The following is a 71,346-nucleotide window of genomic DNA, read 5'->3' as shown; positions in this document are numbered from 1 at the left end:
TTATTCACGCGTTAGAGCACACCTTCTCGGGTTCACTGGTGTTGGGGTCAAAAGCTGCCCAGCAATAGACCGGTCTTTGAGAGAGACATTTCAGATATTAGAGGAAGAGCGCCTTGCTCGGAAAAAGAAAAGGAATTCTGGAAATGGGAAGCCTGTGAAGCGCATTCGTACTTCACGACCAAGTCTTACCTGTGTCACCAAAGAAGATGTGGATGACATTTTAGCAAGATTTTTCTATGCTGATGGATTGAATATCAAAGTAGTCAACTCTCCTTACTTTCTTGAAATGGCAAAAGCAATGGCTGCTTTTGGCCCTGGATATGAACCCCCAACAAAAGATGAACTGTCTGATTCTTTTCTACGTAAAGAGAAAGGAAGAATTGAAAAATCTGTTGGTCTAGTTAGGGAGTCCTGGCCCCACACAGGATGCACGATACTTTGTCTCGGCCACTTAGATGGCTTACAGGGCTGTTTCTGCATTGATGTATTTGTCTCTAGCCCACGGGGGCTTATATTTTTGAAAGCAGTAGATATAGATGTTATTGATGAGGGTGATGATGTGTTATCTGGTGTCCTTAGTGATGCAATCGAAGAAGTTGGGCCTACAAATGTGGTTCAGATAATTTCACATCTAGGCTCACAGCTTGGCCAAGCCTGTTGTAAATCTTCTGAATCCCTTATATTGTCAAAGTTTCCTCACTTATTCTGGTCTCCTTGCACATCACATTCTATCTGCATGCTAATGGAAGAAATAGCTGAATTGGAGTGGATTAAACCTGCTATCTTGAGTGCTAAGGAAATTGAGGAATGCATCATGACATTTCAGCGTTCTTCTCCAGGTATTTTAATTCAAAAATTGAAAGGGAGCTCTGACTTAATTTCTACTAAGTTTGCACCTTCCTATGGCATTATCCAGAGAATTTTTCAGCTAAAGCAAGAACTTCAACAGGTAGTTGTTGGTGAAGACTGGAAGCAATGGAAGCTTTGTATTCCAGAGGACATTATAGGTATTGAGGTTGAAGCTGCCATTACAGGGGATGATTTCTGGAGCAGGGCCCATTTATTCTTGCAGTTATGTGAGCCTTTCCTGAGGTTCCTCGCTGTGCTTAATATTGATCGATCTGTAATGGGTGATGTTTATGATTGGCGAGTTCAGGCTCTTGAAGCCGTGAGAAGTAAAGGAATTGAGGAAAGTGCATTGAATCAATTGGAGGAGTTGATAGAAAACAGATGGGATGTGTTATTTTCTCCTCTTCATGCTGCAGGTTATATACTTAATCCTAAATATTTTGGGAAAGGTCAAACAAAGGATAGAACTGTAATGCGGGGTTGGAAAGCCACTCTAGAAAGATATGAGGGTGACAGTGCAGTGAGACGGGTTCTTAGAGAGCAGTTTAGCTCTTACTGGAGACTGGAAGGATCCTTAGGAGAGGAAGATGCTGTGGATTGTAGGGATAAAATGGATCCTGTTGCTTGGTGGGAGAACTTTGGTTTTGAAACACCCCACTTACAGACACTAGCCATGAAAGTTTTGAGTCAGGTTTCAAGTGTTGGGACATGTGAAGAGATATGGCAAGATAATGATTTTCCATGTCGAGAAACAGCCAACAGGTTGGGGGTGGAGAGAGTGGAAGATCTTGTTTTTGTTAGAAACAACCTTAGACTTCATAGACAAAGAAATGGAATTTCAAGCTCCCCATCTGGTAAAAGAAACTTAAGCTCAAGCAGCCCATCCAGAGTTAAGATGTGGGATGGCGCTCTTCTTGATCAAACAAAGGGCATATTTAGTATTCATGACACTTTGTGATAGATTATGGGCTCTTTTGGTTTTCTGCTTAATTGGAGCCTAGCATATTGAAGATCTGAAAAGGTCAGTGGGATATCTTTTCCCTTTGTCATCACTCATCAGCTATAAAAAAAATATAAAATAAAATAAAAAAATACAGGTCATTAAGTTTGTCTTTAGATATGCCTTCATCTATATAACTTGAGAATTAGTGGCTAAAATACTATACATGTTCTCATTACTAGAAAATTATTGATACAAAATGTGATTAATTTGAGAAATGCATGATCAATTTGTACTCTTTTGGAGTAATATGTAATATCCTGGAACATTTCTCTTTACCTTATGTTCCCGTTGAAGAATAACTGAGTTTTGTGTTACGAGTTATGACATTATCGAAGGAGTAAACAACCTTCCTTGGCTTGGTGGTTAGTTGTGTATTTTGCTATCCCCAAGATTAAAACTTGGTGAAGGAATAACCGAATGAGAAAAGAGAAACTTATTAAAGGACTAATTTAGTGTGGCATAAAAACTGGGCCCATGGCTCTGGACAATGGAATTTCTGAACCCATGAAAGCTAATAATGGATTGGGTACTGAGAAATTCCTAGCAGTGGGGCTCGTGCATATGTTTAAGGTAAAATCTGAAAGCATACTCATTGAGCCCAAAAGCATTTTTGAGGGCACCATTCGACGTGTGCCCTTGCATGCATTCACCAAGATTCGTAGTCCAACAGCGAGCACAATGCTCACCCGCTTGAAACATTGTGATTGCACATTAGTGCAATAAATAAGGAAGACTACCCCACCACCATCACATAAAATGGCACAACTTGTGTCACAACTACCCAATCACCATCACATCTCTACTACTCATAACTTACCATATAGACGAGTTGTAGCACGAATTGTACTATTTTATGTGGTCCTAGCATACTCAATAAGGAATACTATCAGTGCATTTTTAAAGTACACGCGCAAAACTCTGCCGACTCTGCTGGTACAAATTTTACCCACCAAATGCCAAATTTTGGTGGATTTTTGCAGCTGAAATGATATAAAGGAGTAATAGTGAATATTCCTTGTGTGCTCAGCAATAAAGTAAATCCAATCGTCATCAAAGGATGGACCACATAATTCCTAATCAGGCATTGAGATCTAGATTATGATAAGTAAAATGAAAGGTGCAGTTGCCTTGGGTTACTTGAGAATTTTGAGTAAATTCTATGACAAACTCTTTGAAAACTCACCTATTTCAAATGTCTAAAAAATAATTATGTTAACGAATGCCCTTAGGACAATTGTTAATAGATCATTTTAAGAAAGTTCTAATACAACTTTTATGAGAAATATAAAAAGCTTTTTAAAAAGTCAATTTTTCTTTTTCTTTTTCAATAAAAGTTTTTAAAAATAGTTTCTAAACTAATACCATTCGGGCATCTGTTAACTTTTCCCTTAAAAAAATACATAGACATGTTTTGTTTCGACTGCAGACAATGTATCATGACCTTATGGGCCCCAAAATCTAAGTTAGATGCCCTAATTTATTTTTCATTAAATAACATCACAATGGATAGTCAAAATAAAGTATCATCTAATGACACATGTTATATGGTTCTTAACACATTTCTCATGTGTACCCAATCTTTGAAACTTTTATTTCTAGGTCGACACTATCTAATTTAGGTTGGAGGACCTAAAAACCCCTCAAAAGAAAATCAACTATTAACAAACAAAAATGTTGTTGAGACTTGAGAATTTGAAAAAGTGCTAGTAGAAAAGCTATAAAGAAATGGAGAGTGGAATTATATATAAAGGATTAGAGGAAATACGACATCCCGAAGTAGGACAGTTTTCATTAATAAAAGTCAAAATAGAGGGGGGGTTATGGTTATGGGATGTTGAAAATCAAAGCTAGCTTGCTTTTTCAATGGAAATAAAGGCGAAGCACTGATAAAGCAGATAAAGAATACAATGTGAGGAATCTGGAAATCTGATAAAAAGGAGAGAGAGAGAGAGAGAGAGAGAGAGAGAGAGAGAGAGAGAGAGAGAGCCAAAAAGAAAAAGACTTGTCTACTTGTTAAGTAGAGTTGCAATAATTCTTTAATAAATTAGATTTTATTGTTCTTACAATTTAAAATTAATTTTATTATAGGTGAGGATGAAGGCTAGAGTTTGTGTGTGCCACATTATTAGACTGTCCATAACAGTACACTTACAAAGCAATATAGCACACATTGTGAAACCTAAACCTATGATTCTGTCTAATTGGGTTGCCCACATTGGGCTCCAACTTTAGTCTTCCCAAAAGGCCAAATGCTAACATGTAAGTAAGAGGAAGAAGAAGTCGACGTCAAAGCAAAAGTGTCATGTCCATACATATTACATACCAAGGTTAATCCCTCTCACATTTTTTTCTTAATAAACTCTCTTTATTTTTGATAGAATTTGAATATATGTCGTCCGCTTATGATGATTGTGATCTTTATTATCAAATCAAGACATCAATCGATTTTTTATGTAAATTAGAATTGAACCTCAAATCTCTTATTCAACTATTAAAAATTTACCAGTTAAACTAAATAGAATCTAATAATTTCTCTCACGTCCCTCTCACATTTCATGAAATACTTTATATACTTTTCTTATCTCAAAAACTAGCTCATAAACGTTGCATTCATATTATCAACAATCATGACTCCATGATAAATGACAAAACCTGTGCTGTTGGTTCTTTATCTGATTACTTTGTCCAAAAAAAGCTTCCTTTTCCACTTTATTCCATGCATTATATAAGGCTTTCTTTAAGTTTTTTTTTTTTTTTAATATTTAAATAAGGAAAAAAAATCACAACATAAGAATGAAAAAGAACCAGAACATTGAATAGTCATCCATGGTTAAATAATAGGCTATATGGAAAGTCAGTTGGGTGGCAAAGTCCTGACCTATTAAGAAAAGTAAAAGGTCATAAAAGTTGTTGATGGAAGCTTCACTAGTATAGTATGGTGGTATCTTTCTTTGTTAGATTTTTTTCCTTGGTTTTTTGTACAAGAAACACATGTAATATTAGTGTACTTGAAGTCCACCTCATGTTTCTTTATAAAATTCTTGTCAATGACTTTTCTTTTCTTTAAAAAAAGAGGATGCTGTTTGTTTGTTTGGTTTTTTTTTTTTTTTTTTTTTTTTTCTTATCATATATGCAGTGATGGAGCCTGGATATGATTTCAAGGTGTCAAAACTTAGAAGTGACTCACAGATACACATACACATACTAGTACTTGTAACCAATGTGAATAATAGTTATTCTTTAAAAAAATTGAATAATAGAAGTCCATTTGTAGGAATACCAAACAATATTTGATAAAACAAAATCCACATAAAAATAATATATTAGTTATATTGTATTTATATATTAGAAGTTTGTTTACACATGAATAAGTCATTTTGCGATTTAAAAAAAAAAATCAAAATTTCACTTACAGATCACATAAAAAAGATTTTTAGTAATTAAACAAAGCTCAAGTACAATTCATATGAATTATAATATTCATTTAAAAAAGACTAATAAAATAATTAAATTGTCATCTTTTTTAAAACTGTGAACTTATGCATTTTACATTTTAAAGTTTAACTTGAAAACAATATTAAACCTTAAAACTTATTATGTGACTACTCCTATATTTTATTACTTATATACAAATTCGTAAGAGAAAAATAAATTATTAAATTAGGAATTTGAGCTTATTGTATCATTTTTATCACTTCTCTTAATAATGTTCTTTTTTTAATATTTTCAATTAAAGCTCACTGTTTTTTTTTTTTTTCAACCCTTGTTTTTATTGTATAAGTTTTGAACCTTTAAAAGATATTGATTAAATAAAATTATTTTTTTATTATTATAAATTAAGTTTGCATATAAAAGATATAAGGGTAATGATTCCCTTACACAACTTATTTCACATCTTCTATTCACATCTACTTTCCATGTTTTAAACGTGGACATAATCTTTTAGCGTTCTAAAATGTGTATTTCGGCACATGTAATTATAGATATTGTGTGTACGAGTGCATGAAAAATGAGTGTGAACTCACATTTTTTTGTTGAAGTAATAACAGCTCATTTCGTTAAGGACAAAGCTTTCCTCCAAATTGTTCCCTCCAATCCAATATGTGGTGGATTACAAAACCATCAACACGTCTTAAATCACACAAGTTATTAAATATTTTAAACAAGTCACATTACTTTTTAGTTAGCCATGTGTCTAAAATACATGCAATTTTTGAGAATATATTAGCCCAAGCTCAAGCCCAATCCTTCTATGTGTGTAAGTCAAGTCTCTTATTTGTACTAGAAGTCTATTAATTGTATCTAAAGTATGGTTAGTCGNCAAAAAGAAAAAGACTTGTCTACTTGTGTATAGTATTTGTTGGCTTTCTTTGTTTTTACATGACGAAATTACTATCAATATATTTTTTATTATTATCAATATGATAATATTTAAATTTATAACGATCTATGATTATTGTTCGTTATCATTAAGTTAAAATACCAATGATTCTCTTTCTGAATAGATGAATTCAAAACTCATATCTTAATTCAAAAATACTAGATTTTACCAACTGAAATCACAAAAAAATATGGATAAATAATTAAATACCTAATGATAACCTAAAAGTTGCTCTAATGTTGTACCTAAGTTATAAATTTTTTTAAAAAGTATATAAAAAGAAAAAAAAAAAAAAAAGATGTTTAGAGGCATAAAGTGTAATCTCATAAAAACTTCAAACCTTTGGGCTAGGGTTTACTCGATATAATTTTGAGTCCTAAGGTAATATGAATAGATCACTTTAAAAAATTAAATATTATTTAAATTAAATAATATATATAACACTTTATATTATATATTTTCTTATTTAAAACCATTTTTCTCGTTTTTGAGATGCAAAATTACTAATTATGTTTTCGTCATTATGTTTTGCAATCGTATTTTCAATTGATAATAGCTAATCTACTTAACTTCCTTGTGATACAATCTTAAGTAGGATTTTTATGTAAAAACATGCATTTTGAAAAAAGCACAAACCTTTTTATATAATCAAAATTTGTTTTATATATATATATATATCACATTTTAAAAAAATTAAAAGAATTTCAATTAAATTAGATTTCTATTGATTTAATATTTTGATGAATTTCTTGAAGTTGAGAGAAAACGTGCACAACCCACCAAATTTTTTTTTTAATTTAAAAAAATTATCATTTCATAAATTTGGGCCTTTTATAATAAGGGGCCTTAGGCCTCATCCTAGAGTACCCAGGCTTCAGCCTTAGTGGGCTTAGTCCAAGTAGTTATTAAGTGAAAAGATGTATTGCCCCAAAATTTTAAATCCAAACTACCAAAATCCAAAAGGATTTAAACTACTATATGTACTCATGTTATAACTCATTGTAACATGTAATTTGTACTACATTCTCATATATCACATTCAACATAGTATATCAATATTAATATTTATCGTGATAATATATCTCTAACAGAAACAATCTTATAAATGAAAAACTTTGACCTTTAGTTATTAATTACTTATTATATAAATGAAAAAAAAAAATCATTAAAAAAAAAGAAGGAGACATCCCCTCTGCCATGAGAGAGAGAGTCAAAAATCAGAGTGTGGTAGGTCAGCATGTCTCACTTTTGGCACTATCCTTGTTATTATCCGCCACCTTCCCCAAGCATTGGAAGAATTAGGAGTTAGCTGCCACACCAAGATAAGGACCCTTACTATATATCCACCGACAGTTTAAATTGTGAATTAATTGTTGTCCTTAGGGTCTTATATGACTGATTAATTACTTTACATATTCATCATGCTATAAACTGCTTAATATTTGTCCCAGGTTTTCACTTTTCAATTTACCTTCTTTCTTGTCATGGTGCATCAGATTTTTAAGCCGCTCACTCTGTCGGTGGCTGTGTTATGGTAGATCTTTGATTAGCCTGCAATTGGCAAATGGTAGGCCTGGCTCGCACATGTTTTGGTTTTTCTCAATTTTAATGCACTCCCCGATATTTGTTCCTCAAATTAATACATATACTGTATACAAGACACTAATTGCTCTTTATCATTGACTAAGGGTCAAAGACACTAATTGCGTTTCAAAAAACAAAAAAAAAAGACACTAATTGCTTTTTTATATAGGCGAATTTCAAACTTCAAATCTTTTATTCAATAATAAAATATTTTACCAATTAAGCTAACTGATATCTTAAGAGTATTGGTTTATGAACTATTTTTAGAAATATATTATGAAAAAAATGATAAAACAATTAATTTTGTTGATAAATTTTTATATTTCGCATAAAAATGATGTCAAAATTTTCTTATAATATCAGTCTGATCTAACTCAAAATGATTCAACCCTTAATATGATTTATTAATAATTGTCCTAAAAACACCTGTTAATATAACTCTTTATTTTAATCTAGAAAGAGAAACACACGGAGTACCCAAAAAATGTTCACACACTAATATACAAGCAATGGGATCCCTAAATCAGGGCTTTAGCAAGCTTAATTGGTAAGGCTTGTATATAAAACCATTCTGGATGTTGGAATTAGTATTCGGATATTCCCTAATATATTCCAACACTAGACATTTTCTTTTTTGCTGAAATCAATGTCATTAAGCCCGAGCTCTAAAATCTATGTCATTAATGGTCGGCACTCAGCGTGATTAGGGTTACTGGAGAAAGAAGCAAAAAATTGGTGGAAATTGCATGCACACTCACTGTGCGCCGCAGTTGTGGACATTCTAAGGGCAAAATCTTAGCAAATTAGGGCTTTGGAGGCTATTACTTGTACTTTCAGCTTCACATTCTTGTACTTTTTCATTGAAATTATTTTATTATTCAAAAAAGAAAAAGATGTAAACAAAAGCTAAATTATTTTATTATTCAAAAAAGAAAAAGATGTAAACAAAAGCTTAAGAAAATAATTATGACATTTGTAGATTGCATAATCTTATTGTAACTCTATGTACCAAAAAAGAAAAGGAAATTAAAATAAAGAATAGAAGCCAATTAACAAAGTTTGGCTACAAATGCTACAACTAATAATAGAAAGATAATATGTGTAATTATCATATGCAATGTATATGGCTCACTAAATTATATTTAAGTGATTGTATACAATTATTTTAAGTAAGTCACATGCATCGATACATGTCATCTTTAAATTTGTAACAAAACTTTGTTGGAAGCGAATATGAATTATGAACATTGATTTCGTGCACTAAAAGTAACTTCACCTTTTGTTGAATCAGACAAGGGTTTTAACATTACTGTTAATTGTCCTCTTAAATGGGCTCTGAGATGACTCAGAGGGATTTTCCCAAAGTGTCTAGAATTGCTTTGGACATAAATTCTAAATTTGTGGTCCCTTTTTGTTTTGTTTTGTATTCTTTTTCCTTATGGAAAAAGAAAAGAAACCTAACTCGGAAGTGGGCACTTGGAAAACTAATATATTAAAATGTATTTGCCAAATTGTGTTTAGCTTTTTTGTGCAATAATTGGATTTTTTTTTCCCCATAAAGATAAGAAATCAAATCCAGAAGAGGAAGATATGCAGTTTGCTATTGCTGACTGGAGACATAACCTCGCCCAGAGAATTGACACAGGGCTCTAGGCTTAAAACACGCCGGAGTTTGCACTAATTACTTTTCATGGATCATAAATATGGGATAAGATAAGAAACCAACACTCCAACATAATCATACTGCAGCCAGTGGACTCATGTCAAAAAACTATTAAATACCACTTTTTTAATTTTTATTTTTTATTTTTTGTGTAGGACAAAATATAAGAATTTATTATCATTATTATTAAGAAAATGCTAACGAGTGTCCTTAGGGCACTGGTTAATAATTCATTTTAAGAAAATTTTAATACCACTTTTATGAGAAATTAAAAAAGTTGATATAGGTTTTTATTTCCTTTATTTTAGATTTTTTAAAGTTTTTTTTTTTCTGCAGGTCAAAATAGAGTCTTATTATGTTAATGTATCAATTAAGAAATGTTTAGGAATATTTTTACCTTGAAAATAAGTTTTTTTTGGAGCTTGTAATACATAAAATGAATAAATAACAATTTACTTTTGATAAAATTGAAGTTTTTTTTTTTCTTTATCTTTGGTGGATTTAGAGTTCTTAATTGTGGATTCGAGGAATCTTTTATGAATCTAAGGGTTTGTGTTTAGCTATAACGAGATTTAATTCTTATAATGGTTTTGTTTTGCATCATTAGAGCATCCGCATTTGGGCTTGTAAATGCCAAATGTTAAGAACATTTGACATTTAAGCCCCAAAACCCATCAGCAACGGGAAGGCTATATCCCATATGCAAAAAAAAAAAAAAAAAAATTGAGATTTTGCTACAGTACCATCTCAAATGTAAGATGGTACTGTAGCAAAATGGTATAAAAAAAATATTTTTTAATTGATTTTACCCGGCAAATTTCTCACTCCTCCCTCATTTTATCTCTTTCTTTTCTCTCTCTTCCTTCTCTCTTTCTCATCCCCTCTCTCTCTCTCTCTCGCCGAATCACCAAGCCGGATCGGAGCTCACGCCGTATCGAATTTTTAGATCGGCGTGGTGGCGAGCTGGTGGCGCGGCTGAGATCGGCGTGATGGCCGGAGGTTAGCGCGGTGGAGATCGGCGTTTGGTGGTGTTGACATGGTGACTGAGCCGTGCGTGGAGATCGGTTTGGCGAGGTGGGTTCCGTTCCGATGGGGTTCCGTTCCATTCCGATGGAGATCGGTTTGGCGAGGTGGGTTCCATTTCGATGGAGATCCGTTCCATTCCGATGGGGTTCCGTTCCGTTCCGATGGCGAGGTGGGTTCCGTTCCGATGGGGTTTTGATCGCGTGGGTGCTATGGAGATCCGTTCCATTCCGATGGGGTTTGTTGGTTTTCTAATTTAATGGGTTTGTTGGTTTATGGTTTAATGGATTTTTCCGGTGGGTGTGTGGCGTGGTGGTGGTGACTGGAGGTTTGTTGGGGTTCAGCGGCAGTGGCAAATCCGATCACTTTAAAGATTGGCATGGATTGTTGATGGTGGGTTTTTCTTCAAATTTTTGTTTTGGGATTGTTGTTGTGATTTGCTGGGGTGGCTGGGTTTGTTCACGGTGATTTGTTGTTGTGATTTACTCTGGGTTTTTTTTTTTTTTTTTGGGTGTTGACGGTAGTTTCTGGGTTGCCGATGGTGGTGGTGGCAGCGATGGTGGTGTGCAGCGGTGGTGGTGATTGTGGTTCCTGACCAGAAGGAAAGAGAGAGAAAGAATAAATAATGTATAAATAATGTGTTGTAATGTATAATGGTAATTGTGAGAAATATTATTTTATTGTGTAAAAATATTATTTTAATGAGTAGGATTGGGATATAAAAGTTGGGATTGTAATACATAAAATGAATAAATAACAATTTACTTTTGATAAAATTGAAGTTTTTTTTTTTTTTTTTTCTTTATCTTTGGTGGATTTAGAGTTCTTAATTGTGGATTCGAGGAATCTTTTATGAATCTAAGGGTTTGTGTTTAGCTATAACGAGATTTAATTCTTATAGTGGTTTTGTTTTGCATCATTAGAGCATCCGCATTTGGGCTTGTAAATGCCAAATGTTAAGAACATTTGGCATTTAAGCCCCAAAACCCATCAGCAATGGGAAGGCTATATCCCATATGCAAAAAAAAATTTGAGATTTTGGTACAGTACCATCTCAAATGTAATATGGTACTGTAGCAAAATGATATAAAAAAAAATTTAATTGATTTTACCCGGCAAATTTCTCACTCCTCCCTCATTTTATCTCTTTCTTTTCTCTCTCTTCCTTCTCTCTTTCTCATCCCCTCTCTCTCTCGCCGAATCACCAAGCCGGATCGGAGCTCACGCCGGATCGAATTTCTAGATCGGCGTGGTGACGAGCTGGTGGCGCGGCTGAGATCGGCGTGATGGCCGGAGGTTAGCGCGGTGGAGATCGGCGTTTGGTGGTGTTGACATGGTGACCGAGCCGTGCGTGGAGATCAGTTTGGCGAGGTGGGTTCCGTTCCGATGGAGATCCGTTCCATTCCGATGGGGTTTGTTGGTTTTCTGATTTAATGGGTTTATTGGTTTATGGTTTAATGGATTTTTCCGGTGGGCGTGTGGCGTGGTGGTGGTGACTGGTGGTTTGTTGGGGTTCAGCGGCAGTGGCAAATCCGATCACTTTAAAGATCGGCATGGATTGTTGATGGTGGGTTTTTCTTCAAATTTTTGTTTTGGGATTGTTGTTGTGATTTGCTGGGGTGGCTGGGTTTGTTCACGGTGATTTGTTGTTGTGATTTTCTCTGGGTTTTTTTTTTTTTTTTTATGGTGTTGAGGTAGTTTCTGGGTTGCCAGTGGTGGTGGTGGCAGCGGTGGTGGTGTGCAGCGGTGGTGGTGATTGTGGTTCCTGACCAGAAGGAAAGAGAGAGAAAGAATAAATAATGTATAAATAATGTGTTGTAATGTATAATGGTAATTGTGAGAAATATTATTTTATTGTGTAAAAATATTATTTTAATGAGTAGGATTGGGATATAAAAGTTGGGATGTTGGAGAATTGTAAAATTGTATTGTATAATTGAAAAAGTGACTTTTTGAGATGGTAAAATAAGATGGGATTTAGAATCCGGCTATGGATGCTCTTAGCAACATGATATGATAAAAGGCAACGACAAAAGTAACTGCCGTATTTGATGAGTGCAAACCTTTAGGGCGGCAATTCAAGCTAACAAGGAGAGATTGACACGTGGATTTCAAGAGATTTTTGATGTGTTCATCGAATTGAGTTTGAATGCCAAACAAGATCATGTAGGCGGTGAGGATAATCGTGCTAGGGATTTTGCTTTTGGCTAATCAATTATGTTATTAATATTAATGATATTTTGTGGATTCCAGTTAACTTAACTGATAAAGTCTTTGATGGTTGTATAAGAAATCTAGGGTTCAATCTCCGCCTACACCAAAAACTGATTGGTGTCTTGGTATGATGATAAAGAGCTATTATCAGGAGCGGACGCCATAGGTTGAAATTCTCTGAAAAAAAATATTAATGATATTTTATATTTCATGCTTTGATGGCATATTATACAAAGAAACTTCATGCTTTGAAGGATTTTGCTTTTGGCTAACCAATTATGTTATTTGTATCTGTATATATTAAGAGGATTCAGAAAGTTAATTATTACTTTTTTTCTCTGTTAAAAATACCCCTAAATTATGTTAAAATAGTAAATTGCCAAAAGAAAGTTAGTTATTTTTTTTTACTGTCAAAAATACCCCTACCTAAAACTTAAAAATAGGGTTAAATTAGTAAATTGACAAAAATAATAAATTTTTATTTCTATGTTGAAATGTCTTCATGTTTCTAATAAACTCCTACTTTTATGTTGATTTAAATTCCTACTTCTACTCACTAACTCCCTACAAAATAAGATCACTCTTTTGTTAGTTTTAAAATTCCTCCAATCTACAAAACTCACCCCACGTATTCATTTTTTTTTTTACCCAAAAAATAGAAGAGCCTTTGAGCACGCGTTCGCGCACGTGCTCAGAGGCTAGTTAATATTAATGATATTTTGTATATTCCAGTTAGCTCAATTGGTAAAGTCTTTGATGGTTGTATAAGAGATCTGGGATTCAATCCCTGCCTACTCCAAAAACTGATTGGTGTCTTGGTCTGATGATAAAGAGTTATTATCAGAAGCGGACGCCATAATATACAATATTTCAAAGAAAAATGAGAATTATTTTTAAGAAAAGAAATGAAAAATGGTAAAATAGGACTCTATGGAAAACCTATTGAAAATTTGAAACTATTTTATGATTAATTTTTCTAAAATGTAATTCTCAATTTCTCATGTTTCTGATCAACGGTGGAAGAATGATTTTTTTCATCCCATTCATATCTCTATAGTTCTTCCAAATTTTCCTTTTCCCTTTTCCTTCCAAAAATTTCCATCGGAATATCTTACCCTTAGTAAGATCGTAGTTGAAGGTGATGTTGTATGGTTTTGGAAATAAGCTTACATAATATATAATATATAGGTTGTGTTTGGGACATGCTGAGAAAAGACAGTTTCTTTTACTATTTTGTTTATTTTTGCTACTATTTATAGGTCCTATTACACTTTTTGATACTATTAATAAGTCTACTAAAATATTTCAGCTAGCATTTAGCTTTATCTATAGTACTTTCAACAACAAAAAATTCAATTTCAGCTAAATAAACTGTTCCCAAACAAACTCATAGTATGTGTGTTTCTTTTTTAATGAATATATAGTGTGCGTTTTAGTGGTAATAACAAAATTACTTATTATTATGTAATTTCATAACTTTGATATAATGTTACAGCAGTATTATGACGACATTTATTTACATATTAATTACATATTGCTTTTAATTTTCCTTGCAACTATTTTTTTTTAATATAGAATCAATTTTTCTTGTAATTAAATTAGTACTGATTATAAGTCTCTTAAGATACGAGGATGATGTGTGTGTTTGGCAAAAATTAAAAAAGCCAGCTTATTTTACTATTCAACTTATTTTTTTTTGCTATTCATGGGCCCTACTGCACTATTTGGTACTATTCATGAGTTTTATTATACTATTTCAACTAACTTTTACCTTTATCTATTGTACTTTTAACAAAAAAATTTCAGTTTTAGCAAAATAAGCGGATTTCAAATAGACCCGATATGTCGATATCTACCATTTATACCTTGAGATTATTTGAGAGGGATTTCTTTTATCAATTAAAATTCTCAAAATGTGCTTTTCTATTTTGTCCTTTATTGGAGTAATGTTCTTTTATCTTTAGGAATACATGATGTGAATGCACTTAGTTGCTTAATAGATTTATGGACTGTTAAATAGTAGGAGACTAATCTTAACATCAGGATATGTGGGTATTTAATATCTTCATACCTTACAACCTATTTTTCAAGCCCAAATTGATAGATGTAGATTAGGTCCTTCATATGTAATTTTACCTTGCTAAATTGCTACTAAGACCGAAACTTTTTTTCATTTTTTATTTTAATGAACAATGTATTTATCATCTTATTAACAAGCACTCCATTTTTTAAGGAAATACTTATATTAAGATAATTGTTTTGCATTTTCTTATGTTTGTTAGTATAAAATATATATGAATTAAGGGAAAATTATCTTTTAACTAGCATTATGCCCGTGCGATGCATGACTTAATCAAAATTAATATGTAAATAATTTTTATTATTTTTACTTAAAATAAATAATAAAAATCAATGAATATTTTACTTTTAAGTTACATAATGAATGCATGTTGTGTGAGACTAAAATATCATAAAATGCATATATATATATATATAATTGAATGGAAGATGGTAGAGGTACCTAAAAAAAAATATATATATATATATATTGATGGTGAACTAAGAATTAAGCCAACTCCAAGCTTGTCCATGTTAAGAAGGCAAGAATGGACCTCCTCTATAGAACTGGTCGTCCATGCACTTGAGGGTCGTCCATTAAGAAAACGGTTGGACGACCTCAAACACTTAGGAAATTCCAAGTGTGTTTCTCTATAAGAGTTAATGAATTGGATCACACGTTCCTATTCTGACCGAGGCATGAGTAAAAATCGAGGTTCGTTGACACAACTTCTTACTAAATACTTAACTTCCAATAACGGTTATGGAAGATAAGATCAAATAGTCTAACTTCCATAGTGGTTGTGGAAATTAACCCTAAACTTTTGGACCTCCAAAAAAATCGGGAAAGTTACTAGACAAAGAACTGCTTCAAGTGTACACTATATAAATACTCATTTACATCAAATGAAGGTAAGTGTTTCACGATTCCCAAAAGGTTGGAATCCCAGGATTTAAGAGAGAAACTAACTTAAGCATCGAAGGGTTCTTAGCCGGTGCACCCTGGTCACCTTTGATCATGTGTTATTCTTTTCAGACCTTCCAAAAAGTTGTTAGATCTTTGAAACCCGGAGCATTCAACTTACTGATTTTCTTTACATTATCATATTATATATATATATATAATGATTTTCAATAATACATTGAACTTTAAGGCTCAATTAATCACATATATTTGAATTTAATAGTTAAAAACTATCCAAAACAATGATTGTAATCATGTTTAAGTAGAAATCTCGATTCAAGAATTAAGAAAAATCTAAATTACTAAATATTTAAAAATTTGAAGTAAAAAGAGACTCACATAAGAATTTAATTTTTGTCCTTGAAAGTATGGAAGAAGAAACTGAAACTTGAGTGAGTTTCACCCTACCAAGTTTAAGTCCTATGCGTTGCACGCTACATGTGTGTCTATGTACATGAAAAATGATTTGAATTTAACGTTTATCGTAGAAAAGAGTTGGTGTAGTCTTAGGTGGTATAGTCTTACCCTTGTCTAGCTAATTCTTATTATAATGCCTTTGTTTTGCGGGGAGAGAGAGAAACGCTTCTTTTGAAAAAAAAAAAGTCAACATATAATATATAATAGCTAAGATATTAATCTTTGGAAGTGGTATCTCATACGGATTAGTATTTCAATTGTGGGTTTTGGTAGTTAGAAGTTAGCACATAGTAGTTAATAATTAGAAAATTACTTTGAAATTTTTTTAAACCAATCCCTTAAAAAAAAAAAAATTGTAGAGTTTAAATCACGTTAATAAAAAGTTACTAATAAAACTATTATTAGTAAACATTTATTAGGCTTATCTATTTAGCTTTGTTGCCAAATTTATATAACCTCTTTTTTATTTAACTTGTGCCAAATTTATATAAACTCTTTTTTTTTTCTTTTTTTTTCCTGAAGAATATAATACAACCAAAAACCTATAAACAACAATTTACATTCAATATAAGGAATATAATAAAACTTATTCATAATTTAAATTAAGAAATTAACACAAATTATAAATTAAGATATAAATTTAGAAAAAGAACAAAAAATAAACTTGTTTGTTTCTCTATCATTTTGAGAGATGAAAGTGTGAGCATGTAACTAAAACTTGAACCAATTATTGTAGAGGATATATATATATATATATATGTAGAGTTTCATTTGATATAGAATTTAAATCCAATTGGAATTAAGATTTCTAACCAATTTGTTTGTTGCTATCATAAATCCCATAAAAATGTGAATAAAAAAAAAGGTAATATGAATAGAAAGAAAAAAGAAAACATTTTCTTATGGAAAAAAAGAAACTTTTCTTTTATAACCAAAAAAAAAAAGCAAACAAACAAACAAACAAATGTTTTTTTTTTTTTCCGAAGAACAAACANATTTTTTTTTTTCTTTTTTTCCGAAGATATAATACACCAAAACCTATAAACAACAATTTAAATTCAAATAAAAATATAATAAACTTATTCATAATTTAAAATTAAAAAAAAATTGAATGGAGATGATAGATGTATCTAAAATATAATTATATATATTACATAATGATTTGTTCAATAATATAATTAAACTTTAAGCCTCAATCTAAGTCACATATATTAAATGAAAAACCATTGAATTAATAGTTAAAAACTATTCAAAAAAATAATTGAAATCATATTTAAGTAGAAACCTCAATTTAATAATTAAGAACAATCTAAATTATTACATTAAAAATTTGAAGTAAAGTAGAGAGACTCACATGAGAATTTAATTTTTGTCATTGAAAGCATGGAGAAGATATTGAAACTTGAGTGTCTTTCACCCTACCAAGTTTAAATTTAAACTTAAAATTTAAGTCATGTGCATTGTACACTACATGTGTATGTATAGGCATGAAAAATGGTTCTGAATTTAACATCTATTGTAGAAAAGAGTGGGTATAGTCTTACCCATGTTTAGCATCTGTTTTTTGATATAATCCTTTGTTAGCGTGGTGTATATGCATGAAAAATTATTTGAACTTAACATTTAGTGTAAGAAAAGAGGTGGTGTAGTCTTACCTCTGTCTAGTTAATTCTTATTATAATCCTTTTTGTTTTGGGAAGAGAGAAAATTTTTTTTTTTTTCCGAAGAACAAACATTTATTATATATAGATACTTTTTTTTTTTTTTTGGAGAAGAAAGAGAAGGTGTTTAGTTTAAACTTTTATACTTATTACCTTATTTACAATTTTTTTTTTTAACTTTATCCAAAAACATTTTTGGTAAATCTGTATAAACAATAATTATCTAAAAAAAAAAAGTCTCGTGTGAAGAGAAAGATTTTGCTATTGAATATATTGCTGTTTTTTTTTTTTACGGGTAGTATTTGTTTTTTTACACAAAGTAATATAATTTAAATTTTAAAAAAAAGGAATAGATGAAGATTGTTGTTGTTTTTTTGTTTTTTTACGTGTACTGTTTTTATTTTTATTTTATTTTGACGTGTAGTAATATAATTTAAATAAAAAAGGATTAAATAAAGAGTTTGAATTGTAATCAAATTAAAAAAAATTTATCAACTTATAAATTATAATAATATAAGGATTAGATGGAGAGTTTGGATTGTAATCAAATTAAGATTTTTATCAATTTAGAAATTATAGGAGAAGTAGATAAGTACAAAAAAAAATTATATTTATTTTTTTAAAATTCTAAAAAAAATTCTGCAATTTAGTGCAGCCACTTGGCGTAATTACGGCTTTTAAGCCCAACTTTTATTTTATAGTATATGATATAATTTTTCCTTATTTAGTTTTGTACAAGATAAAATTGTTTTCTAGAAAATGTTATTGAAAACCAAGTATATCTCATGCTTAGGTAAATAAGGAAAACAATTATATATCACGCGAAATTAAATAAGAGAAGTCAAAAAGATAGTTTTTCAACTCATTTTAAGGTTGCCATCAAATACAAGAAAATTTGATAATTTTCTAAAAAATATATTTTTTAAAAATGATTCACTTTTCAAAAAATGTTAATATCGAAACAAACATAACAATATTTTAATATTTCTTTGTAATAAAATTGAATAGAACTTAACTATAGTGATCGTGATTGGTGCATTGCAAATGCATGTGATGTGATCCTTGTTGTAGCAAGCAAATCTAAACAACCGCCGTCACCAAAACTTTGACTACACCACTTTGGACTTTTTTATTGGAAAAAAACCTTCAGGAATTTGAGCAGCTTATAAAATGCCACCAAGGGCGGAGTGATTGAATGAAATAGCCAAAAACGTGAAATTCCTTCTTTAAAAATTAAAACATAAAAAGTACTGCATCGATTGTGATAGAATACCGAGAAAATTGAACTAATGTTCGTTTCAGTTTATTTTTGGATGGTTTAGCCCTGACTAGAATAACTCAAGTCGAACTCAATTACTTCAATCTCAAATAAATGGGAGTATTGTAGCTCAAATGATATTTGTTGGTCGTGTGTAATATAATTTGTCTTGCATTCTCTTAAAAATTATTATAATTGGAGTTTGTAATGTATTTTGTATTAGAACCTTCGTTTCAGTTTATTTTTGGATGGTTTAGCCCTGACTAGAATAACTCAAGTCGAACTCAATTACTTCAATCTCAAATAAATGGGAGTATTGTAGCTCAAATGATATTTGTTGGTCGTGTGTAATATAATTTGTCTCGCATTCTCTTAAAAATTATTATAATTGGAGTTTGTAATGTATTTTGTATTAGAACCTCATTTTCTCCCCTCTTGTGTATGCGCGTTTGATTCTCCGTAAATTTTTTTTTTTAAAAAAAAAAGTGGCAGTTTCTAGTATTTTTGATGGAGATGTTCGAATTTAAAATCTTTTCTCCCCCAATTATCAAATGAGAAGTGCTATCTTTACAATATTTTCACAACACATTATAGGTGGTAAATTGATATTAATTCCAATTTAAACCTACAACTAAAATTAATTTTTTACTCATCAATAACAACTAGTAATAATAAATGCTACAATAAATGGGATTGACCATAAAAATAATACTACAATAAATGCTATTAACTCTATGCCTAGTTATGTCTTTTTCTTTTCTTTTTATAATATGTAAAGGGTTCGGCTTGTGTCTAGTGAAAGTTTTCACTGGACATGTTGGATCTTGGACAAGTGTCCAAATCCTGCCCTTGCCCATACGTAAATTATTGAAACAATATTTATCAATTGTTTCCCTGAGTTCCCTATCAAAAAGAAAATGGGAAGAAAAAAAAAATACATTAATTTCAAGCAGAAAGAAGTGGCACTAATTAAGGGGCTTGGCCCTCGATTGTGCTTGTCAATTAGCATAAGCCATTAGGAATTTAGGAGTGTTACTCACCCATATCGCTTTCAAGCAAGTGAGAATCTAAGACAAGGGCCCATATAAATATAAATTGTGAAAAGGAAAATTGAGACAATTTAATGGCATGACAGAAGTATGGATTTATATTTGGTTGAATGACAAATAGGCGCCAAAGAGGGTGCCCAGACGAGCTTGTCATAAGCCACCTCTCGCTCTCTCTCTCTTTTAATAATTATCTAAAAAAAAAAAAGTCTCGTGTGAAGAGAAAGATTTTGCTATTGAATATATTGCTGTTTTTTTTTTATGGGTAGTATTTTTATTTTTTTTATACAAAGTAATATAATTTAAATTTAAAAAAAAGGAATAGATGAAGATTGTTGTTGTTTTTTTTGTTTTTTTACGTGTACTGTTTTTATTTTTATTTTATTTTGACGTGTAGTAATATAATTTAAATAAAAAAAGGATTACATAAAGAGTTTGAGTTGTAATCAAATTAAAATTTTTTATCAACTTATAAATTATAATAATATAAGGATTAGATGAAGAGTTTGGATTGTAATCAAATTAAGATTTTTATCAATTTAGAAATTATAGGAGAAGTAGATAAGTACAAAAAAAAAAATTATATTTATTTTTTTAAAATTCTAAAAAAAATTCTGCAATTTAGTGCAGCCACTTGGCGTAATTACGGCTTTTAAGCCCAACTTTTATTTTATAGTATATGATATAATTTTTCCTTATTTAGTTTCCTACAAGATAAAATTGTTTTCTAGAAAATGTTATTGAAAACCAAGTATATCTCATGCTCAGGTAAATAAGGAAAACAATTATATATCACGCGAAATTAAATAAAAGAAGTCAAAAAGATAGTTTTTCAACTCATTTTAAGGTTGCCATCAAATACAAAAAAATTTGATAATTTTCTAAAAAATATTTTTTTTTTAAAATGATTCACTTTTCAAAAAATGTTAATATCGAAACAAACATAACAATATTTTAATATTTCTTTGTAATAAAATTGAATAGAACTTAACTATAGTGATCGTGTTTGGTGCATTGCAAATGCAGGTGATGTGATCTTTGTTGTAGCAAGCAAATCTAAACAACCGCCGTCACCAAAACTTTGACTACACCACTTTGGACTTTTTTATTGGAAAAAAACCTTCAGGAATTTGAGCAGCTTATAAAATGCCACCAAGGGCGGAGTGATTGAATGAAATAGCCAAAAACGTGAAATTCCTTCTTTAAAAATTAAAACATAAAAAATACTGCATCGATTGTGATAGAATACCGAGAAAATTGAACTAATGTTCGTTTCAGTTTATTTTTGGATGGTTTAGCCCTGACTAGAATAACTCAAGTCGAACTCAATTACTTTAATCTCAAATAAATGGGAGTATTGTAGCTCAAATGATATTTGTTGGTCTATTATTGTGTGTAATATAATTTGCCTCGCATTCTCTTAAAAATTATTATAATTGGAGTTTGTAATGTATTTTGTATTAAAACCTCATTTTCTCCCCTCTTGTGTATGCGCGTTTGATTCTCCGTAAATTAAAAAAAAAAAAAAAAAAAGGTGGCACTTTCTAGTATTTTTGATGGAGATGTTCGAATTTAAAATCTTTTCTCCCCCAATTATCAAATGAGAAGTGTTATCTTTACAATATTTTCACAACACATTATAGGTGGTAAATTGATATTAATTCCAATTTAAACCTACAACTAAAATTAATTTTTTACTCATCAATAACAATTAGTAATAATAAATGCTACAATAAATGGGATTGACCATAAAAATAATACTACAATAAATGCTATTAACTCTATGCCTAGTTATGTCTTTTTCTTTTCTTTTTATAATACGTAAAGGGTTCGGCTTGTGTCTAGTGAAAGTTTTCACTGGACATGTTGGATCTTGGACAAGTGTCCAAATCCTGCCCTTGCCCATACGTAAATTATTGAAACAATATTTATCAATTGTTTCGTTCCCTATCAAAAAGAAAATGGGAAGAAAAAAAAAATACATTAATTTCAAGCAGAAAGAAGTGGCACTAATTAAGGGGCTTGGCCCTCGACTGTGCTTGTCAATTAGCATAAGCCATTAGGAATTTAGGAGTGTTACTCACCCATATCGCTTTCAAGCAAGTGAGAATTAGTTAAAATTATTCCTTCAAACTAGTTTGGATGAATCGCCTTTAATCCATTAGGCAACAATTCAAATGATCAATCATGTGTAATTTAATCACATGACTTATTAAGTCACTTGAACAAAGGGCACACTTGTTAAATAAGTCATATAATTTAAAAACACACATGAATAGTCGTTTGAACTATCACATAGTGTGATTGAGAATTTTTTTGCCCAAGTCAATTTAGAGAGAAATTCTATTTGTAATATAGAACTAATATTTTGTGGTTGTACTCCGTATAAAGTTTTTTTCAACAATACTATAAACACAACAAGTTTTATAACTATTAAAATGTGATATTTTCTAATTAGTGAGCCAAAATGGTCATTTGCCCATTTTGCCCAAAAGATATATTAAAATGCCACTGTCTGAAACTATCTAGCAAAATTTCTCTATTTTGAAACTCGATTTTTAGATGCCACTGTTCTGAAACTATCTAACAAAATGCCTATGTTTTGAAACTTGGTTTTTAGAAAATCGAGTTTCAGTGAAAAACTCGATTTGATAAAAATCAAGTAATGTGAGAAATTTTACATGAAACTCAAGTTTCATGTGTTTTTATTATTATCTTTTTTAAAGTTAGATTTCACATAACTTGATTTTCTAAAAATCGAATTTTTGAAACTCGATTTTTAGAAAATTGAGTTTAAAATATGGGCATTTTGCTAGATAATTTCAGAATATAGACATTTTGCTAGAAAGTTTTGGTAAAATAGGCAAATACCCATTTTAGCCCTAATTAATGCAAATCACTTTTACATGAGATTACCTCTTATATCATTTTTATTGTATATTAATCCCAATGTCATCTTAAAAGTTGTGAAATTTGTCGTAGCTTCCTCAATATTCTTTGGTACAAAATTGAGTTAAATTCGAACTATGGTGACACGTTGCTTACCGTCTTACACCCTCCAAATTTAGTGCTGTTCATGAAGTCAGATCTTATCAAGAAATTTGTCACTTGTAAAGGAAGTGTCCCAGATTTGCTTGCCTAAAGACAAATTTTCTGTTTTCAAAACCAGAAAAGGAGGAAACTTAAAAAATACTACTTCTTCTCCGGAATGAATGTGGAAAAGGAAAGAATGTGCTCTGACATGATTTGTGAGAACTCATAGTGATTTTCTTCTTATTATTAAGAGTTTAAAGTTTAGACCATTTTACAGTTACAGAATCACAATGCACTTAATAAATCAAGCAATTATTTATAGTTGTCGATTAATTGACACACCTGACAGTCTTTAACAGTTAAAACTTGCAGATTCCACGAGCTCCATCTTCTTTACGCGACTGGACACGATCACTAGCCAATCAAAAGAAGCCACACTCTCTTTTTGTGTTTTTCTTTTCTGTGCAAAGCCACTTCATACACATGCAACATGCAGTGGTCCACTAAATAATTTCATGGAGTAGTTCACTTTTATGTCTTTCCTTAGTGTCTGTTTGTCTTCAATTTAAAAAATCAGCTTATTTTACTATGCAATCTATTTTTACTATTATTTTTAATTAATTTTTATCTTTATCTTAGTATTTTTAACAAAAAATTTTTAATTCCAGTAAAATAAACCGACTTCAAAGATCTTTACTGTAAATGACAATGGTGCCCCCTTTACATCAGTGACAAATCTGGTAAAAACTGTAATTAATTATGCAGTCAATTCACTAACAACACTTGCGGTTGGAACAGTTTTTTAGTTTTTATGCTTTCTACAAATTTTATAAGGCAACAAAATGATTATAAAGAGTCATTAAAATAAAAAGAAATTCTGACAAAAAAAAGAAATAAAACTAATTAAACATAAATTAAATAGTACCAAAAAAGTCCGAAACTGACTATAAAAGAACCTATGTCTCTCTCTCCATCAATTGCTCATCTCTCTCTCTCTCTCCCTCTCCGTCTCTCTCTCTGCGCCTCTCACTCTCTCTCTCTTCCTCTTACAATGCCCCAATACTGCTCTGTCTCTGTTTCATATCTATAGAAATTAAGAAAGGGTAAGTATTGGCTGGCATAGATTGTGAGAGAGGAGGCTTGGAGAGAGCAGAAAATTGAGATTTTTCTGTACTTGCCATTTCAGGGAAGAGAGAGAGATCTGTAGCACTAGTACCCACTACTTTTTTCTGCAAATCCTTGTCAATTTAAGTCACTGAGCCGCTTATTAGTTTCCCAACTCTACCACATTCTGTGCATTTATAAACCCAAATTAGAGAGATCTACTTGGGGGGTTTTAAGTAGGCATACTGGACACGATCACTAGCCAATCAAAAGAAGCCACACTCTCTTTTTGTGTTTTTCTTTTCTGTGCAAAGCCACTTCATACACATGCAACATGCAGTGGTCCACTAAATAATTTCATGGAGTAGTTCACTTCTATGTCTTTCCTTGGTGTCTGTTTGTCTTCAGTTTAAAAAGTTAGGTTATTTTACTATGCAATTTATTTTTGTTATTATTTTTAACTAATTTTTATTTTTATGGACTTCAAACATATCTTTATTGTAAATGACAATGGTGCCCTCTTTATATCAGTGACAAATCTGGTAAAAACTGTAATTAATTATGCAGTCAATTCACTAACAACACTTGCGGTTGGAACAGTTTTTTAGTTTTTATGCTTTCTACAAATTTTATAAGGCAACAAAATGATTATAAAGAGTCATTAAAATAAAAAGAAATTCTGACAAAAAAAAGAAATAAAACTAATTAAACATAAATTAAATAGTACCAAAAAAGTCCGAAACTGACTATAAAAGAACCTATGTCTCTCTCTCCATCAATTGCTCATCTCTCTCTCTCTCTCCCTCTCCGTCTCTCTCTCTGCGCCTCTCACTCTCTCTCTCTTCCTCTTACAATGCCCCAATACTGCTCTGTCTCTGTTTCATATCTATAGAAATTAAGAAAGGGTAAGTATTGGCTGGCATAGATTGTGAGAGAGGAGGCTTGGAGAGAGCAGAAAATTGAGATTTTTCTGTACTTGCCATTTCAGGGAAGAGAGAGAGAGATCTGTAGCACTAGTACCCACAACTTTTTTCTGCAAATCCTTGTCAATTTAAGTCACTGAGCCGCTTATTAGTTTCCCAACTCTACCACATTCTGTGCATTTATAAACCCAAATTAGAGAGATCTACTTGGGGGGTTTTAAGTAGGCATAAAAAGCTTTTTACCAGTGAGAGAGTGAGAGAGAAATGGCTGAAATTACACAAAAGCTTGTGTTGCCAGAGACATTCCAAGGGGTGAGAGATGAGCTTGCCGGACAAATTGGCATGATGTGGGAGCTTATCAAAGCACCATTGATAGTCCCTCTGCTGAGACTTGGTGTGTACATTTGCTTAGCCATGTCACTCATGCTCTTCATGGAGAGGGTTTACATGGGTATTGTCATAATCCTAGTCAAGCTCTTCTGGAAGAAACCAGAAAAACGTTACAACTACGAGCCCATACAAGATGATGAGGAACTGGGCGGCTCCAATTTCCCTGTGGTTCTTGTCCAAATCCCAATGTTCAATGAAAGAGAGGTCCGGTTTATGTTTACTTTAAGTTTGCTGTTTTTAACATTGTAGTTCTCTTTTTGATGGTTTTTATGTTTCTGGGTTTCTGAGAAAGCTCTAAAGTTTGGTTCTTTTTGTTGTTTTTGACCCCAGGTTTACAAGGTCTCCATTGGTGCAGCATGCGGACTTTCATGGCCGTCGGATCGTCTCGTGATCCAAGTCCTCGATGATTCAACTGACCCTGCTGTCAAGGTATTTCCCGTGTGTCTTTTTTTGCTGTATACGTACTCCATACGTCAAAGCCATCAAATCACTCCCTAAAATTAAAAAAAAATTTCATTTAATTTTGCTTTAGCTAGTCTTTAATTTGGCACTAACAATTTTTTTTTTCCTTAATTTGTTGTACAAGTATTGCAATTTTCTTTTTTCCTGTGATGTGGGTCAATTCTGAATTACTTTTTTGCTGAAATATGCATTCAATTCCCAAATTATGCATCTTTGCATTCCTTCCTAATGATTTCAGCCTCTTTTTTATTTTTATTTTTATTTTCTGGGTCTATTTGTTTTTGACTTTTTTTTTTATTAATTCAATTCACAGGAGCATTTTCTCTTATGTTGTGTCACATTTCATAGTCCTTTAAATGCCCAATTCTAAAAACCAACATCATTGTGCTTTGTAAACATCAAATTCCTGATCTGGGCTCTACTACTAAGACCAATTTATGATGTTAAAAAAAAAAAGTGTTTCATTTTTTTTTTGGCATTATATTAATCACCCAAAAATAAATAAAATTACAGCAAATGATTGAGCTAGAATGCCAAAGATGGGCTAGCAAAGGCATAAACATAAGGTACCAAATTAGAGAGACCAGGGGTGGATACAAAGCTGGTGCTCTCAAAGAAGGCCTCAAGAGAAGCTACGTTAAACACTGCGAATATGTGGTCATTTTCGACGCTGATTTCAGGCCTGAGCCTGATTTTCTAAGGCGAGCCATTCCTTTCTTGATCCATAACCCTGAAATTGCTCTGGTTCAAGCTCGCTGGAGATTTGGTAAGCTCTCAAAAACACAAAGATATTGATCCATATTTTGGCCATTAATCACGGTCCATTTAATAGGTTTTTATTATCTTTGGTATTTGTATTATAAAGTGTCGGTGCTCTTTGCTCCGTCTCTTTTGGTTTATAATAAGTATTTGGACTTTCATAGTTTTTTTTTTGTTTTTTTTGTTACTTTCACTGTTTCAATTTAGTCTGCTAGAGCCTAGAATGGTTTGCAGACCTGAATGGCGTGCGATGGGGCCCACTAATGTGCAACCATAAATCACGGTGTGGAACCCAACAGTAGAGTCCACTGGGACCTGGGGCTCCTTGATTTTGACACTTGTTTGTCTATAGGCCGTACATCACGGGCCATGGGTCCCATAATTGGATAGTAGAATTCGGGAACCAAAACGTTCATGCGTTTTTTTTTTTTTTTTTTTGAAAAAAAAAGAAAAAGAAGAAGACAAAATATGATTAGTTGGACATATTATATTATGGTATTTTATTTAATCTTAGGAGTTTTTAGTGACCATTAATTAATTAATAATGAGGATTTGTGTCCAGTCATAGGAACAGATAATCTGTTGGACATAAATGCCCCCCGCACCAAATTTTTTAGCTCTTAATTAGGTTAATGAGAAATTCTTTTTTGTCCTGAAATGACGCAAGTGTCCTAAACCTTAGACCAAGAGTCGAACCACTGTCAGTTTCTGTTTTTTTACTTTTTATTCCAGGATAACAGTGCTAAAAGTTGGGGTAGGTTTGTCATTTTGTTGAAAAGAACCAGAATGGTTATTTGTAATTGTCAATGTAGGAATGTACTGCCTTTACCAACGATTCAGATCTGTTGTACGGATCACATGGTCAACTCTCTTGGTACAGTGAAAAGTGTAAAAGTTGAAGGGTTAATTTGTCATTTCAGTTTGGGAACCAAATTCAGCAGCACCACTTTCCACGTGCTCTTTATTATAAATACGTAATTTGGATAGATTTTGGTAGATTTAGCTTATGTCGGTGGTGTTTTACATATATTTTTCTCGTATCATTAGTTTTTTATTTTATTTATTTTATAAATTAGGTTCGGATTGAACAAACTCACATTTTTTATTCGAGCACAACATACTTTACTATTTTTTTTTTTTTTGGAGAGTTTCATAATTTATGGCTTCCAAACTAAAACATCAATCAATTTTTGGTATAAACAAGAATTGAACCTTAAATTTTTTATTTAACTATTAGAGATTTTATTAGTTAAACTAATAAAAACTGCCAATTTTGGTAATTTTTGGATTTTTTTTTGTGATACTTTTTCTTCTTTTGGGGGAGGAGGGAAATGATTCTTTACATAATTGAACAAAAAGTGTGGTATATAAAAAATAAAATGGGAAAAAATAGCAAGTGGACAGTACCATAGGCCCAGTTGTGGACCTTACTCTGGCTGCCGACACATGGATTGTTTGTAATGTATACTCTCACTCCATAGTGCTCCCCTATGACGTGGCAAATTATAATTTGAGTCACGTGAGGACAAAAGGTAAATGGCTCAGCATCATGTGATGATTTTTTTTATTTCCTCTCCTTCTTTTTTGTTTTTTTCTCTTATCTCTATTTTAATATGTGGGCAAATGACAATGGCGTATTTGTCACATTGTTTAGAATCAAATGGGAGATCGCCAGCCCACCAGTCTCACGGGATTCGGGAGGGTGGGTCCGTGGCAGATTTCTCCCCCTTTGTTTAGTTCAACTTTGAGTCTCTTTGACCCTTCTTTTTAGCACAACAAGATAGACATTTCGGGGGTGTTTGGTAGAGTAGTTTGAAAATTGTAGTTTGTAGTTTTTTGAAATACGTATGGGTGAAAAAGTGTGTTGAAATGCGTAAAATGCTGTTTAAAAACTAAAAAATGTGTGCTTTAAACCTTTTAAGCACAAAGTACTAGTTCTTTGACCATGCCTTTGCTTATGAATATATGTACCATTTTTATGATATCTAATCTGATAATAAATAAAATCAATATCGAGGTGGTAGTGATGGATTTTGTTTATTTCAATGGTTGCAGTGAATGCTGATGAGTGCTTGTTGACAAGGATGCAAGAGATGTCACTGGATTACCATTTCACAGTTGAACAAGAAGTTGGGTCTGCAACACACGCTTTCTTTGGTTTTAATGGTAACCACCTTAAATTAATATGAATTAATGTCTAGTCATACTTATTCAATGTTCACAAGCTAGATTAGATTAAGGAATTGAATTGATTTTGATGTACTAGTTCCATGGACACAAGGTAGACTCTATCAACTATGCTTTAAAAGTATAATATATAATTAAAAAAAGAACCTACAAGATTGGACATCATGTGACAGAACTGGTCCAAAGTATTGGAACTGAAGAGAACTTATAATGTGGACAGCTACATGTATTTATGGTTAGTGAACGTGATAGGAGCAGGTGAGGTCAAGTCTTTAGGAAAAAGATGAGTTCACCAACTCTACAAGATTATTTAATAAGTTTATACCATTTTCTCAGAGTATGAAAATGATGTTCTTGTAAACACTGTCATTGTCATAATCATCATTATCATGATTCAATATATGGATTATGAGTCTTGGAAAGAATTTTAGGTAAAATTCTTGGAACACCGATTTTTCTTGCAATTTATGATTTTGGGCTCAAATTTAAACCATTGCAATGATCTGAAATTTCACAATGAGTCAAAATTGAATGTGTCATGATGATCAGTGGGGAAATTTGGGTCAAGGGTCATGCTAATATGTTGTTAACTTCCACCAGGAATTTAATTCATTCTTGACTGGTTATCCAGGAGTAGTTAAGGATTTAAAGAAAATAATAAGAAATCGCATTTATTAAAAATTCCAATGTACTTCTTTCAATGTTAATGTTATACATGGTATAGCACTAACAAAATTATTCTACCATTCAGAATACCTTAGAAGAATCACAAACGATAAACCATGAACCAAAGGCATTTGCTAGGACAGAACACCTGTGCTTTGGAAGCTATATGTACATCAATAACTTTAAAAGAGCTTAATATGTGTACCACTAATATTCTGAGATGATAAATTTCAAATTAGTTCTATATTGACAATCACCACACCCTTTCAATCATGTGCAATGTTTTTGCTATCTATAATGAATTGTTTTATGCATATGAATTAATGAAGGGACTGCTGGTGTCTGGAGAATTGCTGCTATCAATGATGCGGGTGGTTGGAAAGACCGAACTACAGTGGAGGATATGGACCTTGCTGTCCGCGCTAGTCTTAAGGGATGGAAATTTTTGTACCTTGGCGACCTTCAGGTATCTACCATTGCAAAAATGAAGTTATTATTCTATTTGTCTGAGATTAACTAAAGTCACAAAATGAATTCTGCCTTCTATTGTATCTTAGCCATATCATACAAACTTGTATATTAGCGGGTTACGGCATTTGCTAAATTACCAATTAACTTTGTCGTAGGTGAAAAGTGAGCTTCCTAGCACTTTCAAAGCCTTCCGTTTCCAGCAGCACCGGTGGTCCTGTGGTCCTGCTAATCTGTTTAGGAAAATGGTGATGGAGATAATTAGAAATAAGGTCAGTTCTATTTATGATATGCTATCGAAGAATACGAGACTTATAAAATTATCTAGTTTTGTTGGCAAACAATTTGGGCCCTTCTTTTTCTTAGCTTCTAAGTTCTAATGTTATTTATTTTCTAAGTTCTAATGTTATTTATTTTGTAAACATTACTGCAGAAAGTAGGGTTTTGGAAGAAAGTGTACGTCATTTACAGTTTCTTCTTTGTTCGGAAGATCATAGCCCATATGGTTACCTTCTCCTTTTACTGTGTTGTACTTCCCCTGACTATCTTGATTCCTGAAGTTCATGTTCCAATCTGGGGAGCTGTTTATATTCCTTCAGTCATCACCATTCTTAATTCAGTAGGAACTCCAAGGTCTGATTTACTGTATAAATTTGTTTAATCATCCATTTTCTTAGATATTCTAGTCCCCATATCAAGAACTCCTTTTGCTTAAGTAGTCTCAATCTTGCAGGTCAATTCACTTACTTTTCTACTGGATTCTTTTTGAGAATGTGATGTCAATGCACCGGACGAAGGCAACCTGGATTGGTCTGCTAGAAGCTGTGAGGGCCAATGAATGGGTTGTCACTGAAAAACTTGGAGATTCTGCTACCAAGAACAAATCAGGAGATGCTTCAAAGAACAAGACAAACGCCAAATCAGCTCCTAAAAGACTACGATTTAAATTTGCAGATAGGTAAAATTTTGTTTAAACTCATAAATCTATCTGTATAGACTGCAATCAGCATGGTAGTTAGTATAAACAAAATTTAAGATTCTCTGACCATTTCAAGTTGGAGATCTTGATAAACAAATAGTACTCCCCCCTCTCTACTATTCTCTTTGAGACACACATGAATACTGGCAGGGAGAGGGAAATATGTACTACCCACAAAATGACGTAGGGCCACACAGGAAATTCCATGTGTTGGACCAAAATAAATTTTTCCAAAACTGCCAACTCCACAACTCTAGAAAATAATTTGTGGTGATTAGTTTACTATTTTTCTTTTTCTATTTTCAATTGCAGAAAGTCAGCAGTTTTTTTCTACTTAATCTTCACCTAGAGTGATGGTTCATCATCAACAATTAAACTTTTGGGATAAGTGATAGTTTATCATCAACAATTTTGCTTCTAGGCCATGCAACTGTTGTGTGTGAGTGTAAAAATCAAGGTGAAGGGTGTGTATATATTTCCTAACATGCATTTCCTTTTTTTGTTCCTTCTTGGTTATGAACAGGCTCAACACATTGGAGCTGGGATTTGCAGCTTTCCTCTTCTTCTGTGGATGCTATGACTATGTCCATGGGAAGCACAACTACTTCATATACCTTTTCCTCCAAACCGTTAGCTTCCTCATTGCAGGTTTTGGCTACATTGGCACCATCATCCCCAGCTCTTAGTGGCTGTATTCCTAAATTATATACATTAAATTGGTGCATCATTTTAGTGTTTGTCCTGCCGTGTCCATATCTTTCATCCCAACAACAAATTATATATTGCGGAAAGGGGTTGAGCAACCATTGATTGCGATTTGTAGTATGTCAACTTATTCAAGAAGAGTTCATTCGTCATATTGGACAAGAAAGGTTATTGCCGTGCTTTCCTCAGGATATGTCATCTAATTACTCAAGTGATATTGGAAAATAACAAAAAGAAAGGGTTCACATTACTGGGAAAACACCTTATACAGAACCAAGTACAAGGAAGAAGCTGAAACAGCATATTTGTTTAGACAACAAGGAGACTGTTATTTAATTTGTTTTGATAGATTGTAATTGTGAGATTTTCTTCTTTTTTTTATTTCCTATTTGTTAGTTTTCCTTAGCTTTGGTGAATAATCCAAGCAATCAAAAGGGTGAACTTGTAATCAAAGTATTTGTAGGCTTAAGCCTTCATATGCCGCTTTGGTTTTTAATGTGTCAAAGTCCATAGTTAAGGGTGGAGAATATTTTACCAAAAGCAACAATTGCTATTTAGATTTCCTTTGAAAGATTGCAATAGTTTGTCTATTTTTATCAAAATCAAATTTACTGATTTTCTTCTAGCAAATGAATACTTACTCGTTGCTCCTATAAAAAAATCAGTCGTTCCTCAATTATATAAAAGCTCCCAAGTTGTTAATGATATTGATAACTAGTATGTGATATATTTTCTGCAGTTGGTGTTTTTTCTCTAGGCATATTACCTCTCTTTCTATAAGATTATGTGCTTTAATTTTTGGGTTTTACTAACATGTGCCATAAAGGCATACATTAGTAAACCATTTTATGAAACTTTTTATGGAAAATTGAAAAAGTGATTAACTGTTTTGACAGTTTTTTTAATTCCCTATAAAATTTTCTTAAAATAGATTATTAATGTATGCTTTTAGGACATATATTAACTGGACTCTTAATTTGTATGTAAAAGAGGGCATAAGGGAACATTTTCATGTCTCTTGTCATGCCTTGTCCCAATCATATATAGGTAAGATGGCACGAATTGCGTTTTATGATTCCATGCTATCAGTGGTCACCTTTTGGCTTACTTCTTGTTACCATGATGTCAAGGGTAGCATTGTTTAAAACTTGAGGTTTATGCATTACTTCTTGTGGAAGTGTCATTATCTTTTGTATCCTTTTCCTTTACTTGAACCAATGATAGTGAGAGAGAGAGAGAGAGAGAGAAAGACTTGCACACAATTATAATATCCAATGGAGGTAGTACATAAGTTATAGTACAAGAGCTAGTATCATAGAGGGCACATTAAGTTTATTTGAACCACTGGTAACTGGTAAGGGCAAGAATTGTTTTTAATTAAAATTTGGAAAGATACCAATAATTGGCTTCTTTAAAATATCACTTTTTAATGCATGCCATATATTATGGAAACTTCCAAAGCAAGTTGTTCTGATAGCCTTGTCATGAAAAGATAAATGTCACAAGCAGTGGACTTAGGGGCCCAACTGCTTTGCATCATTAGCCCTTTATGCCCTTGAAAAGAACAAAGTAATTCACCATAGGTTCTGATAAAAGAGGGGAAAACAAACATAAAGCATAAATCAACACTGAAAATGCACTGTGCCATTGCCAATTGGAATGTTCACTGATTACAACTATATAATTAAGTGTTTTTTATTCTTTATTTTCTTCATGGGGGTCAGACCCATGTTAACTTTAATTACCGACAAAATATAGGAAAATATTTCGAATATTTTGTGACTTAACACAAGCTAAGATTCTAAGTTTGCAGTCAGACTGAAAGACCCATAAGTCATAATATAATTTTCCTCCAATGATAAAGCAGATCACAATGAACCTTATACTAACCCATTTGGCTTTTCGATTATGAACCAGATCTCATTCAATAACTTTTTATGGTCATAAACTAGGACTTTTATTCAGCAAAAAAAAAAAAAAAACTAGGACTTTAATATTCCATTCATAATATCAGAAGCACTCCTATTGCCAACCAGTCATGGGTGAATGACATAATTATAACAATCCACAAGGTGGTTCCTACTTCCTACCAAACGTTAAAAGAAAAATAAAATCCAGTAGTTAGGCATTATTACTGTAGTGTGAGGACCAACCAACCAGGCTACATTTCCCTTTCAATTAATATGGAAAAAGCATGTATGCTTGTTTGAGATAAGTTTTTAATACATTTTTGTCTTAAATTTTTCTAAAATTCGTGTCTTGCTACAGATCATTTTTCTCACATTGCGTGGATCTCGCACATGACACGCTATTGTTATTAAACAAAAAAAAAAGTTGTAAATACATTTTTATCTTAAACTTTTTAAAAAGAGGTGTTGCGACAGATCATTTTTCTCACACTGCATGGATCTCGTACATGACACGCTATCAAGAAAATAGATCTGTGGAAGCTACTTATCCCCTATGCAATTTGTTACCGTTTATAGAATGTAGATGAGTTGTCTTTTTCAACTTCCATTCCATTCTGTTGTTTAATAATAGTATTTGAAAGTGAATTTTTTAAGTTGGATGAGGTAGAGTTCTTAACGAATACTATAAATAAATAAATAAATAAATAAACAAAAGAAAAATAGAAAGTGGAAATGTGGAATACAAAATTTCACTTGGGATTAATTATATTACAAGATTGCTTAGGTGCTTTTCCACCTGAGAGGTTTTTCCAAATATTTGATCCAATGATGTGTAAAGGCCGACAATCACAGCTAACATTTCGCAATGTCATATGCAAAGTGGTTTTCTATGACGTTTACCTTTGCATCTCTCACCCACACAGCAAGTCTCGGACAATGAGCAGTAATCTGGGGAAGGTTTTCCTGGAAATTGCTTCTTCTTCTTCCTCTAAAATTCCAAGTCATCATACCATTTAATGTTTTATCCAATTGTCTTTTTCGTCATAGGCTTGTCTTGAAAACTACCTTCCAACTTCAACATTTTTATTTTCTTTCTTTCTTTCTTGAAAATTAGTTTTGATATCTTTCACTTTTCAAATTTATGTCATTTTGTTGGATTTAATGGTCGAACCAAGACATCAATCAATTTTTAGCGTAAGCGAAAATTGAATCTCAAATTTATCATTCAATCATCAAAGACTTTGTGGGTTTCAATTAACTCAACGGATAAAATTTCTGATGGTTAAATAAGAGATATGGGGATCAATTTTTACCTACACCAAAAATTGATTCGTACCAGTTGCGTTAAAAATGAATCTTGAATAATTAAATTGAAAAGAACATGCAATTTATAATATTTTTTTTAAATAGACAGGCAAAAGTTTTTTCTTTCTTATGATAGGGAAAAAAATTAATTCAACGCATAATATTTAATTTACTGCTTCATAAATAGAAAGATAAGGAAAAAAAAACACACACACTATCTACTGACACAAACGCACGTGCCTCCAGGCTCACACAAGAGAATCATTTGAGAAGTCACCCCAATATATGAATATTTTTATATATGGTGAATGAGAGGTTACATTATAAATTTTGTTTTGTCAGGCCCTGTCACGTGGGCTGCTGAATATGGAGTGTTTTTGTATTTTCTCATAAACGGTTCCAATTTTCAGCTCGAATTATAAAATGAAAGCATCCACATATCACGTTACGTTTGATGCCCATAATTTGTGTACACCTTAGCCTTAGGCCCATTATCTCCTACATGGGGTCAGCTATTTAATGTAAATATTCGGCACCTTCGTTTGAAATATTCTCTTCTTGTTTGCTATGCAGTAATTGGACCGATTTGATAGCAACCAAACCCCAACGCCGAGTCACTATTATATGATTCCAAATAGCCAAAAAAATGTTGTGCTGTTTGAAAACTTGTGACAAAGTTAATTATTTAGGATAAGAGAAAGTTTCATATGCAGAGGAAAAGAACAAAGTAATTCACCATAGGTTCTGATAAAAGAGGGGAAAACAAACATAAAGCATAAATCAACACTGAAAATGCACTGTGCCATTGCCAATTGGAATGTTCACTGATTACAACTATATAATTAAGTGTTTTTTATTCTTTATTTTCTTCATGGGGGTCAGACCCATGTTAACTTTAATTACCGACAAAATATAGGAAAATATTTCGAATATTTTGTGACTTAACACAAGCTAAGATTCTAAGTTTGCAGTCAGACTGAAAGACCCATAAGTCATAATATAATTTTCCTCCAGTGATAAAGCAGATCACAATGAACCTTATACTAACCCATTTGGCTTTTCGATTATGAACCAGATCTCATTCAATAACTTTTTATGGTCATAAACTAGGACTTTTATTCAAAAAAAAAAAAAAAAACTAGGACTTTTATATTCCATTCATAATATCAGAAGCACTCCTATTGCCAACCAGTCATGGGTGAATGACATAATTATAACAATCCACAAGGTGGTTCCTACTTCCTGCCAAACGTTAAAAGAAAAATAAAATCCAGTAGTTAGGCATTATTACTGTAGTGTGAGGACCAACCAACCAGGCTACATTTCCCTTTCAATTAATATGGAAAAAGCATGTATGCTTGTTTGAGATAAGTTTTTAATACATTTTTATCTTAAATTTTTCTAAAATACGTGTCTTGCGACAGATCATTTTTCTCACACTGCATGGATCTCGTACATGACACGCTATCAAGAAAATAGATCTGTGGAAGCTACTTATCCCCTATGCAATTTGTTACCGTTTATAGAATGTAGATGAGTTGTCTTTTTCAACTTCCGTTCCATTCTGTTGTTTAATAATAGTATTTGAAAGTGAATTTTTTAAGTTGGGTGAGGTAGAGTTCTTAACGAAGACTATAAAAAATAAATAAATAAATAAACAAAAGAAAAATAGAAAGTGGAAATGTGGAATACAAAATTTCACTTGGGATTAATTATATTACAAGATTGCTTAGGTGCTTTTCCATCTGAGAGGTTTTTCCAAATATTTGATCCAATGATGTGTAAAGGCCGACAATCACAGCTAACATTTCCCAATGTCATATGCAAAGTGGTTTTCTATGACGTTTAACTTTGCATCTCTCACCCACACAACAAGTCTCGGACAATGAGCAGTAATCTGGGGAAGGTTTTCCTGGAAATTGCTTCTTCTTCTTCCTCTAAAATTCCAAAGTCATCATACCATTTAATGTTTTATCCAATTGTCTTTTTCGTCATAGGCTTGTTTTATCCATTTAATGTTTTATTTTTTTTCTTTCTTTCTTTCTTGAAAATTAGTTTTGATATCTTTCACTTTTCAAATTTATGTCATTTTGTTGGATTTAATAGTCGAACCAAGACATCAATCAATTTTTAGCGTAAGCGAAAATTGAATCTCAAATTTATCATTCAATCATCAAAGACTTTGTGGGTTTCAATTAGCTTAACGGATAAAATTTCTGATGGTTAAATAAGAGATCTGGGGATCAATTTTTACCAACACCAAAAATTGATTCGTACCAGTTGCGTTAAAAATGAATCTTGAATAATTAAATTGAAAAGAACATGCAATTTATAATATTTTTTCTAAATAGACAGGCAAAAGTTTTTTCTTTCTTATGATAGGGAAAAAAAATTAATTCAACGCATAATATTTAATTTACTGCTTCATAAATAGAAAGATAAGGGAAAAAAAAACACACACACACTATCTACTGACACAAACGCACGTGCCTCCAGGCTCACACAAGAGAATCATTTGAGAAGTCACCCCAATATATGAATATTTTTATATATGGTGAATGAGAGGTTACATTATAAATTTTGTTTTGTCAGGCCCTATCACGTGGGCTGCTGAATAGGGAGTGTTTTTGTATTTTCTCATAAACGGTTCCAATTTCCAGCTCGAATTATAAAATGAAAGCATCCACATATCACGTTACGTTTGATGCCCATAATTTGTGTACACCTTAGCCTTAGGCCCATTATCTCCTACATGGGGTCAGCTATTTAATGTAAATATTCGGCACCTTCGTTTGAAATATTCTCTTCTTGTTTGCTATGCAGTAATTGGACCGATTTGATAGCAACCAAACCCCAACGCCGAGTCACTATTATATGATTCCAAATAGCCAAAAAAATGTTGTGCTGTTTGAAAACTTGTGACACAGTTAATTATTTAGGATAAGAGAAAGTTTCATGTGGGAGGACCAGTTGTCTTTGTGTGTGTCTCATTTTTTGCAAATCTCAAGCATACGTATTTCCTACAAGTCTACAACACTATGAGTTCAAGTAACTACCGACATTCTTTGTAGTACATTCATGTAGTTTCTTTGTATAATTATTAATTACCATTCTCACATATTTCTTTTTCTTTAGAAACTGTCTTATTGCATTTATAAATAATAGCACCCACAATAGTTTGAAGTATAATAAAAAAATGTGTAAAATTTATATAGTTTTGTCTAAAAATGATCCACATCAGTTCTTTTATAAATTATAACTGTGTAAATTTATAAATTTGGTACAGTAATTGTGTAAATTTACATTGACACTAATACTATTCATTTTTTATTTAGTTTTTATTATTTTTTTACATATTCCGATAATAGAATAAAAGAGTAGATGATAGTTGTTGCGTGTGAAAAAAGAGAAACAATTACAAAAATCAATAAATTTTGATATTTAGTAAAATATAGTATAAAATAGATAACATGATGTGTGGTCTTTTAAAAAGTAAGTATGTAAAACATAAAAAGTAGATTCTTATATTCAAATAAACAGAAAATATTTGCATGAATCAACGGGAATGCTGATCATAAAAAGTAGGTTCTAAGATAGGAAAAGTAGTATTATTAATTATAGAGCTGATTATAAACGAGCTGGTATGGGGCCTATCTATCAGTGAGAGAGTGACCTAACGTGCCTTGCGCATGAGAGATTTTTTCAATAATAAACATGGCAGCCTACACTGCGCAAGAGATTTTTTCAATAATAAACATGGCAGCCTACACTTTCGGCTGATTGAATGCGGGTTACTCCACTTTTCATTTATGAATTATGATAGCAAATTACCACATGCGAATTCCCTTCCCAGCGATCTGTCTTGGTGGCACTTTTGTAGTTGCACCATATATTCATATCCAACACTTAGTTAACCTACCCTTCAATGTCAAAAATTAGGCCTAGTTTCATTCAGATCCAGCATTGTCAAAATAGGCACAAAATAGTAGTCCACTGGCCCAATAGAAAAGTTTCTTGCTTTTGTACTTGGATTTACGGGAACTGAGGCTTTGGCCCAAAAATTCGTAGAATTGCTATCTGGATAACAGAAAAGTTTCTTGCTTTTGTACTTGGATTTGTGGGAACTGAGGATTTGGCCCAAAAAATTATAGAATTGCTATCCGGATTTGGGCCAATAGAAAAGTTTCTTGCTTTACTTATTATGTGCCGGTTTGGATAGCATTTTGTTTCACTCAAAGTGGCGTTGCGTTTTTAGTTTTTTTTTTTTTTTTTTAGCCGGACTTATTGACTTTTAGGAGACAAAAAACACTGTGCATGTACTATGCGTGCACTGTTCACGCACTGTTTATGCACTGTTCATGCATTAAAAATATTAAAAATAGGTCCCACGATACTATTCATACATTTAAAAATTATTTTGCTACAGTATTTTGAGCAACAATCAGTTTTTAGCAATAATAAACTGTATCCAAACGGACCCTATATATGATAGAATTGCTAGAATATCATGAAAATGGTATGATGTGTCAATCTAAACAGATTAAGACGTAATTTGAACTTAGTTTAAACATGTTGCTTGTTTATGGCTCTCAAATATCTCATGATCACATAAGGCCTAAAACCAACCTCGATTGAATGGTTTTATACATATATAAAGTTCGACAATTACGAGGATAGGTGATTCAAACCTTAGACATTTCCATTGGAATTATTAAATTATTAAAAAGTGCTGGTTAAACTATACAGGTCTTGGCAACTAAATGGTATTAAAAGTGAACAGTTAGGAAATGAAACCTTATACATGAGGCGTATCAGGCTTCTTACTTTAATTAAGTAATTGACTATATCATTATAGTCAACCAAGGGCGTTTGTAGTCCAACGGTTAGGATAATTGCCTTCCAAGCAATAGACCCGGGTTCGACTCCCGGCAAACGCAGGCCCTTCTACCCGTAAGATAAAAACCAACTTCTAATATTTTTTAAAAATATATTTAATTTGGTCTCCAGTTATTTAGGAAAAAAAAAAATACATTAGCCAAATTGATATAAATAACGTTCATATCACAATTCTAACTTAAAAAAAAAAAAAAAACTAGGTTCTTAAATTTAAAAAAGATTTTTAATTCAGCCTCCAGTTTTTTTGAAAAAAATAAAAAATACACTAACTAAATTGATATAAAATAATGTTCATATCAATTTTTTTTTTAAGATTCTTATATTTTAAAAAAAAATTAATTTGGCCTCCAGTTATTTTTGGAAAAAATAAAAATACACTAGCCAAATTGATATGAAATAACGTTCATATCAATTTTCTAAAAATAAATAATAATAATAACCTAGATTCTTATAATTTTTTTTATTACAAAAAAAACCACGTTAATTTAGAAATAAAAACATATCTCTCCATTTTTGTTTCTCTTTCACCTTTTTATTTTTTGTATGTGTTCAAATTTAACTAGAACTATAAATGAACCAAGCCGATCATGAACAACTCAGACCCAGCTCAATAAAAAACTCATTCATATTTGTTTGTTAATAAATAAATCAAGTTTAAAATTTAGTTTTAGGCTTGTTTAATAAACAAGCTAAGCCCAAGTAAAAAAATTTGTTTACAAATAAGCTCGCGAGCTATTAGGCTTGATACAAAACAATTCAAGCACAGATTCATTTATAAGTTTATATGTGTTAGCTAAATATATTCATTACACATATCTTAATAACTACATGGCCAACATGGGACTATTACCCATTATCTTAATTTTTTCCTTCCCTCTAAACTAACCAATAACCACTTTAAATTATAGTTACATTTAAAAATAAATTAGTTAATTAAGTGAGCCACATATGATCTTTCTCCATCAACTATCTAAAGTAAAGTTATAAAACATGTTAGTATTTTTTTTCATTCATAATAGTTACAAACAAGTATTTTGCTAGTTCTTTACCATCTAACATGAATGTAAAAATTGTATTTTGAATATCTGCTAAAGCTTAATAAGGAATGATGAATGGATGAATTTAAAAATATAAATTTTTAATTTGAATAATAGCTAATCATAAGTAGGACTAGACACATGATAAAACAAGTATACAACTTTTTTTCTTCTTAATTTTAGGGATTTAAGCCTTTGATAATGTAATTTTTTTAAATTTCAAGCTCAAAAGCTCGAGTTTGAGCTTGAAATTAAGTTTGAGCTTGGCTTGACTAATTAATCAAGCCAAGCCAAGCTCAAGCTCAAGTTTTTTAGCTTTCTTACGAGTTTAAGCTCAGACACTATTTTTATGCTTGTCCTGAGCTCAAACCAAACTTGAGCTTTTGACTTTTTATGATAAACCAAGCTTGAACATGCACTAATCGACAAAGTTTGGCTCATTTATAGCTCTAAACTCTATCAAAAATAAACCCAAGTTAATATAATCTCAAAAAAAAAAAAAGTATAAGGAGCTGTGGTGCCTAATTTTATGAGATATGGAGAAACTAGGTCCAAAAAAACAAAAAAAAAAAAACTAATTTTTTAAATTTACCTAAAATGTAAGGGTTTTATTTAGAGTTTGTGGCTTAAATGGCTTAACCCTTAAATAGTAGTATAAATAAATAAATAAATAAAGCAATATATATATATATATGTAGGGACACAATTTAGAAAGGTTCCTCAACAATACATTTTTAGAGAGTGGATCGAAGGTTTAGGCCCTAACAAGCTAACAACGGAGCACAAATCACTTTTTTCATTGAAGGGGAGTGAGCCCAGTTTACAACTGAGGGTAGCTCCTCGACACTTGTCCGAGGAGATCCCTCTTCCAGAAACTTAACCTCCCTCTTGAGTCCTTCTATGGCATCCTCTTGAATCATCCCAAAAAGTCCCCTTTAATTGCTTTGCTCCACTTTCTTATATCGTTCTTTTCCTCATATCTTCTCCCTCCTTCTGTTGATCATCCATTGGCCTCCGCTCTGACCGTCCATCCTATCAGAGGTCTTATCCGTACTTAAGTGGCTCACCATGACCAATGTTGCCCTGCCAAAGGGTTACATCCCCATTAATGTGGCCAGGGGGGTAAGGTGAGCGCATTCAATGCGGAGGTGACAGCTCGCCTAAGGCTTGCTCCTTCACCATGCTCCCGTCGCCGACGCGTGGCACTGGGCCCTCTCCTCTTCGGATATTCAAGGAGTCCTTTGGTGGGGTGGTACTCGTGTTCTTCCGAGGTCTCGAACACCCGAGGACAGGGTCGTCCTCGGATATGCTCCTCGGGGGTTGGTCTTCGCGCTTTCATCCTCGGATTCATCATGCATCCTCGACGTGGGCCATTTGGGCCTAGCTTAGAGTAGGCCGAGGCTACCCGATTTGCTAGCCCCACAATAGCCCCTCAAAATCTTACTGCACGCATCTTCGGGCGGGGAGAAGGATTTTGACATCCTCGGCCTTACCCCCCGTCAGCACTGGGTCTATTCATCTGCCCAAGGCACGTCGCTGATGTTTCGGAGCGCGTAACGTGCCCATCATTAAATTCAGGCGGCTCTGTGCTCCCCACGTCTAATGAGGCGTTACCAATCCAACGGTGGAAGTTTGTCTCACATTTATGGGCGGGAAAACCCGCATGGCTCTTCGATTTGGGGTATAAATACCCATGCGAACCGCTTCTTCCTGTTCCTTATTTGCAATTCCAGAATTCCCGCGCGTCCTTCCTGAGTTCAGACACACTCACTTACATCTCTAGCACAAAAAGCCTGTCTGAAGAGCTCCTCCTCTTCCCTGTAAGTCGCTCTATCCCTCTCTGAGCTCTCTCCCTCTTTACCCCTTCTTCTACTTCGCCTGTTCTTTCTTAGCTCTTTTAGGCGTCAACTGGGATGGGTAGGTTTAAGAAATACGTCGATACTGAGGAGGCGATGGAGAAATTCATCGCCGACTACAGAATTCGCGGCAATGTAGGTCTAAGATATTGTGAGGATGGGGATTGGCGCTTACACAGACGGGAGGGCGAGGTGGTAATTCCCATTGTCGCCTTTCTTGAAGGGGGGATGACAATCCCCATGGGGCCGGTGATGAGGGACTACTTCACGCACTTCCGGTTGGCCCCTACCCAGTGTGGGATAAACGTCTTTAGGATTCTAGGCTGTGTGGACGCCCTGAACAAAAAGATGGGGCTAAGGTTGACCCACCATGACGTGAACTAGTGTTACAACCTTCAGCTCCTTAAGGGCAAGTCTTATTACCAGAAGACGAGAGACGACAGGGTGCGGCTCATCCAATGCCTCCCCGAGTCCAGCAAGGGGCTAAACGAGGAGGGGTTTTAAGTTCTCGTCCTTCTTTTTCCCCCTTCTTTTTTTTACTAACGCGGTGGTGCTTTCCGTTTGCAGACCCGCACGCTTTTGAGCGCCACTTCCATTTGGTCAACCGGGAAGATTTGCAGAAGGTGCTGAGGGCGTCGGTTTATATAAACGAGGACGACAATCAAGTTAGGGCCGCCCACAAAATCTTGGGGTATAAACCTGTCCAGAAATCATTCCTGGTTCCAAAGCACGTGATCCGAGCCAACGATCCTCGGCTTCAGAGGATTACTATGACTGAGGACGGGTTTCAGCTCCCCGAGGAGCCCTCAGAATCAGAAGTTGTTACTGTAGCCGTCCCTTCTTCTTCCCAAGCATTCGCCGAGGCTGCTGAGGAGGATCAAGAGAGAGAGGAGGATGCGTTCGACGTTTTCGCACAGCTTAATTAGTCCGAGGACCCTCCCGGGGACTTGGGCGACCCTTGTTTGACCGAAGCAGACCTCCTTGCTTCAGAAGCCCCTCCTCTGCCAGCGATGGGTTACAAGAGGAAGCCCACCACCAGCTTGTTGGACCTAATTGAAGACCAATCGGGAAAGTCCCAGCAGAAGCTTCCTCCTCCTCCGAAGACTAGGTCGACTTCTGATCAGCAGAAGCTTCCCCCTCCTCCTCCTCCTTCCCAGACGGGCCTGCCTTCTAGGCACGTGCCTGCCGACCCCAAGAAGAAGAAGGATAAGGGCAAAAGGCCTATGAAGGATAAAACGGTGTCCTCGCAGGAGGAGGACAACACTCTGCGGCCGTCCAAGCAGCTTAAGATAGGCGGCAAGAGTCAGGACAGGCAGGTCGTCGACACCACGTCCGAGGCTCAGGCTTGGCTCCCGGCTCCGATGCTCCATGGGGAGCCCCTGAAGGATGATGCCTCCCTCAGGGACTTCAACGATGGCGAAGGGGCGCATGTGGCCGACGCGCTGGAGCGATGCCTGCTGCTCCCAATGAACATGGTCGAGCTGGACTCTATGAGGAGTAAGCAGGTTTTCCTCAGCCTTAAGCGGTACCTGGGGATGGTAAGGACTAGAACTTTGACACCCTTTCCTTTCCTTTTTCTTCCCCTTTTTTTCTTTGTTGGGCTTATAGTGCATCGGTTACTCTGGCAGGCTGTTCAGGCCATTTATAGGTTGGAGGGGGCGGCGAACGACCAGGGGAAGGCCTTCGACCAGGAGCGTGATTGGCACTTTCAGGCCACCCGAGCTCTGAAGAATTCCGAGGCTGACCTCGCCAAGGCCTGAGAGGACTTAAAGGCGATGACCAAGGCCCGGGATAGTGTAGTGTCCAGTAATGAGGGTGCCCAGAACCAGGCCAAGGAGCAGACAAGGCGCCTGGGCGAGGCAGAGGAGCAGCTGCAGACCGCGAGGGATCTGATCGCAGATCTGCAGGCTAAGGTGATTGCGGCCGAGGGGGCCCAGAGGGAGGCAGAGTGGGCCAGAGACCAGGCTCGGCGGGCTAAGGACGAGGTGGATTTTGGCAAGGAGATGGCCCTGCCTGCCAAGGAGGCGGCTGAGACCGCAGCCTACACTGAGGGGGTGGCTGAGGTAGAGGCCCTCTATAAAGCTCAAGTCCCGGGGGTATGTGGGCGATACTACTCCCAGGTCTAGGCTGAGGCCCTCAAACAAGCTGGGGTGGAGGCCTCGTCCGACCTGTGGGAGGCGGAGAGAGTGTACTACCCCCCTGCTATCCGCGAGGTCGCCCCTGATGGCGCTAAGGCTGGGCAGATTGTTGAGGAGGTGGGGGCTGCTGAACTAAGGGATCATCCGAGCGAGGAGGTGCCCCAAGAGATAGTGGAGGTCCCTTCCGATGCTCAAATTCCCACCGCCGAGGAAGCAGCTGTTCTCACCGTACCCCTGCAGGCCGTCCCCTCAGGCCAGGGCTCGGAGGAGTTAGAGGTTGCCCTTGTCCAGCCTGAGCAGAAGGAGTAGGTTCCCTAGCGCCTTGGTTCATCCTGCTTTTGCCGCTTGCTTGACCCTTGTCTATGCCTTTCTGTCATCTTACTTTATTTTGTTATTCTTCTCTCTTCTATTTTTATGTAAGGCGGCTCTTGCCACACGACCTCTATGGACACTTTGTTGTAATGGGAGTTTAATTTCCCTTTCTATTGATTTTAATTGCTTATTTGCTTACACGCTGCCTGCTTTCCCTCTTCTCTTTTGATTTGCACGATTTTAGCTTGAATTATATGTTGGCCAATTGCGCCAGTAACAATGATAAGGGGAAAGAATGTATGCATGGGCGGCCCTCTTACATCTCAAGGGTTAGGTAGGGCCTGATCCTTTCCTAACTTGGGATATTTTGAAGTAGTTAATTTCTCCACAGGTTTGAGTCCGAGGACCATGCAATACCTTGGTTCTGTCTAGTACCCAGGTATAGCTGAGCGATTAGTTTCCCCATAGGCTTGGGTCCGAGGACCATGCAATGCCTTGGTTCTGTCTAACACTTCCATTCTCCTGTAAGTATCTAGTTTCCCCATAACTTTGAGTCCGAAGACTATGCAATATCTTGGTTCTGTCTAGTACCCAGGTATAGCTGAGTGATTAGTTTCCCCATAGGCTTGGGTCCGAGGACCATGCAATGCCTTGGTTCTGTCTAACGCTTCCCTTCTTCTGTAAGTATCTAGTTTTCCCATAAGTTTGAGTCCGAGGACCATGCAATACCTTGGTTCTGTTTAGTACTCAGTTATAGCTGAGCGATTAGTTTCCCCATAGGCTTGGATCCGAGGACCATGCAATGCCTTGGCTCTGTCTAACGCTTCCGTTCTTCTGTAAGAAGGGGTTTTTCCTCAGACCGTTTTGTTGGAGACGATTCCTCCTCGGGTCGGACTACGATCTTACACGTGGCGTTGACCTCGCCTTCAATTCAAGTCCCCATCTTTTTCATTTACGAGGCGTCCCTTGGCCGTTCGGGCTCCGCGCTTGACATTTCGGTGCGCGAGACACGCCTTCATTAATATCCTCGTGAATTGACACAAATCCAGCGGTCTACGGTCCTCTTGGGATTTGGTATCTTCGTGATTAGTACTGTTGATAATTCTCTTTTCGAATTCTGTGTGGATTAATTCCCACCAGTCTTTATCCTCTATATATAAAGCTTTCCGGGAGAAGGGTTTCTTCAAACTCCATGAACTTCCCAACGCAACTAGAAACACGTCCCTTCAGCTCCCCGAGCCCCTTCAATATCCTTGTCAGGATTGTGATCAGAGTTGGGAGATATAGGGTGGCCCTGGGTTGGTGTGAGGACACACAAGCCAAAGGTCCCACCGCCCTGGCCAAGAGCCGCCGTGACCGCAGCCCCCATCAAACTTTCGGCGCGGCAGAGCCTCGGCGTAACCCTGATAGTGCCATGCGCGGTGGCCAGGAGGGATGTCCCTGAAGTACCTAACGCTCCTCCCCGGGGCGCACCCCTGCCGGAGGAGACGCGCGAACTCATGTCATGGCTGGTGCCCGAGTGTTGCCGTCTCCGACGGCCAACGCTCGTGAGGATTGGAGAGAATCAAGGGAACATCATGGGGGAGGGCTTCCCGGAGCACCTGCGTCGGCTCCTCTCTTTGTTCCAGCTCCGCTGCACCGGATAAGGAGTTGTTGGTGGCCTTGAAGCAGGCTTGCCTCAGCCCCCTTTCCTCTAGCTAGTTTTAGAACAGGTCTACCTGGGCCTCTGTTTGTAGAATTAGCTTGTAAAGATAGTTGTAAAACACGCCTGCCTGAGCCTCTGTTTGTATCTTGTACTTTCCATTTAATAAAATAATATCAAGTTTCCTTTCTTTTCTGTTGAATCTTCTACTTTTCTGCAATGTTTTTTTTTTTTTTTTTTTTGATGCGTCGCCACCAACCTTCTGTAAAACGACCACTTAAGAACGATCGCCCGTTGCGTCTGCCAGTGCACTAATCCTTCCCACAGACGGCGCCAATTGTAGGGACTCAATTTAGAAAGGTTCCCCAACAATACATTTTTAGAGAATGGATCGAAGGTTTAGGCCCTAACAAGCTAACAACGGAGCACAAATCATTTTTTTCATTGAAGGGGAGTGAGCCCAGTTTACAACTGAGGGTAGCTCCTCGGCACTCGTCCGAGGAGATCCCTCTCCCAGAAACTTAACCTCCCTCTTGAGTCCTTCTATGGCATCCTCTTGAATCATCCTAAAAAGTCCCCTTTAATTGCTTTGCTCCACTTTCTTATATCGTTCTTTTCCTCCTATCTTCTCCTTCCTTCTGTTGATCATCCATTGGCCTCCGCTCTGACCGTCCGTCCCATTAGAGGTCTTATCCGTACTCAAGTGGCTCACCATAACCAATGTTACCCTGCCAAGGGGTTACATCCCCATTAATGTGGCCAGGGGGGTTAGGTGAGCGCATTCAATGCGGATGTGACAGCTCGCCTAAGGCTTGCTCCTTCGCCGTGCTCCCGTCGCCGACGCGTGGCACTGGGCCCTCTCCTCTTCGGATATTCAAGGAGTCTTTTGGTGGGGTGGTGCTCGTGTTCTTCCGAGGTCTCGGACGCCCGAGGACAGGGTCGTCCTCGGATATGCTCCTCGGGGGTTGGTCTTCGCGCTTTCATCCTCGGACTCATCATGCATCCTCGGCGTGGGCCATTTGGGCCTGGCTTGGAATGGGCCGAGGCTACTCGATTTTCTGGCCCCACAATATATATTAGGTTAATTTCATCTCCAGTTATTTTTGAAAAATAAAAATACAAAAATGAGTATATTATTTCATAACAGCTAATCATAAGTAGGATTAGACGCATGATAAAATGAATATACTATTTTTTTTTTCTTAAATTTAGATATTTAGGCCTTTGCTAATGTAATTTTTTTAGATCTCAACCTGAAAAGCTCAACCTAGACTCAAGTTTGAGCTTGATATTAAGTTTGAGCTTGGCTTGACTAATTAATCAAGCTAAGCCAAGCCAAGCCAAGCCAAGCCAAGCTCAAACTTTCTCATGAGCTCAAGTTCAAATACTTTTTTTAGGCTTGTCACAAGCTCAAGCCAAGCTTAAGATTTTAACTTTTCCTGACAAGCCAAGCTTGAACACGTACTACTCAGCAAAGATTGACTCGTTTACAACCTTAATTCAACTCTATAAAAAATAAACCCAAGTCAATATAATCTCCAAAAAAAAAAAAAAAGAAAAAGAAAGAAAGTGTAAGGAGATGTGGTGCCAAATTTTATGAGCTGCGGGGAAACATGGCAAAAAAAAAAATTGCTTTTTTTTAAATTTATCTAAAATTGAAGAATTTTATTTAGAGTTCGTGGCTTAAATGGCTTAACTCTTAAATAATAGTATAAATAAAACAATAGAGAGAGAGAGAGAGAGGGGGGGGTTAATTTCGTCTCCGGCTATTTTTGAAAAATAAAAATACAAAAAGCAATATATAATAAAGATTGCTGGCTGTGGGGTTCGAACCCACGCGCACTTATGTGCAGAAGATCTTAAGTCTTCCCCCTTAACCTCTCGGGCAAACCAGCTCGTTGTGCACATCTATCCAGCTAATTGTTATTAACGGTAACATCTGTTGTATTTGGTTCCGCAACGAAGCATCTAGAAGTAACAAAGAGAATCATGGAACGGCTCTGATTACATCATCACTATCTCTCTCTATTTATCACTTATCCGTTTCCACAACACACACGCCTAAAAAACGCGTTTTAGTTTATCCTCATCATCAAAAAAATCTAACACACAAACACAGTTACAGAGAAAGAATCAGAGTTATATATTTGGTCACAAAAAAAATTGTGTTTTTGGTGTTTGGGAAATGGCGGAGCACTTGGCGTCGATATTTGGGACGGAGAAAGACAGAGTGAACTGCCCGTTCTACTTCAAGATCGGAGCGTGCAGACACGGCGACCGGTGCTCGAGGCTCCACACGAAGCCCAGCGTAAGCCCGACCCTTCTCCTCTCCAACATGTACCAGCGCCCTGACATGATCACGCCTGGCGTCGACGCTCACGGCCAGCCCATTGACCCTCGCACCATTCAAACCCACTTCGAGGAGTTCTATGAAGATCTCTTTGAGGAGCTCACCAAGTACGGCGAGATTGAAAGCCTCAATGTCTGTGACAACCTTGCCGACCACATGGTACCGCCCTCTTCCGAAACTACTTAAGATAGATAGAATATGTGTAAATATATTATTATTATTATTATTATTAGGATTTGGTATGACTATGTGTTCATTTTAATCTTATGAATGTCTGGTTAATTTAATTAATTGTTAGCCTTATACTTTTTTTAATAAAAATTTGTACTTTGGGTTCCATTTGGTAGGTTGAATAAGAAATCTGGAGTAGGTTTTAGTGATTTAGCTGGTAAAGTTTACTTTTTTCGAATAAAAAAACCCAGCCGACACTGTAAACCAATTGAGTGTATGATAAATAAAGAGTAACCATCAGGAGCAAACTTAAATTTATACACTTTTATTTGTAGATATCTGTGTATAAATTTTAGTAATTGGGATTTAGGGTGTTATAAGCCTAGCTATTTTGACTTTTCATGTGTATAAGATTTTTTTTTTTTTTTTTTTTTTTTTCTGCCCGTTCTACTTCAAGATCGGAGCGTGCAGACACGGCGACCGGTGCTCGAGGCTCCACACGAAGCCCAGCGTAAGTCCGACCCTTCTCCTCTCCAACATGTACCAGCGCCCTGACATGATCACGCCTGGCGTCGACGCTCACGGCCAGCCCATCGACCCTCGCACCATTCAAACCCACTTCGAGGAGTTCTATGAAGATCTCTTTGAGGAGCTCACCAAGTACGGCGAGATTGAAAGCCTCAATGTCTGTGACAACCTTGCCGACCACATGGTACCGCCCTCTTCCGAAACTACTTAAGATAGATAGAATATGTGTATATATTATTATTATTATTATTATTAGGATTTGGTATGACTATGTGTTCATTTTAATCTTATGAATGTCTGGTTAATTTAATTAATTGTTAGCCTTATACTTTTTTTTTATAAAAATTTGTACTTTGGGTTCCATTTGGTAGGTTGAATAAGAAATCTGGAGTAGGTTTTAGTGATTTAGCTGGTAAAGTTTACTTTTTTCGAATAAAAAAACCCAGCCGATACTGTAAACCAATTGAGTGTATGATAAATAAAGAGTAACCATCAAGAGCAAACTTAAATTTATACACTTTTATTTGTAGATATCTGTATATAAATTTTAGTAATTGGGATTTAGGGTGTTATAAGCCTAGCTATTTTGACTTTTCATGTGTATAAGATTTTTTTTTTTTTTTAATGTATGGTTATGCGTAAAATTTTCAAAAATTCTGGGCCAAGTGTAGTTTTATTATCAATGAGAAGAACGTTGATTTTATACGTTTTGGCAGGTGGGTAATGTCTATGTTCAGTTCAGAGAGGAAGAACATGCTGCAAATGCACTTCGCAATCTGACTGGAAGGTTTTATGCTGGTTCGTTTTTCTTTTTCCACTTATTTTAGATTGAGTTTAGGATTTTTTTATTTATCGAATATTTGTAGTCTAAATTCTGTTTATGCTAGTTCTCAATATGCTCTAGCTCAAAATCAAATGGTACTTCTTTTTCATTAAGTAAGGGATAGATTGTAAAATCTCGCATTCAAGACCCATAGGGTTTATGTGTAAGTTCTTCATATTACGATTGGATTGGATATAATATGTAGGACGCTTGTCGTATTGAAAAAGCTCTTTGAAGCAGAGTGGGGGACATGGAGAGAGATTGGGTAGGGAGAAGACAAGTAGGCCACCCTTCCCTTTCACTCTCCATTCTAAACATACTGTAGAAGGTTTCTTTATCCTTAGAACTGTGTACTTTTATATTGGTTTCATGCATCTTTTGTCAAGAAGCTTAAAATTGGACTTTGCTCTGATGATTGTATTACCATTTGGCTTACACCAAAACCAAAAATTTTAAAATATGAATTGAAAAACTTTAGTCTTGCTAATGAGCTATAGCTCAACTGACACTTTCTTCTCCTGTAATAATGGGATGGAGGTTGAGGTCGTGGGTTCAAGACCCACTAGGTGCGTGCGTGTGAAACTTACCATTAGTAGTTTTGGCATTCATGTCTGGAATTAGAGATAATCAAAAACATGGTTCGCATCTATCTCACTTTGGAAACCAAAAATTGCAGGCCGTCCCATCATTGTTGATTTTTCTCCAGTGACAGACTTTCGTGAAGCCACTTGTAGGCAGTACGAGGAGAACACTTGCAACCGTGGTGGATACTGCAATTTTATGCACTTGAAAAGGATCAGCAGGTAAACTGTCCTCTATGATATATTATATTCTCTGCAATACCTTAACATGTTATGCTCCGTCTGAAAGTGTTGCATCTGATTGTAATTCATTTAATCTGATCTTTTCAGGGAGTTAAGGCGGCAATTGTTTGGGAGGTACCGACGAAGGCACAGCCGCAGTCGAAGCCGAAGTCGGAGCCCCTACAGGCATCGCAGCTATGAAGAGCGCTCTCATGGGGGACGTGGTTCTAGCAAAAGTTATGATGAAAGGGATCATTATTACGAAAGTCAGAGCAGGAGGCACAGGACCACAAGCCCTGGTCATAGGAGAGGACGAAGCAGAAGCAGGAGCCCTGGGGAGAGGAGGAACCACAGTCCAGTTAGGGAAGGCAGTGAAGAGAGGCGTGCCAAAATTGAACAATGGAATAGGGAAAGAGAACAACAGCAAGAAAATGCTAATAAGGTCAGGAATGATGGAGAAAATGCTAATATGCAGAATGGAGATCAGTACTATGGCTACCAGCAGCAGCCACCTCCACAGCAAGAAAAATATAATTACTGATCCTTTTAACAGTATCCGGTTCGTGTCCTCTTTTTCTTTGTTATTTTGATAGTCTTTGCTTCATTGGGAGAAAGTTACATTTCATCAAGGACCACCAATTTAATAAAAATAGCTTACAGCCCATTTTCCACTGTGCAGGTGGTGTGCAGGTTCACAGTTCTGATATGGAATTTGAATTGTTATTTTTCCTTCTTTTTTTTTTTTTTTTTTTTTGTGTGGGGTGGGGGGGGTGGGCTGTGCCTTTTTGTCTGCATACATGCTGCTTGCTGTATGCTTCAATGCATGCTTTATCTCATGATAGGCTTCAAAGAAACTTTTTTATCATCTTAAACCAGTTTTTTTGCTTCCATCTTCCATCTAGGTCTTTGCGTTCCTTTTTAAGACCAACTGCTATCAAGACTTAACCATTTCATCTCCACCGTATTTCCCTCTTAACAGCTCTCTTTTATCCTTAATTGTCAACTAGTCAGTTCCTTGTAGGATTAGGATCCACCGGGTGTGAGCGAGTGTAGTTACAAATTAAAAATAAAATAAAAAGATAGCAAAACTAGTCAATTCCTTTATTTAGAATCCCTTGACTAACTGTAATTGATGGTGCATTAAATCAAACAAACCTAACCACCTGTATGATATCTTAAACTTCAACTCATCCTTTGATTAGATTTTTCCCAAGTGTCCTTTTTCTAGAATTGTGATATATATGTGTGTGTGTGTTTTGTGTGTGTGTGCGCGCACCGCGCGATCCCGTGTGGAATTTATGCCCCAGCCAAATGGGTAGACCTCTTACTATAAAGGATATACAGAGGCACAGTGTCAATTTAAATAATGTTAGACATACAATTTTAAGGAAGTAATTGGTTAAGTTTGTCTCCTTTAGTCAACACAAAGGAAATCTTTGAGAAAGTCTATTTTTGTTTGTTGATTTACTCTTGCTGGGAGCCAAATTCAGTAGTGTGCACCATAAGCATGTGTGGAACTTTTTGTTTGATATGAGATATTAGTATATGCATGAATGATTTTACAGTCAGGGACTCTGTGAAAACCACCACACATCAGGGGAACGATCAAATTTCCATGGTTCTGTCTTTGGTTTAGTTTTCTATGAACTCTCTTTTACCTTACTTTACCATAGTTTTTGGGGAAGTTAATGATCTTACATGTTATGAGTTTTGCAGGTTCAGGTATCCCTGCTTCTAAGGACCAATATTGTTTTATTTGCAGCTTACCATGAAATTTATGTACAGGTTGTTGAGTGCAGCAGCAGGAAGGGTTTATGCATGAGAAGGAAAGCACCTGCAACCAAATTCTTAGCTTTTGAGAGTCGTAGGTGAGGTCTTGAAATATTATTGATGGCTTTCTGGTCACATCGCAGGTCAGGGATATGGCTGCAGTGTAAACACTTGCTATTTGGCAATTGATGTTATTGTGTTTTGGGTTTGTAATAGCTTTGGGATTGTTAATTGGGTTCATCGTTATTGACATCATTAGGATTTGCATTGTGCATTAAACTATTCAACTTTTTAGCCTTTGTGTATTGTGTTTTGCAATATTTTGAATGCTATTTATTCCCCCCTCCAGTGCATTTATTCACCCCCCCCCCCCTTCCTCTTTTAACTTTCAAGTTCTGCTGAAATATCAAGCCATTTGTAATTGTTCCGGCATTTTCGATCAATTTTGGGTGAAAGGTCATCCTGAGCTAAAAAATTGTTTTTGTACAGAATGAGATTTGTTTGAGCCTTTCTCATTCTCTATCATGCACCTATTGCTCCGGCTTCAATACCTTCTCCATTGTCGGCTTTGACGCCAAACCTACTTTTCACTTTACAAAACACTGCTCCAATCACTCAAAACATTAATTTTTGACAAACAAACTTTCAAACTTAACGACACATGTTTTCCAATCGCTCCAGCAACTAAACATCAGTAAACAAGGAAACCAAAATGAGGTGATCTTTATTTTTAAGCCTAGCCTTTTTTTTTTTTTTGGTTGGAACTTGTAAATGGCATCCTATATTCTAAAGAAGCCAAACAAAAGGGGGACAAATATCAATTATTAGAGGTGATTTGTAGGTTAGCATAATTTTGGGAGAGAATATTGTTAGTTAGCAAGGTTCTGAAGCAGTTTAGGAAACTAAAATCTTGAGTCTGTAAAGCTTGATTTTGGTCACAAATTCAAGTCTCAAATACTCGAGTTATATAGAAGTATTTGAAGAACAAAGATGAAAATGAAGACAATATGAAAAACTAAAGAACCAGATCCGAAGGAAGAAGAAGAACAGAGAACACAATCTAGAAAACGCAAATCCGAAGAAGAAAAACAGAGATTTGGAGAACACAGAACGATTTGAAAAATAAAGGCAAATCCAAAGGAGAAGAACGATCTAAAAAAAGGAAAGAAAGAATCTGTGGAAGGGATAAGAAAGAAAAAGTGCAGAGGAGAAACTCAGAACTCGGAACTCGAGTTTATAAAATTCGAGTTTACATTGATTCCACGTGGATAATTTTTGTTTGCCAGTTTAGGAACTCGAGCATTCAAGATGCTATTTTTCCACATTGTTTTGAAAGCATCACCACTAACGAAATTATAAAAAATTTAAGGCCAAATGAAAAAAAAAAAATCTAAATTATCAATACCCCATTTTAGATCTCCCAAAATCATTTAGATCAATATACCGTAAAACGAGTACCAACCTAACTCAAAATTGAATATTAATGACAGACCAACTTTTATAATTTGCGTTAGATTGAGTGATTTGCAAAAGGACCAACTTCTAATCATTTACTTGCAAAATATATGCAATGCCAAATGTGGGGTGAAGGGCAATTAAAGGTGATTTGAGATAAAGGCTGTGAGTTTGACAAAATTCAACAAATCTCAGTGATTAAGGGTGTGGCTAGGCTGTGCGAGTAAATATGGTGGTTGGGGAGGTGATCAGGCCGTACAATTCAAGACGATTTTTTAGTCTGAATTAGGACTTTGATTTTGGGGGTTTAGAACAACGTTTTTGAAAGAGATTAGAAGGCCATTGGGACGAGTTATTGCATAAATCAGATGGGTGTGTGAATAAATGGAGAGTGTGGTAAAGGTGAGGAGGGTACGTGAGATTAATGGTGATGTGACTTCCGTGCGAGAGGGAGAGGAGAAAAGCTTCAAGATCCTTGCTAGAGTGACGCATCAGAGAGTCGTTGCAGAGAGATCACAATGCACTAACGCATGGGAGAGAAGAGACAATATGATTATACACGTGGGCCTAGAGCACAGTGAAACACACACTCAAACAAGCTTGAACAGAACTCAACTCATGTGAAACACTGCTCAAACACCTCTTGAAGACAACTCAAACCTTGCTAGTTCAGACTCACATACCAAACAAAGAATTTAGCAAGGGGCCCACCTATTTAGCTGTTTAAACACAAAAAATACGTTGCCCAAACAAGGCTACCAAACAGGCCCTATGTGTTCTGAAAAAAAATCAAACGTCCTCTCCCCCTCTCTCTCTCTCTTCCATGTTCTAAGTAATTTTCAATGCACACAATGTTGAATAGGTCTCAACTTAGCTCGTTATGTGGATCTGGGCTCCAAAAAGTCAAAAACAGAACTTATTTTTCCTTCACCACTCGATCTTCTCCAATCTTCTTCTTGGTTTTTGGCATAGCCTAATTTTGAACTTTGATTCCGCCTCAATTCTCAGTTTTCTTAACTACTAATTTTGATAAATTCTTCCAAAAACAAATTCAGGTACTAATAAATAATCATTACATGCCAGACCATTCATTATGGAGTTTGTGACCATACTATTGATGTAAAGCTTTTATTTTGACGAAAGACGCCATATCTGTGCTTATTTAAAGTGCTTATTTTAAGTAATGATTTTGACTGACTTAGTTATATCGAACAATTGCAGCCAAATTCTCTCATTAGAGAAAGACACAACCCTACTTGGATCCAACGCATTCATACTTAATAGTTTGTTCAACTCTCTGGGCAAATGGCCAGATTCAAATGGCAACTGATGCCTTCCCAAGACTTCCATCATTCTCCCATGTTATGTAAATTAAAGCAGATTACCGAAGAAAAAATCATAATAACAGTAAAAATAACCTCGTTTTACGTTATCCAAAAATATGAGAGGACTAAATCCGGAAAGACAAACTCCAAAAACAGGACATTCAACTAGAACCCTCTCTCATGTATGGTGCCAAAATCTAATAACCCCCTAGCTCTCTATCAATCCATTTCCAAGGAAATCCAGATCATGCTACAAAAGCAAATGTTGTGATAGCCCAGTCACTAGTTTTCACCATGCTTGGCCTTTGTGTGGGACTGAAGACCAACTTCAGAGCCGAAAGTCCTGTGCATATATAGAGAAGCATGTGAGAATAGAAAGCAACCTCAGTTATAGAATTGGAGAAAAGTGGTGTGAGTAAACATACCTGCTGCAGGTCTGGCAAGAGAATGCACCACCAGATTTTGGGGACTTCTGCTTAGATTGCTCACTAGTTGCAGGAGTCTTCGCAGCCTTCTTGGAAGGATGTGGGGTTGCTGTATGACCGCCCACCTTCTTACCATCTAAAGCATATAAACAAAAAATAGGAAATCATGTTGAAGGTGCAGAGTTCAGTAAGCTTTACTCAGAAAATTATTGATTCCAATCATGTCACAACAAAAGGCATGACTTATCAGCGAGGACGAGATGAGACAATTGATATGGAATTAAACACACATGAAAAGAGAGTGGAACTGTTGCAAACATAGATATTTTCCATGTAATCTGTAGATTTTTTAGAAAACAAATAACACAAAACCAGAATAAGAAATGGAAGGTCAACTTTGATTGTAGGGACACAACATGATCATCAAACCCCTGGACCCTTAGTTTAAGGTGCCATTAGGTCAAAGGACTATTAGAACAACAAACATATAGAAAGCAAGCAACCACAAATTTGGACAACATAGAAACAAACTCACCAGTTTTTTGAGGAGTAGCTGCTTTTGCCTTTTTAGAAGGGACTGGAGTTTTAGTTGCAGATTCAGAAGGTCTCTTCTTGCTCGATTCAACCTTCAACAAAAAGAGGTGATATCAACAATTTGAAAAAACATCAGCAATGTCAAAAATATTCAAATAGATAGAAGAGAGAGTTATAGAGAATACAAGGATATATTTCTATACCTTCTTAGGTGTCTCTTCAGGCTCATCATCAGACTCATCATCATCCTCAGCAGAACCAAAAGACATATCCTCATCCTCATCACCACTATCATCATCATCATCATCCTGCAACACATTAAAATTTAAAGCTGGTAAAATTATTTTCAATTAGCATATTAAAAACAGAAAATGAAAATAGAAAATGTAAAGCCTACAGAGCAACATAAAGGTGCAACCAGCAATGCTGTAATTGCATAAAGTAGTCATTGCATTAAGGCAAGGACCCAAGACAGGCTAAGTAAGAATTCTCTATCCATTAAAATCTACAACACATTGATATCAATCTTGCATTAAATTCACTAAACAAAATTTCCCCCCTAAGCAGAACAAGTTGAAGAAATGTAGATAAAGGGCTTGTAGACAAAACAAAAATTGATCCACCAGAACACTCCCAAACACAATTTTTAGTTCCATTTGAGAACAAGAATGTGGAGACACATTCCTTTGATGTTACTTTTTCTAGAAAGACGAATTATATTTAAGCCAAGGCATATTACCAAAGATCCATAAACAGAAGATATTCATGCATATAACAACAATGCGAAGTGATTCACCTAAGGGTCAAAAGTGAGCATCTATGACATTCCTATTAGAAGAATTTCTGCAATAATATAACAGCAGTATACCTCATCACTAGATTCACTCGAATCATCATCCTCATCGTCTTTGCTTGGTTCTGAAATCTTAACCTGCTTTTCAGAAGGTGCAGCAATACTTTTAACTGGTGCAACCTTTGGGCCAGCCTTACCTGAAAATTTTTTGCGGTCAGAGGCAGCAAGGGCTTAAAATATAAAATAATATTCAGCTGACCGAAAATTAGATCACAGAAGCATCATCTACCATTCTCTGCAATGTTCAGTGGCAACTCCTCTTCGTCCTCTTCATCAAATGAATCCATCTCAGAATCTGCACAAGTTTGAAATTGGTAAATATTTCACAATCACATTTTGAAAAGACGTTAGAAATTTTAGAAAACATATTTTTATCACTCACCAGTTGCACGCTCAGTGGCAAAGACAAGGGATCAGAGAGTCAAGGAAACAACAGATAATTTAGAGAGAAACAGACTTCCATATGCAACACGTGTTAGAATGATCCCAAAATATGGTGTCCTAATGAAATCATTCATTAGGTAACCAGCTTTTTAGACTCAAAAATATGATCAGTTATTTACATAAACTAATATTGGGGAAACCAATTGATCAGTTATTTTCTAAAACTAATACAGTTATAGGGAAGATGCCCATCCATTTTAAGCTTTTCTGTCCACATGCATTGGCAGAAATGCAAAGCTTACAAGTTCAGTAAATAATTTAGGATGTTAGTGTTGGGCTATCACATCAACCCCTTAAGACAAGGGCCAAATTTTAAGAGAAAGTAACTATCAAAGACTCAATTTGCTGAAAAAGATGGGTAAATGTTAAGGATATTCTTCATACATGGCGGCAGCCTTGTAACCTGCAAAGTATACACTCCCATTTTTCCAGTTGTGAGAGAGCTCAAACTCCTTCTCAAAAACCAAATCAAATGATAGCTGAGGGAATTTCTCTTGGGAAAGTGTTCCCAACACAAGCTTCTGTTCACCAAACTTCACAAAGATAGGTGTGGATTCATTTCCCTTGTTCTTAGACTCACCCAGGGATGCCTGAATCAAAACGCATAATTTTTAGCATTTCCAACACATATAAAACTAGACAGCAATATATCAATTAACCCTACAAAACAACATTACAAACACAATAATTTTTACCTGTGAAAGATGAATGAGCTTCTCCTCTCCAGGTGATACTTTAACAGGCTGCCCTGCCTTGACTTCAACACCTTGAGATTAACACAAAAAGAAACTATTCAATATATGTATGCCAGTGGATATGATAAAACTGATACAGAGCAATAATAGTTATCAACATTGTATAACTAGTGGATTTGCCACGACCGTACATTACTAAGTTGTGGAAGGTAACAGGCATGGATGATGCAGGAGTTGACCAACAAAAAACAAGAAACTCTCCAGCAATACCCATCATTATCAACAATAACTAGTAAATCAACAGAGTGATTTCAAGCATTAACAAAAAATGTAATGCAAGTGACAAACATTACTCAACCAAATCATACAATAGCAAAAACTACCGAACCATAATAATTCCCCCATTTAAAACCACAACAATAGGAAGTAGAGACAAAAAGGCTCACAGCTCCAATGTTATGCACAACAGAAAATAAGACATTATGGCCAAATCACAAAGCCAATCTAAAACCACAGGAGTTCCATTTTCATTTAGATTGTAAAGAACACACACAAACTAACACAAAAAGCATTCAAAGGGAAAAAGGCTTTAAAATATGGGATTAATTCTTTGGGGTGTTATTTCCTCTCCTTTATCTCATTCTTTTCGAGAACCAAAAGAAAAAACACTAACTAATAATTTCCCGTGTTTTACTAAACTAAAAACATTTTGAAAAATCATTTTGAATTATACCAAGTTACATACTAAAAACTAAGTAGCTCCAAACAGGAAAAAAAAAAAAAAACTAAAATCTGAGAAATATAAACCACGGCTTTTACAAGTCAGCAGAAAAACCAGTAAGTACTTTCCCAACACAAAAACAACAGAACAGCAAAAAATATAAACAATGAAACATGAACCACGATTCTTACACATGTAGTAACAAAAAGAGTCAGCAGAAAAAATAAAAAATAAAAACACTTATCCAAAACCAAAACAATTTTTACAAAAACAACTTCCAGTTTCAACAACAAGTAGCTTCCAAGCTTCATAACAACACAGCCATGGCAACAAAAACACAAACAATCATATTCACAACAGGAAAACAAGAATACAAATATTAAGGACGAGAACGAAAATGAAAGGAGAGAGACAGAAGTGTATGATGAAGGCATACAAGCAGAAATACGAAACCCTAACCCTAATACAAGGACGACGATGATAGTGGAGATGAGAAGCTTACCCCAAAACTCCATGGAAGCGAGAGAGAGAGAGAGAGACAAGGAGGCTAGGGTTTGGGGAGGGTTTTAGAGAGAGAGAGAGTTTAGAGTGAGAGAGCGATTAAAGAGGTAGAAATGAAAGGGTTTGAAGGCTTTTTTATAAGGGGTTTGCCGCTCGCCGCTGAGTTTACTTTTTGAGACCTCACTCACCTTACTAGGGTTTTGAGAAACAATAATGCGAGAATGCGCGTTTGGAATAAATTTGGGCCTGGACCTAGTCCTGGGCCATGCTTTTTGGACATATATTGTTCGACTTAGTACACCATAATACTTACTAGGCTAGGCTACTATTACTACATAACATCATAAATGGCTTTGGATTGATTTTTGGGCTGGGCTTACTTGTTCGTAAGATTCCTGTTTTATAAACTTTTTTTTTTCCTGAATGAAAAAGTGGGTTCTTGGGGCGGGCTCATCGACTCTATGCTACGTGATAGTAATGGATAATACCACGTGTACTACGTGGGTCTTACTTGAGTTATTGTTCAAACCGCTCATCTCTAAGTACTGGAATAAAGACTCTTACCATCAAGTCACACCTCATGTGGTTGCTAAATTATTTTAGAAACTACTAGTTAGAAGTTGATACCATTTTGTTTATTATTATTAAGTGCTAGGACAAGAACTCTTACCATCAAGCCACAGTCCATGTGGTTGCTAAATCGTTTTAGAAACTACTAGTTAGAAGTTGATTCGATTTGGTTTATTATTTTAATCTTGATACCACTTGCTCTTTGTGTGGCATTTTTATAATATGCACTGCCCATAATTCCATATTCTTCAGACCACACAGTGGCTAGGAACTTTTGTGAACCTCTCTTCTTTTTTTTTTTTTTTTTTTTTTTTATTTCCTTTGGAGGAATGGAATGGCTTCATTCCAATTGTGTCTCTCATTATCCTTCTAAGTACCTGCTAATCCCTTGGGAATATTATATTTCCAATAGTGGAGTGGTTTGGCACCTATGGCTTCACAGGAACCGCTTCATCTTTCTAACAACACAAATGGACTTCCCTCTCCTAATTGGGTCAATCTCAACACTAATGGTTCCTCTTTGGGTAACTTGAGTATTGCGAGGGTGAAGGTTTGCTGAGAAATGAAGATGGTGATTTGATCAATAGCTTCTCAACATCTCTAAGAAAACATCATTTGCCATGACTGAACTCTAGGCACTCAAGGACAAGCTCACTCTAGTGCAAAAACTCGAATTCACTTATGTTAATGTTGAATTAGATGTTGAATTGATAGTTTACTTGTTAAAAAAAAAAAAAAAAAAAACGTGTTTATTCATATTACAATGGAGCCTATTCTCATTGATTGCTAGACCATATTGACTCATTGAGGAGCAAACCACTGCAATGCCTTAGCAAAAGTTGGTTGTCATTTGTCAACAAACTAATGACTTTGTTAATTTTGAAAGCCTATCATCTAAGGTGGCGCCTCTATTAGCTTATGACAAAGTTGAGCTCACATCCAAACAAGCTGTAAAAGTATTTTGATATGTTAGGGATTATTTTTTCCAACCAAAAATTCAATTTAGTATCAATTTCATTTAGCTTAATTATACACTAAAAATGATTTATTCAAATATATTGTTTCACAAAATCCAGTGTCATTGGGATTTCAAAATAATATTTTTGTAATTTAAAAGTGATAACGTTCACATTATAACTCATTACCATTAGCTCAAAACACCAATGAATTTTATTACTATTTATATAAAAAAAAAATCAACTATTTGATATAAAAAATTATATAAGATTTTTTTTTTTTTTTTAAGTTTACATAAACAAATTAATTTTAATAAGTGTGTTTCGGATTAATTATGGCTTATTGTAAATATAATTAAAATTGATATCATTTTCTATGATAATTATTATAATACCCTCACATACAAATTTTTTTTTTTTTAAATTCTCTCACAAGTTTTTTATTTTTATTTTTTTTATAGTAATTCTCTCACAAGTTTGATCATCACATTTGATGAATATATGTTGTTATTTATTTATAAAAATCATTTGTTTACTAAACATCTTAATTTATTTAACTTTGTATAAGCATACAAGATTCCCCCCATCATACTCTTTATATACTTTAAAACATACAAATATACAATACACAAACACACGTAGTAATTGTCTAATTGAAAGGGGGAAATAACAAATTTGTAAAATAATGTTTTTTCTCTCCAATTATTGTTTTATCCCAATTTGCGATGCTATTATGGAGGGGCCCATGAAAAATCATGCATGATGCATGCTTAAAGTTTACTTTATCTCCCTTTTCTTTTTTAATCTTCACTTTTCCATTAGTGAAGTTTTCTTTCCCTCCAACCAAACATATTAGAAGAGATTCATTCCTTTCCTTACTTAAAATTTGTAGGCATTTTGCTACAAAAGCATCCTTGCAAACTTAGTTGCAAAGATGGTTATTACGTTGAGAAACGATTTGATAGCGGAAGTTTAGTGAGTTATTATAATTACAACTTAAATGAAGAGACCAAAACGCTGGAGATTTGTCCCTATTGTCTACTGTAATTAAAATAAGAAAAAAAAAGAAAAAAAGATGCCTTTACAATCAAAGACAAATTAAGGAGTGTGATTAACTTACAGATAGAGCAATTTGAGGCCTCATCATTAACTAAAAATCCATTACTGAGTTCTAGAAAATTACTACAGCAATGGAGAATGAGAACTAATGAAGTTGACCTACCTCTCATGTGCACGTTGTGACGTTGATCGTTATGGTTCAAATGTTTAAATATTAAGTAAAGAAAAAAAAATTATCAAATTAATTCAGAAGATGCAAGAGCCTTTATAATTTTGTGATATACGTTGATCGTTGTGGTTCAAATGTTTAAATATTAAGTAAAAAAAAGTACCATCAAATTAATTCAGAAGATGCAAAAGTCTTATAATTTAGTGATATTTTGCATCTTCGTTGTTTAAAAAATAAAATAAAATCCATAAGGAGCATATTGGCCAGAGTAATTGAGGAATTAAAAAAAAAAAACTATATTGGCCAAAGTTTTAACTGTACAAGTTCCAAATCATTAAATTATTATGATGCAAGGAACACTGCAATAAGAAAAGTTGGGACACCATGAAAATGCCCCAAAATCTAACACACATGACAACTATTTCTGACCTATGGGTATTTTCACACCAATAATTTGAACAAACAAATACTACAAGGCTTATAATCCACTAAAAAGACAATCAATCACAGCAAGAAATCCATGAACTTGAGCCAAGCAAAGCCAGTCTTTGAATCTTTCTCAGCTTGCTTGGAACACGACGTCGTTACGCCACCGTCCAGCGCAGTCCTTTTGTTACACAGAAAAAAGTTCCTCGATCCCAATGCCATCAGCTTCTCCTCTCTGTCCAAACCTGTCCCCACCACATAAAAATTTCATTAATTAATTAATAAAACACACCGCCAATCGTAACCGCACACGTGTCACCAAAAAAACACACAATCAACGGCTATTGTTACGAGATTCTTACTTTCTAAGCTGAACTGCGAGTAGTGGAGGTCGAACATGGCCGGATCGGTGGTCGGCAAGATTGGCCGGCGACACTCTTTCGCGTAAATCTTCACTGCGGTGGCAACGAGATCGCCGACCGTCAATTCCGGCGACACAACAACCTGTACTGGTCCGAGACTCCCTTGGATAGTCACGTTCAGCAACAACTTCGTCAGCCTCGCCGCCGGTGGCCGTCCCTCCATCTGCGTCGATCCAACTACGTTCTTGTACGATAGCAGTTCCGGCGACGTATTCGGCCGGCGAAGCTCCGCCGCCATAGTAAGCGGACTTTGTCCGTGAAACGACGACGCTCTATGCGCTAGTTTTCCCCTCCGGTTCTTCTCCTCCGGCACTCTACGGTGACTCTTCGAATTCGACATATCAAGCAAAATAATATATTTACAATTATAAAATTTGAATTTCTTCTTCTTCTTTTTTGGTCTAACACCGGTTACCTCAAGCGCCGGTACCGGAAGAATCTGAGGCGAGGGAAGCCGAGAGCTGGAGAAGAGCTTCTGCTCTCAGGTTCACAGTCACCAGAAGCTAACATAACCCGAGTGGTATAACTGTAAATAACAACGAAGACCAATGGCAAAAAGTGACATCAAAAAATAAATTAAGAGGATAGGTTTGATTCGAATGAGGAACAAAAGCCTCTCCCCTCTATGGATTTTATACGGTGACGAAGATAAGGATGTCTGAGAAGGTGGGCGCGATTCTTCTTACAGACTCCACCGGCTATAGCCGGTTTTAGAAAGATAGATAGGTTTGATAAACTGTTAAAGTCTTCATTTGTGAGGACCGAATACAGGCTAGTGCCGGTTACCCCGATACATGTGTGTTCAAATATATGAACCTATTGACAAACTTCTATAATCAAAATTTCACTCTATATAATATATTTTTGTACAAGTTTACCAAAAAAAAAATAGGGCTATGTTGATGAGCATCGTAAGGTGCCCATTAACAACTTTTTCAACTTTTTTTTGACAATTTTTGTCTTTTTTGCATATTTATGTCATTTTTTAAAAAACTTTTTAAGTACTTTTTTTTTCTTTCATTTATCTCATTTTTTATTACATAAGACCTACATTAGAAAAACCTTAACAAATACCGCATAATTCTTGTTAACATTTTCCAATAAAAAGATAATATCATAATAGTTAAATTATGTTCTCATGTTCATGAACTTATTCACAAACACATTAATATGTTTGAATTTAACTCGTTTAACAATCAAGTCTAAACTTAGACTTATATTTGACTTGTTTTCTAAACAAACAAATATAAGTAAATGTTTTTTTTTAGTTCAACTTGAGCTCTTCATAACGTGGTCGCTTATAATTATTCTATACTATTACTAGTGGATGACGTGTCAAAATTCAAAAGTGTGCATGATTAAGGGGGGGGGTGGGGCCAAAGTGTTAGGCCGTGTAATGAGGAGTGAGGACCAGGTTTCCGCTCCGAGGTGAGAATTATTGACACAGTGAAGAGTGACGACTAAAAAAAAGTGAAAAACATTGACAACATTGATCTTATTGTGATTAAAATAATTATTAATTTTTTTTACCTAAATTCTTTGTCACATCAACTTGCGTATACTGCTTTGGGATGCTTTAATTTATTCATTTTACAAGTGGTGGTCATAGATATTTTTGAAACAGATTTGCATATTGCTTTCACATGTCATAACACATTACAGAAGTAGCATGACGGAATAGAATAGTTTTTTTTTTTTTTTATTTAATGGAAATAGAAAAGTAACATCATTAGTCAACTGATTTCCTTACCCCTTTCCCCCTTATAAAATAATATACATGGAGGGCCCAACTATGTACTATGTATTATTTTTTGTGTGGAGAAGATTGTACCATGTATTTGGTCTACGTTTCTTGGGCTCAATTCTACAATCTCTCCCCACCTCCACCTCCCCCTCCCCCACCACACCCCCCCCAAAACAAAAAAAAAACCTCCAACTTATATCTTATGTAATTTGGATTTTTGGACTATATATAGTCCCTAAAATTGATTTATTTTTTTTATCTTTAAAATTTCAAACGAGTACAGTTGTTCATTGAGTTTAATAAATGAGCGCTATTGATCGTACAGTTGGTCATTGAGTTTAATAAATGAGCGCTATTGATCTTAAGTTAACTTCTATTAGTAATTACTCATTAACTAAAATACTTTATTAGTCCGTAAAATTTACCTATTAAAATTTTAATATATATATATATATATATTTTTTAGGACCAACAGTGAATTTGGGCCATTATTTTTTGCTGAATTCAATCAAAAGGTTAATGATAGTTGGTAATTATTCTTGATAATGGTTGGGGAAGGGGTTGGCTGCTCTTTATAAATTGCTAGTAACGTGTTTTTCAATTGAATAGAATACATTAATATTTAATAATTGCTGATGGAAAAAAAAAAAAAAGGATGGCTCAACTCAGTAGTAACATCTAGTGCAGGTAGCATTTGCAATGGCCATTGGCCAATGGGTGACTAATAATCGTTAGGAAAGAAGACAGATTGAGATTCCTGGAGGAGGCGTGACTTGTAAAGTTGGTCTAGAGTCTAGAGTCTAGACACAGAACCGGGACAACATGTGAGCAAATGGGGCAATCCACACTGCCTCTCCTTTACGTTTGTTGTCATTTGCAAATTATNTGCTTTTTTTTTTTTTTTTTTTTTTTTTTGGAGAAATATACATGTGTGGCTTGGGTTAATAGTACTGTGATTGGTGAGTGTAAAGAGACTTAGATCAAAAAAATTTGTGAATTTATTTTACATAATCACTTAAAAAAAATCATGTATCATATTCTTTATTTTAATACTATATTAATTAAATTATTAATTTTTTATTTTTAAATTTTTTTTTCACGTAGAATAACCATTACCACTTACTTCTTCATTTGCATGATTGTAAAGAAAATAAATAAAAAAATGTAAAACAAATAATATCAATATAAATTTACATTATTATTAACAATTTTGTCAATTTACACGCTTATAATTTTGATGCATAAAATTGAGTACTTTTTCTTTCTTTCTTTTTTTTTTTTTTTTAAATCTTGGCTGTTTGATGCAAATGGTGTTAGTTACTGCTTTGTGTGCTAAATTGCACAGGTGGTGACGATTAGCTGACTGAAATGTACACGTGGAAGCGTGGTTACGTGTGGTCCCCCCCGGAATTTTCGGTGAGTGTTACGAATCGGTGAGACGTCACTGCATGGGTATGGGTATACTATTACAGAATGCAGATTACTAGTACTATGTATGGATGTAAATGAATATCCTTCTAAAGAGGCGGCTCTTGAGTCTTGATTGAATTTAATAGGTCACGTGTTTTGCTCGTGTTTTTTTTACTGAGCTTTGCGGTGGTGGGTCATTGCTGATTTTTACGCTGCTTCCACTGGAATCAATCGATGATTCCTTCTCTGCTTCAAAAGTTTTGGACAATTTGGTCATTTGCGAGGTTTAACAAGAACTTCCAAGAAGCAAGTTTTTTTGAAGAACTTCCAAGAAGCAAGTTGATAACATCATCAATCTATCGGTGAGACCCATTTTCATGACTTTTTGACTTATACGAATAATACGATGCGATCGATCAATCAAAAAGTTTGGATATATCTAAACACGAATGGACAGAAAATGTCTACAACTCATCATGGGTGTGAAATTGAATTTGGTTTCAGATGTTATTAGTCCGTAAAATTTACCTATTAAAATTTTAATATATATATATATATATATTTTTTAGGACCAACAGTGAATTTGGGCCATTATTTTTTGCTGAATTCAATCAAAAGGTTAATGATAGTTGGTAATTATTCTTGATAATGGTTGGGGAAGGGGTTGGCTGCTCTTTATAAATTGCTAGTAACGTGTTTTTCAATTGAATAGAATACATTAATATTTAATAATTGCTGATGGAAAAAAAAAAAAAAGGATGGCTCAACTCAGTAGTAACATCTAGTGCAGGTAGCATTTGCAATGGCCATTGGCCAATGGGTGACTAATAATCGTTAGGAAAGAAGACAGATTGAGATTCCTGGAGGAGGCGTGACTTGTAAAGTTGGTCTAGAGTCTAGAGTCTAGACACAGAACCGGGACAACATGTGAGCAAATGGGGCAATCCACACTGCCTCTCCTTTACGTTTGTTGTCATTTGCAAATTATGGACACATGATTAGAACAGAATCACACAATAGTTTAATAGATATGCTTGGCCATGGAGCCCTTGAGAGTTGGGAGTCCCACCATTTGCTAATTGTTCTCTCACACTCTTCGTAGGGACATTTTTTATACACGTCTATAATTTCGTGACCGATAATCATAAAATAAGTATCTACCAACTTTGAAAGAGAAATGTAATTCAAACATATTGTATTATTATTTTATTTTTTTAGAGTTTCAAGATATTACGTCCACTCTTGATAATAACTCATTATTATTAGATATTAATTGGTTTTTAGTGTAAGCAAAAATTGAACCTCTAAATCTTTTATTCAACCATAAAAAACTTTACTAATTAAGCTAATTAAAACTCACAACATATTGTATTATTGATATCAAAACTAGGCCACAAATTTTGGGTGCCTTTCGTTTGTGGTTAGAAATGTCTCTCTTGCTTTAAGTAATGGACTAGAATTCGGCATTTTTAGGCAACTTCACTCTATGGTTAGCCAAAATGTTGGAATTTGGTTTTTGTGTTTATTTTTTTATTCGTGCTGTTTCTTGATGGGCTCAACTAGACAAGTGCCACGTAGAAGCACATTCTCAATAATTGTAATATTATATTTGGGGGTTTATAAGTGGAAAGAATCCATTCGTAGGCTCTCTTTGTTTGCATTAAATTCTGAAGTGGGAGAAGAAAACGAAACTTACTTACACTTCAATTTTTATTTTTTTTTTGATGAACAAAAAAAAAAGTAGGGGAGACAAATGTAGCAATTTTACTTGGGCGTGATCATAATAGCACCCTACTCATTGATTCCTAAGCCCTGCTAGGGTGTAGGGGGACAACGGTGAGTCATAGCTTCCTAGTTCCACGGGGGATACACTAGTGAATCTTGAGCTGTTGAGAGAGGCAACTCAAGTGAGTCTAGATTCGGACTTGAATCTTGGACCTCACACTTAGCGCATCTTATACATCACCTAAAACCACTTAAACCACACCCCTCGGTGATACTTGCACTTCTACTTGCTTCACCTTTAGCTGCTCTATTATTGAATTTAGAAGTTTGATGTGACCACTAGTTCAAGGTTTGATGGCTTGGTGCAATAGTGAAGTTATACAATATAATAAGACCAGGTGGAAACCGAAAGTTATTTATATTATTGACTATAAGATAATTAAGTTAACTAATCATCACATAAAATGTTTGAAATGCAAGTGTATATTAGTGCTAACAGGGTAACAGCACGTTTATTAAAATCCCGCGATACTATATGCTATTGCAACATATGTTTAACCTCGCATTATTGGACATATTTTTAGCACCAAAATATGGAATAAACTCAAAAACAGTTTTAAAAAGCCAAAATACTTAGCGCATCTTATACATCACCTAAAACCACTTAAACCACACCCCTCGGTGATACTTGCACTTCTACTTGCTTCACCTTTAGCTGCTCTATTATTGAATTTAGAAGTTTGATGTGACCACTAGTTCAAGGTTTGATGGCTTGGTGCAATAGTGAAGTTATACAATATAATAAGACCAGGTGGAAACCGAAAGTTATTTATATTATTGACTATAAGATAATTAAGTTAACTAATCATCACATAAAATGTTTGAAATGCAAGTGTATATTAGTGCTAACAGGGTAACAGCACGTTTATTAAAATCCCGCGATACTATATGCTATTGCAACATATGTTTAACCTCGCATTATTGGACATATTTTTAGCACCAAAATATGGAATAAACTCAAAAACAGTTTTAAAAAGCCAAAATCGTGAAAAGAACGAAAACAGGTCAAATCGGACGTGAGACTATAAGTTGCTGATGGAAAATAAAGGATGGCTCAACTCAGTAGTATCATCTAGTGCAGGTAGCATTTGCAACGGGTGACTTATAATCGTTAGGAAAGAAGACAAATTGAGATTCCTGGAGGAGGCGTGACTTGTAAAGTTGGTCTAGAGTCAAGACACAGAACCGGGCCAACATGTGATGTGAGCAAATGGGGCAATCCACACTGCCCCTTCTTTATGTTTGTTGTCATATGCAAATTATGAACACACGAATAGAGCAGAATCACACAATAGTTTAATAAATATGATTGGCCATGAGCCCTTGAAAGTTGGGAGTCCCCCATTTGGTAATTGTTGTTTCACACTTTTTACAGGAACATTATGTATATACAACGTCTATAATTTCATGAGCGATAATCATAAAATAAGTATGTGCCAACTATGAAAGAGGAATGTAATTCAAACCTATTGTATTATTATTATTATTATTTAGAGTTTCAATATACTGCATCCGCTCTTGATAATGACTCATTATTATCAAATCAAGACATTAATCAGTTTTTGTTGTAAGTGAAAATTAACTAGAACCCACAACATATTGTATTATTGATATCAAAACTAGGCCACAGATTTTGGGGTGCCTTTCGTTTGTGGTTAGAAATGTCTCTCTTGCTTAAAGTAATAGACTAGAATTCAGCATTTTTAGGCAACTCCAGTCTATGGTTAGCCAAAATGTTGGAATTTGGTTTTGTGTGTGTGTGTGTGTGTGTGTGTGTGTTTTTTTTTAAATTCTTGCTGTTTCTTGATGGGCTCAACTAGTCAAGTGCCACGTAGAAGCAAATTCTCAATAATTGTAATATTATATTTTGGGGTTTATAAGTGGAAAGAATCCATTCGTAGGCTGTCTTTGTTTGCATTAGAATTCTGAGGTGGGAGAAGAAAATGAAACTTACACTTCTACTTGCTTCTTCACCTTTAGTTGTTTTAGGGTGTGTTTGGATACTGTTTATTTTGCTGAAATTAAAAAATTTTTTTACTAAAAGTACCGTAGATAAAGGTAAAAGTTAGTTGAAATAGTATAGTAAAACCCATGAATAGTGCCAAAAGTATAGTGAGCCCATGAATAGTAGTAAAAATAAGCTGAATAGTGAAATAATTTTCATTTTTCATCTTAACCCAAACGCACACCTGGTATTGAATTTAGAAGTTTGATGTGACCACTAGTTTAAGGTTGATGGCTTTGGTGTAGAAGTGTAGTTATAAAATGAGTTAGTTTGGGATCCACTTATTTTGTTGAAACTAAAAACTTTTTGTTGAAAGTACTGTAGATAAAAGTAAAAGTTGGCTAAAATAGTATAGTGAGACTTGTGAATAGTACTTGTAGGGACTCCGTTTGTAAAAGTTCCCCAACAATACATTTTTAGAGAGTGAATCGAAAGTTTAGGCCCTAACAGCCTAACAAAGAAATACAAGCCCGCCTTCTTCCATTGAAGGGGAGTGAGTCCAGTTTACA

At 34.9% G+C, this 71,346-nt stretch overlaps 5 protein-coding genes and 2 non-coding genes across 9 annotated transcripts in view; 4 read left to right on the top strand and 3 right to left on the bottom strand.

Annotated features, from left to right (window-relative positions):
* The window catches only part of LOC111985225 (uncharacterized), a 5,400-nt gene extending 3,333 nt beyond the window's left edge, over positions 1-2,067 (top strand). Inside the window, exon 2 of the mRNA XM_024016872.2 lies at positions 1-2,067. This exon is cut by the window's left edge and continues 136 nt beyond it. Coding sequence (XP_023872640.1) covers positions 1-1,807 — 1,807 coding nt within the window. The 3' untranslated portion in view covers positions 1,808-2,067.
* A 22,961-nt stretch (positions 2,068-25,028) lies between these two features.
* LOC111985174 (glucomannan 4-beta-mannosyltransferase 2) lies at positions 25,029-32,376 on the top strand. Its single transcript, XM_024016816.2, has 9 exons — positions 25,029-25,775; positions 25,902-26,000; positions 26,547-26,799; positions 28,848-28,958; positions 29,975-30,111; positions 30,272-30,385; positions 30,547-30,746; positions 30,847-31,071; positions 31,616-32,376. The coding sequence occupies exons 1-9, from the start codon at positions 25,446-25,448 to the stop codon at positions 31,776-31,778; spliced, it is 1,632 nt and encodes a 543-aa protein (XP_023872584.1). The 5' UTR covers positions 25,029-25,445; the 3' UTR covers positions 31,779-32,376.
* A 7,501-nt stretch (positions 32,377-39,877) lies between these two features.
* Positions 39,878-39,949, top strand: TRNAG-UCC (transfer RNA glycine (anticodon UCC)). The gene has a single exon. It is a non-coding gene; the product is annotated as a tRNA-Gly (tRNA).
* An 8,756-nt stretch (positions 39,950-48,705) lies between these two features.
* On the bottom strand, positions 48,706-48,788 carry TRNAL-UAA (transfer RNA leucine (anticodon UAA)). The gene has a single exon. It is a non-coding gene; the product is annotated as a tRNA-Leu (tRNA).
* Positions 48,789-48,932: 144 nt separating this feature from the next.
* On the top strand, positions 48,933-53,686 carry LOC112002965 (splicing factor U2af small subunit B). 3 transcript variants are annotated; one of them, XM_065772832.1, is made up of 5 exons: positions 48,933-49,402; positions 50,659-50,740; positions 51,442-51,568; positions 51,677-52,127; positions 53,354-53,686. In XM_065772832.1, the coding sequence occupies exons 1-4, from the start codon at positions 49,079-49,081 to the stop codon at positions 52,107-52,109; spliced, it is 966 nt and encodes a 321-aa protein (XP_065628904.1). In that variant the 5' UTR covers positions 48,933-49,078; the 3' UTR covers positions 52,110-52,127; positions 53,354-53,686. The 3 variants fall into 3 exon arrangements, with proteins under 3 accessions (XP_065628904.1, XP_023890899.2, XP_023890900.2); XM_024035131.2 differs by lacking the exon at positions 48,933-49,402 and adding an exon at positions 49,858-50,126; XM_024035132.2 differs by lacking the exons at positions 48,933-49,402; positions 53,354-53,686 and adding exons at positions 49,858-50,126; positions 52,248-52,329.
* Positions 53,687-56,174: 2,488 nt separating this feature from the next.
* LOC112002966 (histone deacetylase HDT1) lies at positions 56,175-60,440 on the bottom strand. The gene is made up of 9 exons (XM_065772831.1): positions 60,293-60,440; positions 59,070-59,140; positions 58,745-58,964; positions 58,160-58,225; positions 57,946-58,067; positions 57,281-57,385; positions 57,079-57,169; positions 56,544-56,679; positions 56,175-56,461 (listed from the first exon to the last, which is right to left on the bottom strand). The coding sequence occupies exons 1-9, from the start codon at positions 60,303-60,305 to the stop codon at positions 56,401-56,403; spliced, it is 885 nt and encodes a 294-aa protein (XP_065628903.1). The 5' UTR covers positions 60,306-60,440; the 3' UTR covers positions 56,175-56,400.
* A 2,914-nt stretch (positions 60,441-63,354) lies between these two features.
* Positions 63,355-64,516, bottom strand: LOC112002968 (uncharacterized protein At4g22758). The gene is made up of 2 exons (XM_024035134.2): positions 63,834-64,516; positions 63,355-63,716 (listed from the first exon to the last, which is right to left on the bottom strand). Exons 1-2 carry the CDS (start codon positions 64,231-64,233, stop codon positions 63,550-63,552), a joined length of 567 nt encoding a protein of 188 aa, XP_023890902.1. The 5' UTR covers positions 64,234-64,516; the 3' UTR covers positions 63,355-63,549.
* Between the last annotated feature and the right edge of the window lie 6,830 nt (positions 64,517-71,346).

The sequence above is a fragment of the Quercus suber genome, unplaced genomic scaffold, assembly GCF_002906115.3.
Source record: "Quercus suber isolate HL8 unplaced genomic scaffold, Cork oak 2.0 scaffold_65, whole genome shotgun sequence".
NCBI classification, from domain to species: domain Eukaryota; kingdom Viridiplantae; phylum Streptophyta; class Magnoliopsida; order Fagales; family Fagaceae; genus Quercus; species Quercus suber.
The sequence above is the reverse complement of the archived record's forward strand: the minus strand, read 5'-3'. Positions and strand labels throughout refer to the sequence as shown.

What these genes read in the sequence shown, in the direction of transcription:
- LOC112002966 (XM_065772831.1), bottom strand. An exon ending in AGCTCATTCATCTTTCACAG is followed by an intron (nt 58,965 to 59,069) that starts GTAAAAATTATT and finishes GTTTTGATTCAG; the next exon opens with GCATCCCTGGGTGAGTCTAA. An exon ending in ACTGAACATTGCAGAGAATG is followed by an intron (nt 58,068 to 58,159) that starts GTAGATGATGCT and finishes AAAAATTTTCAG; the next exon opens with GTAAGGCTGGCCCAAAGGTT.
- LOC112002965 (XM_065772832.1), top strand. Translation starts at nt 49,079, where the DNA reads ATGGCGGAGCACTTGGCGTCGATATTTGGGACGGAGAAAGACAGAGTG. An exon ending in ACAACCTTGCCGACCACATG is followed by an intron (nt 49,403 to 50,658) that starts GTACCGCCCTCT and finishes ACGTTTTGGCAG; the next exon opens with GTGGGTAATGTCTATGTTCA. An exon ending in CACTTGAAAAGGATCAGCAG is followed by an intron (nt 51,569 to 51,676) that starts GTAAACTGTCCT and finishes TGATCTTTTCAG; the next exon opens with GGAGTTAAGGCGGCAATTGT.
- LOC112002968 (XM_024035134.2), bottom strand. Translation starts at nt 64,233, where the DNA reads ATGTCGAATTCGAAGAGTCACCGTAGAGTGCCGGAGGAGAAGAACCGG. An exon ending in CTCGCAGTTCAGCTTAGAAA is followed by an intron (nt 63,717 to 63,833) that starts GTAAGAATCTCG and finishes TGGTGGGGACAG; the next exon opens with GTTTGGACAGAGAGGAGAAG.
- LOC111985174 (XM_024016816.2), top strand. Translation starts at nt 25,446, where the DNA reads ATGGCTGAAATTACACAAAAGCTTGTGTTGCCAGAGACATTCCAAGGG. An exon ending in TGTACCTTGGCGACCTTCAG is followed by an intron (nt 30,112 to 30,271) that starts GTATCTACCATT and finishes ACTTTGTCGTAG; the next exon opens with GTGAAAAGTGAGCTTCCTAG. An exon ending in CGATTTAAATTTGCAGATAG is followed by an intron (nt 31,072 to 31,615) that starts GTAAAATTTTGT and finishes GGTTATGAACAG; the next exon opens with GCTCAACACATTGGAGCTGG.